This window comes from Apium graveolens, chromosome 8, assembly GCF_009905375.1.
Source record: "Apium graveolens cultivar Ventura chromosome 8, ASM990537v1, whole genome shotgun sequence".
Classification (NCBI taxonomy): Eukaryota; Viridiplantae; Streptophyta; class Magnoliopsida; order Apiales; family Apiaceae; genus Apium; species Apium graveolens.
Window position 1 is genome coordinate 249,835,666 of NC_133654.1, and position 72,089 is coordinate 249,907,754.

Below are 72,089 nucleotides of genomic sequence, written 5' to 3' on the forward strand. Positions count from 1 at the left end.
TTCTCGAGTCATCATACTTGTAGCTAAATTATTTTATAATTTGAAGTCCCTGAATTGATAATCTCTATCAAATATCCTGAAAGTAAAACAAATGAAACAAGGAGATAATGTTAAAATAAATAAATAAATCTCACAATCATTTATTACACGAAAATGAATGTACATATACTACGTAAAAGAAAAGAAATAAAATAAAGTCTAAACATATAAAATATTTAGTTAAACACTAATCAAAGTAAAATAAAACATATAATCTAGCTAAAAGTCAATAAACATGCCAAAAATGGCACACAATTGCCTCTAAAAAGCCAAAAAATATATGACACCAAAATGGCCACCCATAAATGGTATGGTATGATAATAATATCCAATCAAGGAAAAAATTAAAACATGGTCCAAATATTTCTAATTTTTCGGATGAATAACCGCATTTTAACACATGGACCCTTTAAATCGGTCAAAATTGCCTCCATCTAGCAATCAATTCTTAAATATATTCAAACTCTGAAATTTTTAACAAGGCAATCAATTAAATTGAGTAAATTTAATAAAATTTAAAACTATAGAACAACCATGTTTTAAATCACTGATGGTAACAATAGAGAAAACAAACTTTCCTCGAACAAAGTTGTATGCAATAGTTTAGTAAAATAAATAAATAAGTGAAAATGAGTAAAGCCTACCAAAAAAATAGATCGCATTGAATCACCTTAAATGAAATTAAAGCATTCAGAACTCCAAATCAATTCTGAAACCAACTTGATAAAATTAAAAAAACAAGTGATCTTTACTTTAACAGTTACAGAAAAAATAAATTGAAGAAGAATAAACACGACTAATTAGACAAAATCAAATTAGATGAAACACATAACAAATAACAATGAACATAAAATCGTCACTAAACATGTGATTTTTCATACTTTTTTTAACAAACTAATTAAAACACAGTTTAGAATTATTGAAAAGAAGATTAAAAAATTTATCATCGCATCATGTGAAGCGGGCAAATTATTCTAGTTCATATATTTTTTAACTATATGCTTTAACTATACGCATGTTTTGTTTTTTATGCATATTCACTGTAACCAAAATTTTGGGTTTGCTACGCATGTTCAACCACTACAAGAAAATAAGGTTAAATACAACCGATTTAAATTCGACCGAGGTTAAATTCGATCGCAAACGGTCGAATCCTTTGGACACAGTTAAATTTGAGCGGCCTCGGTCGAATTCAAATGGTCGTATTTACAACTAATTTTAACCGAAAACGGTAGAAATTAAAACGGTCAAAATTAAACCGGGCGATTTTAGCCCCTAAATTCGACCAAATTATTTTTCGGTCGAATTTAGCCCCAATAAAAAAGTGGAGGAAATTTTTGCGCAAAATAATTTATTTGGAACTCCTAAATTCAATCGATTTCTATCAAATTTTATATTTAAAGATGGCGGGAATTTACCCATACTTTAAAAAAATTCAAAAAAAAGTGAGGGAAAATTCCCGCCCTTTTCGAAGTTATATTTCAATGGAATTCGGTTGTATTTAGGATTTTTCAGAATTTTAATTTTTAATAAAAAAAATTATTTAAATGTTAGTGAATATTTTGAAATTATGAAAATGGGAGAGAATAAAAGTTATCCAAAAAAAATAGTTATTGAAAAAATAAATTTGGGGCTATAAGAATTTTCAAATTTCTATATTTGTTAAAAAAAAAAATTGATGCTAGTTAGTTGTACTGGTCAAACTGATGCTTGACTTTTAAAATGGTAAACAAAATAATGTTATTTTTATATGAAACTTTGGTTATATCACTAATATATATATATATATATATCTTTTGGCATCCATATGGTTGGATTGATGAAAAATATTTATATAAAAATTGAAACACCAATTCAGGACTAAACACTAATTAGTACTGGTCAACCTGATGCCTGACTGTTAAAATGGCAAACTAAATAAAATTATTTTGATCTAAAACTTTAGTTATACCACCAATATATATATATTTATTGACATCAATACAGTTGGATAGCTAAAAAATATTTTTTTAAAAAAATCGAAACACCATTACAGAACTAAGCACTAATTAGTTGTACTAATCAAACTGATGTTTGACTATAAAATGGCAAACCAAATAAAATTTTTTGATCTGAAACTATAGTTATATCACTAATATATATACATATATCTGTTTACATCCATACGGTTGGATCGATGAATAATATTTTTAAAAAAATCGAAACACCAATTCAAGACTAAACACTAGGTAGTTATACTAGTTAAACTGATGTTTGACTTTTAAAATGATAAATCAAATAAAATTATTTTGATCTGAAACTTTGGTTATATCACTAGTAAATAAACCTATTCACATCCATACGGTTGGATCGATGAAAAATATTTTAAAAAAAAATTAAAACACCAATTCAGGACTAAAAACTAGTTAGTTGTACTAGTCAAACTGATGTTTGACTGATAAATGGAAAACCAAATAAAGTTATTTTGATCTAAAAATTTGGTTATATAACTAATATATATCTATTAACATCTATACGATTGGATCGATGAAAAATATTTTAAAAAAATCGAAACACCAATTCAAGACTAAACACTACTCCTTCCGTCCCACTGGATTGTTTACGTTACTTTTCGGCACGCTTTTCAATGCTCGTTTAAAGTATAGTTTCATAAAATTTTTTAAAATTTTTTTTGAATAAAAGTTTTATGTTTAAACTTTTATTCAAAAAAAAAATTGAAAAAACATTATAAAACTATACTTTATAGAAGCCTTGAAATGCGTGCCGAATAGTAATGTAAACATCCCAGTGGGACGGAGGGAGTATGTAGTTGTGTTAGTCAAACTAATGTTTGACTTTTAAAATAACAAACCAAATAAAATTATTTTGATCTGAATCTTTGGTTATATCACTATATATATATTGACATCCATACGGGTGGATCGATGAAAAATATTTATAAAAAATCGAAACACCCTGATTGTTAAAATGGCAAACTAAATAAAAAAATTTTGATCTGAAACTCTGGTTATATCACTAATATATATAGCTATTGACATCCATATGGTTGGATCAATGAAAAAATATTTTTATAAAAGTCGAAACATAAATTTAGGACTAAACACTACTTAGTTGTACTATTCAAACTGATGTTTGACTGTTAAAATGACAAATCAAATAAAATTATTTTAATCTGAAACTTTGGTTATATCCTTAATATATATATATATTGACATCCATACGGTTGAATCGGTGAAAAGTATTTTTAAAAAAAATTGAAACACCAATTCAGGACTAAACACTAGTTAGTTGTATTAGTCAAACTGATGTTTGACTGTTAAAATGGCAAACCAAATAAAATTATTTTGATATGAAACTTTGGTTATATCACTAATATATATTGACATCCATATGGTTGGATCGATGCAAAATATTTTTTAAAAAATCGAAACACCAATTCAGGATTAAACACTAAGTAGTTGTACTAGTCAACCTGATGTTCGACTTTTAAAATGGCAAACCAAATAAAATTATTTTGATCTGAAACTTTAGTTGAAAATATTTTCGATTGCATACGGTCGAATTTAATATTTAGGCAGTATTTTTGATTTTTTTTAAAAATAATTATTTGGGCCGTATTTTTAATTTTTTTCAAAAATTTTAGTTATATGGGCAGGATTTTCAAATTTTAGGTGAAAAATTAAATTCGACTGCTCTCGGTTGAATTTAAGCGGTCGTAAATATCCAGTCGTAATTAGCCGATCGAATTTAGTTAAATACGTCTGAACTCCTAAATTCGACTCTCTTTATTACAACTGATTCAAAATCGGTCGAGTTTAGTTAAATTCAATCGCACAGTGTCGAATTAAGCTAAATTTGACCTATTTTTTGGGTCGAATTAGCCTTTTTTCTTGTAGTAAACACACACAGTTTTTATAAAAAATTATAAAGAATACATATACATAACATGTGAATACCTTGAATCTGTGATGCGTATTTAACATATGCATAAATCACATGTGTGTTCGGTGAATATTTTGAGTGGTACTTCACGTTACTAAGTATTTTAGGTTTTTTTAGGAAAAAAATTGGATATTTATAAAGAATACATATGTATTATTGTGATTTTTTTAATAATTTAAATTAATTCTACCGGCCACTACTTTGAACAGATTATCGTCTAGCACTAATATATTTTATTGGCTGCGTAAGTTAAAGATAATATTTGTCCTATTTCTTTTATGCGATATTTGTTTTGATGTTGATTTATTTATGTGTTAGACTGTCTGCAATCTCTCCTCCAAATCAAAAATCACCAATTATGTGACCTTAAACTGCAGCTATTCATTCAATGCTACTCTCCAAGACATGCTATTTAATCTTTTTGATACAAGCCATCATAATTTTTTTAACAACAAATCAGATTCGATGAAAAGGAGAGGGGGTACAAAGCATGTTGCATGGAAACAAGCTTCCAAGAGCAACAAACAAACACAAAGTCATACAGACATGCAGATAGCAAGGAGACGACCTCCAATAACCTAAACCAAACAAACTAGAAACTGGACCTAAAAACTGAACTCAAAGAAGCTAAAGAAGGAGAAAAACTCCAAACACAACGAAACTGGAGACTAAAACTACGGACACTAGCACTCCAAAACCAACTTAAAAGATCTCAAACAATCATCATCTTCATCAAACTCCTATTCGTTAACTACATCATGCAACTGAATTTTATCATTATTGATCCCATTGTTCTACACAAACTGAGCAGTAAGTTCACCCCAGCCTTCTACCAGAACTTTATTGAAAACTTCAATTTCTTCTTGCAACATGGGAGCCTCAAAGAACTGGTCGTCATGAGGACCAAAGCCCATGTCAAGGTTAAGGATTTGACCCAAGGCACCAACTGGCTCGTAAAATATGTATAACCTGGTGAAGAGTTCTCCACCCAAAAGAGCCAAGTAAGTTGGCGTCTAGTTTCCACCAGGATAGACAAATCTGAATAATACATTCCAGCCAGGGTCACGAATGTGAATAAGAATTTGCTGAATCATATCTCTATACTGAGGATGATTGTTGTGGGAAGCAAACTAAATGGCTCCAAAAGCTTCGAGGTTGTCTGTTTCAATAATGACATTAACAACGCCCTCTATGAACGCCCTCCCGAGACCAATAAAGATGGCCCATAACTGAAATGCAAGGAAGGTAAGGTTAGGAATGAAACCAGCCACACAACTCAGCATGTTACCATTGGAGGTGCAAAGAACAGCTCAAATTCCATTCCTATTACCATTAGGCCTAGGGGAATCAAATCCCATAGAATGAACATTCACCTTGAGAGTACCATGGGGAGGAGGCGGCCAATGGTTATCCATGACAAAAAGGAACAAAAGAAAATAAGAAGTGGTGAGAAGTGGTGTGAAAAAAGACTGAGAAGATCCCCTGCTTAAATAGAGGAGAGGAGGTTTATCAACAGCAAGAGGAACCCTAAGGTGTTGCAGCTCGTGTTTTTCCCATGCAAAGATATCATCACAACCAACAGAAGAGAAATTATGATTTAGCATCACAACCACCTTCTCATAATTACTTTTCAGCTGCAAATTGATGGTTTCTGTAAAAATGTCACCCATGCTAGGCAAAATCAGCCACCAAAAGATTGGAAAATACATCTGGCTAATGAAGAGATTTCTGAGAATAACCCAAGGCCCAAGAAGGAATCTACCAGATATACTATCAGCCAAAATAAATACCATCTCTCTAAAATTTTATCTCGATAAACCCCTTCCTTAGCCAAGTCATTAGCTGCTTTATTCCACTCTCTAGGGATATACATAATCTGAGTATTATGAAAGATCTTAGCATACTCTTTAATCATATCCCATAATATATGATTATCCCAACATCCAGCTTTTGCCTTATCAAACAAAGTCATCATCCTTTTAGAATCCGTGCAGACCACATCAATGGGGAAATTTGAATTTGAAATAGAAGAGTTAAGCAAGTGAAACATTATTTTTAGCTCAGTATCTAACGGGTTATCAACTTCAATAGGACCTGAGAATATAAAACTTAGTTTTCTATCAGTATTCAAAATAAAACCGCCCATTCCACCCTTGTTGTTATTCCAAGCTCCATCACATAACGCCACCATTTTAAATTTCAAAAACAGTCTATCTATAAGCTTCTCTCTATCTTCTGTGATGAAAAGAAGGATCGATCTTTTGGGGTCACAGAGCCATCGATCCAAATTGTTATTCGCAATTAACTTAGCTTGTAAACACCAGAACCTGACTTCTTCTTTAATTTGTGATACCTTTTACAAATTAACCAAGTGATGTAGAGCATAAGAGCAATGGAGAGAAAACAAGCTCTCATAATATCTCATACAAAACTAGATCTCAGAAGTTGTAGAATACAATGCAGAGTAGTCCATATATAAGGGGAGACAACTAAAAGAATTATTCTAGCGCAGAAAAGATACATGTCCATACCACCTAGATATAGTGGTGGATAGAAAATAAACCATAATAAAGCATAACTAAATAACATAATACTAGCAAAAGTTGACAGGATTGGCTCTGTCGTTATTACTCCTCCTCAAGCTGTGGGGGAAGTGAAGCTGAAGCTCCTAGCTTGCCTAGAAGAGTGTAATGTTGCTTCGTTGACAATGCCTTGGTAAACAAATCCGCAATTTAAGCATAGGTGGGGACATACTTTGTCACAATGGCACCAGAGTTCACCTTATCGCGTATGAAGTGGCGGTCCACTTCAACGTGCTTTGTACGTTCGTGTACCACTGGGTTAGCAGCCATTACAAGTGCAGCTTGGTTGTCTACTTGCAAGACAGTAGGAGGTAGATCAGAGAGCCCCATATCTTTGAGAAGAGCTGTTAACCATGTTATTTCGCAGGCTGCAACTGCCATAGAGCGGCACTCTTCCTCAACACTTGATCTTGAGACAACTGGTTGTTTCTTTGTTTTCCAAGAGAGGGGGGAGCTGCCTAGCAGAACACAGAACCCCATAGTAGATCTCCTTGTCACAGGGAAAGTCGCCCAGTCACTGTCACAATATGCCTTCACTTCTGCTACAGAGTTAGATGCTAGAAGCACTCCTTGGCCTGGGTTAGATTTTATATAGCAAAGAAGCTTAATTGCAGCAGCCATATGCTCAGTTGTTGGGTGCTGCATGAACTGGGTCCGGATGTGAACAGTGAAGGTGATGTTTGAGCGAGAGATAGTCAAGTAAATTAACTTGCCAAGTAGTCGTTGATAGGGATGAAGGTCTTGCAGAAAATCGCCACTTTCAGTAGTGAGGCGAAGATGCACATCCATTAGAAGTTTGAGAGGAGTGGCTCTCTCAAGCTTGAATTCTTCAATAAGATCATAGGCATATTTCTTTTGAAAAATAAAAAATCTAGCTGGTGATTATGAAATTTTTAGGCCCAAAAAAATACTTAACATCACCAAGATCCTTCATTTTGAACTTGTTGGACAACATTAGCTTCAAGTGATCTATAGAGGACATGTCATTGCTTGTTATTAGGAGATCATCCACGTAAACAAGCACCAGTGTGATAGAACTACCATTGACAGTAGTGAACAAGCTGTAATCTGCAAGAGATTGCTGGTAGTTGATGCTTTTCAGAGTTTTGGAGAGTTTACTAAACCAGTTACGAGGTGCCTGCCTGAGACCATACATAGATTTCTTCAGTCGAAACACTAGATTATGACTAGAGATTGGTATCTCGCCTTAATTGATGGAGATTGTGTTTCCCCAACCACTGTAACCTTGTGGCATCTTCATATAAACCGTCTCATTCAAATCTCCATGGAAGAAGGCGTTAGACACGTCCATTTGCATAACATGCCAGTCACGAAGAGCAGCCACTGCCAACAGAGCTCTTACGGTTGTCATCTTTGCTACTGGTGCGAAGATGTGCTCATAATTGATGCCATATGTTTGGTGACAACCAAGAATAACCAGACAAGATTTTTACCTATCCACAGTGCCCGTAGGAGTGAACTTGGTTTTGAACAGCCACTTGCACCTTATTGCCTTCTTATTTGGAGGCAGTTCCACTATGTCCCAAGTTTCATTCAGCTCGAGTGCATCTAACTCGAGGTTCATGGCATCCACCCAGTTCTGATCAGTCACAGCTTGTTTAAAGAGAACTGGATCCTTTTGACTTGTGAGAGAAGAGAGAAAGCAACTGAACTGGTTAGGTATAGCACATTCAGTTACTGTAACAAGGTTTGAGGATGGGTTTGGAAAGGGTTTTGTTATATATTAGTTCATCCATGCTGGTGTTTTATGGATTCGGGTTGATCTTCTAGGAGGAACAGCTGATGTATGGTCAGTCTCATTTGTGTGGTTAGTGTGAGTGGAGGTGTTTGGTGATTGTGACATGTCACTAAAGGCAGAGGCATCAGAAGTATTTCATTCTATGTTTGGTGTATCTGATATAGGTGCACTATTTTTAAGAAGCAATTCAAAGTCATCATACACTGAAGTGGGAACATTGGGCATGTGTGTATGCAAAGGCAACATGTATGGTTTGGCAGTATTTGTGTTTAAGGGAAATATAGTTTCTTTGAATATGACATCTCTCAAGACAAACAACTTCATAGTCTTAAGGTCTAATAACCTATACCCTTTCTGTGTAGATGGGTATCCAACAAAAACACAGGGCACTCCCTTGGCTGCAAACTTATCATTACTATGAACAGGATTAGTGGCAAAGAAGAGGCATCCAAAACTTTTCAATTCAGTGTAATCACAGGATTCTCCATATAACAAATCATAAGCTGTAAGACTTGAGAAGGTAACCTGTTTATGAGATATGCAGCAGTGAGCACTGACTCTCCCCAGAATGACAAAAGAATGCCTGATTGGAACATGAGTGTTGTCGCAACTTCAAGCAAGTGTCGATGCTTTTGCTTCACCCGAGCATTCTGTTAGGGACGATAATTGCATGAAGTCTGGTGCTGAATTCCTTGAGTTTGAAAGAAATTTCTGCATGCTGCATCATTGAACTCAAGGGCATTGTCCGACCTCACTTTCTTGACTTTTGCATCATTGAATTGTAAATCCAGGTCATGCGTGTGTAGTCATCGACTATAGTCAAGAAATGCTTGAATTTTTTCCTTGTGCTTTGTTTGTAGGGACCCCAAATGTCTGTGTGAATAAGCTCGAATGCTTTATCAGCTCGAGAGTCACTCAGTGAGAAAGGTAACCTTATGAACTTAGCCATTGGACAGGTCAAACAGATCTGCTCAGATACATGTGCATAATGCTTTATACAATCTATCAACTTCAGAGTGGAGGCAGAAGCATGCCCCAATCTTTTGTGCCACAGTGCATACTGTTCTGTGTGAGTCAACTTGAGCTCTTTATCGCTAGCTTTTGCACAGTTGTTAGACATAGGCTGAGAATCAGACGCTGACATGTAGTAGAGTCCATTGAAAACTGTGCCCTTGCCTTTTACTTGCTTGGTCTCAACATCTACAATGGTGCATAGAGTAGGCTCAAATATTGCATAACAGTTATTGTCTTAAGACAACTTCCGAATTGACAATAAGTTGTGTGTAAACACTGGTACATAAAGTACATTTTGCAGCTTCAAACCACTTCTCAGATAAACATCACCAACATGAGTCACCTTTTCCTTGTCACCAGTAGGCAGATTACTAGATGTGTTGATATGAATTTCCTTGACATTTTTCAGCAGACCAAAGTTAGAAGTCATATGGTCGGTTGCCCCTGTATCAACTATCCAATTGTCAGAGTTGGATTTAACCACATTGCAGGATATCATTCCATAAAATGGACTGTCCATAGTGTCATCTTGAGACTCTGCAAAGTTGGACAGGTTTGTGCTTGGAAAAAATTGAAGGAGTTGTTAGAGTTGATGGGCTGAGAGGAGGGTGGGATGTGATGTTTGATTATCAGGTGTGTGAGAGACACTGACATTGTGAGCTCCTTTAGGTGAGAAGTTGGGTTTAGTGTTTGGCCAATTGGGAGACTGTGTGGAGGGTTTTGGTGAAAGAGAGGGCTTAGGTTTGTATTTATAATGCCATTTAGAGTAACCCACAACATTCCAGCTTTTATCAGCAGTATGACCCTTGCCACCACAGACACTACACAGCAAATTTCAATCTGGGGAGATAGCAACTTTGCCTAACATGGCAGACATATCATTTTCAAAAGAGAGGGAGGGTTTTAAGATGTCTCTCTGAGACTCCTCCTGTTGGATGGCAGCACAAGCCATTTCCACACTAGGTAAAGGGTGTAAAAGCAAAATTTGACTGCGTTGTGGGCTATAAAGGTCATCTAAACCATTAAGGAACTGAAAGAGTTTGGCCTCCTCTTTTTGAGTGGTTAAAGCTTGTAGGAAAATGGTCATTTCAGGGGTGACAGTGGTAAGAGTAGGCAACGGATTCATAAATTCAATTTCCTCCCAAAGACTACTTAATGAGGTATAAAAATCAATAACAGAACAACCATTTTGTTTGAGTTCAAACAGTTCATTGCTTAACTTATATTTACGTGACCCATGAGTAAGTTGAAATCGCTTTTCTAGCTGCTTCCAAACTTCAGATGCAGATGTGATAAAGAGAATGGATTTCTTAATAGAGTCAGAAACATTATTATGGATCCAAGAGGTTACCATACTGTTATAGGTGTCCCACTGCAGGGCCTATGTTGGATCTGAGAGATTTTTCACTTCCGTGCCATCTACAAAGCCAAGTTTACGCTTAGATGACAACTGGATCTCCATGGACCTTTTTCAAGAGCGATAATTAGCAGCACCTTGGAGTTTGGTGACGCTTATCGACAAAGGGTTGTCCGATGGATGCAGAAACAAAGGGTTCTGCATATCTGAGAAAGTGAACTTGCTTTCACTCGGAATTGTAGAGAAGAAAGACTTGAGCACTGCTCACTCTACAACACAACAAAGAAACAATAAGAACTTCAAGAACTGGGATAATACAGAGAAACTTATTACTATCACTCGTAAGCTCGCTCAGAAAAGAATCACTGGTCGCTCTGATACCATGATACCTTTTACAAATTAACCAAGTGATGTAGAACACAAGAGCAATGGAGAGAAAACAAGCTCTCAAAATATCTCATATAAAACTAGATCTCAGAAGTTGTGGAATACAATACAGAGTGGTCCATATATAAGGGGAGACAACTAACAGAATACTTCTAGTGCAGAAAAGATACGTGTCCCTACCACCTAAACATAGTGGTGGATAGAAAATAAACCATAATAAAGCATAATAAAATAACATAATACTAGCAAAAGTTGACAGAATTGGCTCTGTCATTATTAGATTAGCAATCAAAACCAAACTTGTCCGAGTTTATTGAAAAACAAATCGATTTCGTGTTTTACATAGATTCCATAACGTTATTGCTACTGTAATATGTTAGATATATTTGATAATGTCATGGCTAATATGTTTTATGTTTAGATTTCAGATCTTATTTGAACAGGACAAATCAGTACTTAACTGATCAGTACTTATACTGGACATCAGGACTTAAGAGATATCAGTACTTATGTCATCAGGAGATAAGCATCAGGAGATAGATATCAGAACTTAAGTGCTGAAGGACGATCAGATAAGGACAGCAGCTGATTAAAGTTAAGAAGATCAAGATAAACATAAGAAGAGATATGCATGAAGAAGGAATTCCATAAAGAATGGAATACTTGGAAGAAAAGATATCTGATTGATATATATTAGGAAGCAGAATTATATTCCATATCAATTAGCGATTATCTTGTAACTGTGTAATATATAAACACAGACATAGGGTTTACACTATAAGTGTTATCATAATCGAGAATATTATTAACTTAACCCTAGCAGCTCTCGTGATATTTTGTTCATCACTGAGAGATAACAGTTTCAGATTGTAACAGAGTTTATTGTTTCAATAAAGTTTGTTTTCTGTTATTTAAGTTCTTGAAGTTCGATTTGATTGTAATAAACACTGTATTCACCCCCTCTACAGTGATAGTGTGACCTAACAATTGGTATCAGAGCATTCTGTAAACACACATACAGTTAAAGATCCAAACACAATCATGTCTGACACAGAAACTCCAACTAAGCCTACCAAAACTGAGGAATCATCAAAGACATCAATTCAAAGTCGATATGAGACTATTAGAGTTCCCATATTGAGACCATCTGAATATCCCATATGGAAGGTAAGGATGACCATGTTTCTGGAAGCAACAGATCCAGAATATCTTGATAGAATCAAGGAAGGGCCTCACAAACCTACCAAGCTCGCTGTTGTAGTTGCAGGTGAAGCAGCAATGACTGTACCAAAGGAAAAGAGTGATTACACTGCTGAAGATATAGCATCTATTGCTAAGGATGCCAAGGTGCGACACTTACTGCATAGTGCCATTGATAATGTAATGTCAAACAGGGTAATAAACTGCAAGACTGCCAAGGAGATATGGGATGCACTGGAGACAAGGTGTCAAGGAACTGAAACAGTTAAGAAAAACAGGAAGACAATACTCACTCAAGAGTATGAACATTTTGACTCAAAATCTAATGAGTCATTGAATGATTTATATGATAGATTTGTCAAACTTTTGAATGATTTGTCATTGGTTGATAAAGAGTATGATCTTGAAGATACCAACCTAAAATTCTTGTTAGCTCTTCCTGAATGCTGGGATTTGAAGGCAACAACAATAAGAGACAACTACAATCTTGATGAAACAACTCTTGATGAAATCTATGGAATGCTTAAGACTCATGAACTTGAGATGGAACAAAGAAGCAAGAGGAAAGGAGGAAAGTCAAGGACAGTTGCTCTCAAGGCTGAAGAGGAATCCCCCAAAGCACCTTCCTCAAAGAAAGACAAGGGTAAAGCTCTTTTCATAAAGTCTGATACTGAGTCATCAAGTTCTGAGAGTGATGATGACTCAGATTCTGAAAGCTTGCCTGAGACTGATGCTGATGAGGAGATGATGAAGCTGTGTGCTCTTATGGTGAAAGGAATCACAAAGATTGCATACAGGAAGTTCAGAAAGGGAAAGAAGTTTTCCAGGAAAGGCATAAGTTCTGATAAGAAGAATTTCAGAAGATCTGAAGGAAGAGGAGGAAAGTCTGACAGAGGAGATTACACCAATGTTAAATGTTATAATTGTGGTGAGAAAGGCCACATATCTCCTGATTGCAAGAAGACCAAGAGTGACAAAGGCAAAGCTCTTGTCACAAAGCAGAAAAGCTGGACAGACACCTCAGACTCTGAAAGTGAGGAGAACTATGCATTGATGGCAAATGCTGATAAATCAAGTTCTGAGAGCAGTTCTGAAGCTGCTGAAACAAAGGTACCTCAGACTACTTATGCTTTTCATACTGATGATATTAATGAGTTGAGAAGATATCTTAAAACCATGTTTGTTAGTTATAGAGATCAAACTTTAACATGTGAAAGATTAACTTCTGAAAATCTTGCTTTTAGGAAAAGAAACGATTTCTTAGAAAAAGAGTTAGTCATGTTCCATCAAACTCAAAAGGATAGAGATGATGCTTTTTATGTTAGGGATGAAGTGCTAAAAATGAATGAATCTCTAAAAACTGAGTTAGAAAAGGAGAGAGAGATTATTAGGACTTGGACTAACTCTGGCAAAACAACTCAAAATTTGCTGAGCAGTGGAAACTGGAAAGAGGGCTTAGGTTATGGAGAAAATAAAAATGAAAAAGGAACTGTAAAAATTAAGCCTGTTGATAAGCAAAAGCCGAAGTTAAAACCTGTTAAGTTTGTAACTGAAAAATCTGAAATGAGAAATCAGAAGTTAAAAAGGAATTAGCTTCTGACAAACTAAAACAGGAAAAGATAGCTGAAGTTAACATAGGCTTAATGACAAAGAAGCAGCTTAAGCATAAGCTGAAAGATGTTAAGAATGCAAACAAGGTAAAATCACCTAGGAAAAACAGGAATGGAAAGGAAGGTGTGAATAAAAGCAATAACTATAAATCTGTTCCTGATGCTCCTAGGAAAGCATGTCATAACTGTGGAAGTTCTAACCATCTGGCTTCTTTTTGCAGGAAGAATAAGAATATTAACTCCTTATCTTCAAAATCAGGAGTTAAGAGTCAATCTGTTAGATACAAACCACAAAATCCTTGTTTTCATTGTGGTAGTTTATGGCATTCCATTTATACTTGTAAGGAATATCATAGTTTGTACTATGATTATTATCAAATAAAACCTTCTTTAAAGAAAGTTTCTGTTGTTCCTTCTAGTGTAAGTTCTGATTCAAAGTCTGGTAGTATAAGTTCTGATAAGAAAACTGTTAACATAAAATCTGATGCTAAATCCGCTGCAAATGTTAACAAACCTAAAAAGGCCAAAGGATCCAAGCAAGTCTGGGTCCTTAAAACTAATAATTAGTGGTCTTTTTGATTGCAGGGCAACAGGAAAAATATTTTAGTTCTGGACAGTGGATGTTCAGGACATATTACTGGAAATAAGGCCCTGCTATCAGACTTTGTGGAGAAAGCTGGCCCAAGTGTTTCTTATGGAGATGGCAACATTGGAAAAACCTTGGGATATGGCAATATCAATTTTGGGAATGTCATCATTAAAGATGTAGCTCTGGTCTCAGGACTTAAACACAACTTACTGAGTATAAGTCAAATTTATGACAGAGGTTATCATGTTGATTTCTTTGCAGAACATTGTGAAATAGTTAGTAAATCGAAAGGAAAAGTTGTTCTGAAGGGATTCAGGCGTGGTAACATTTATGAAGCTAAGCTTTCAACAAGTTCTGATGGTTCTGTAATCTGTTTGATAAGTAGAGCCTCAATTGAAGAAAGCTGGAATTGGCACAAGAAACTCTCTCATTTAAACTTCAACAAGATAAATGAACTGATCAAGAAAGATCTTGTGAGAGGACTGCCAAAATCAGTGTTTGCTCCTGATGGTCTTTGTGACTCATGTCAGAAGGCCAAACAAAGAAAATCTTCATTCAAGAGCAAGACTGAATCATCAATTCTTGAGCCTTATTATTAACTTCATGTTGATCTTTTTGGTCCAGTGAATGTCATGTCTATTGCAAAGAAGAAATATGCATTGGTCATAGTAGATGAGTTCACCAGATACACATGGGTATATTTCTTGCACACAAAAAGTGAAACTGCATCTATCCTGATTGATCATGTCAAACATCTGGATAAATTGATCAAAGATTCTGTGAAAATTTTGAGGAGTGATAATGGCACTGAATTCAAGAATCTGATAATGGAAGAGTTCTGCAAAAATCATGGAATAAAGCAGGAATTTTCTGCTCCTGGAACTCCACAGCAAAATGGAGTTGTTGAAAGGAAGAATAGAACTCTCATTGAAGCTGCACGAACAATGCTTGAAGAAGCAAAGCTTCCAACCTATTTCTGGGCTGAAGCTGTGCAGACTGCTTGTTTTACTCAAAATGCAACACTCATTAACAAGCAGGGAAAAACACCATATGAGATGGTGAAGAACAAGAAGCCAAATCTGAAATACTTTCATGTATTTGGATGTAAGTGTTTTGTTCTCAAGACTCATCCTGAACAGCTATCCAAGTTTGATCTAAAAGCTGATGAGGGAATATTTGTTGGATATCCACTTTCCACAAAAGCCTTCAGAGTCTATAATTTGAGAACAAAAGTGGTCATGGAATCTATCAATGTCTCTTTTGATGACAAGAAGATCACTGGACTTGAAGATTGCATTGATCATGATCAGCTGAGATTTGAAAATGAAGATTCATATTCTGATACCTTAAGTCCTGACAGTCTAAGTCCTGATACTGTAAACTCTGATAGATTAAACTCTGATGTTATTGAAACTGTGGTGACTACGTCAAAGGAAGATGCACCAATGCAGGGGGAGCATACTCAAGATATTATCACATCTCAAGAAGCATCAGAACACACAACTGGCTCTTCAAGTTCTGATTCGTCAAGTTCTGATAAGCCAATTACTGACAGTGCTGAAAATATAAATGCTGAAGGATCCAACTCAGAGAGCATAGTTTCAGGGGGAGCATCAGAAAATGAAAACAAAGATAGCATGAATCATGGGGGAGCATCCAGTTCTAGAGAAAACCTTCCATCTGCAAGGAAGTGGACAAAATCACATACACCTGATTTGATAATTGGAAATCCTGATGCAGGTGTCAGAACTAGAACAGGTACTTCTAATGAATGTCTTTACAATTCTTTTCTCTCTCAGTCTGAGCCAAAGAAAGTGGAAGAAGCTCTTCAAGATGCTGATTGGGTGCAAGCAATGCAGGAAGAGTTAAATGAATTTGAAAGAAACAAAGTCTGGACCTTAGTGCCAAGACCTAAGAATAGATCTGTTGTTGGTACAAAATGGGTATTCAGAAATAAAACTGATAGTGATGGCATAATTACAAGGAACAAGGCAAGGCTGGTTGCAAAAGGATATTCTCAACAGGAAGGAATTGACTATGATGTAACATTTGCACCAGTTGCTAGGTTAGAAGCCATAAGGATATTCATGGCTTATGCTGCTCACAAAAAGTTTACTGTCTTTCAAATGGATGTAAAAAGTGCTTTTCTCAATGGAAAATTGGAGGAGGAAGTATATATTGAACAACCTCCAGGCTTTGTAGATTCCAAACATTCAGATTATGTCTACAGGCTTGATAAAGCACTTTATGGACTTAAGCAAGCTCCTAGAGCATGGTATGAGACTTTAGCTCAGTTTCTTCTGGAAAGTGGATTCAATAGAGGAACTATTGACAAAACACTGTTCTATCTCAACCATGGAAAGGACTTACTTTTGGTCCAGATTTATGTTGATGATATCATTTTTGGGTCTCCAAATGACAAACTTTGCAAAAAGTTTGCCAAACTAATGCAGTCAAGATATCAGATGAGTATGATGGGAGAACTTAGTTATTTTCTGGGCCTTCAAGTCAAGCAGAGTGTAGAAGGCACTTTTATTTGTCAATCTAAGTACACCAGAAACTTGCTGAAGAAATTTGGAATGCAAGACTGTTCAAGTGCATCCACTCCCATGGCCACTGCAACAAAACTGGATAAGGATACTGGTAATTCAGTAGATATTACTGATTACAGAGGTATGATTGGCTCACTTCTCTATCTAACTGCTAGTAGACCAGATATCATGTTTGCTACCTGTCTTTGTGCAAGATTTCAAGCAGATCCAAGAGAATCTCACTTAACAGCTGTAAAAAGAATCTTTAAGTATCTTAAAGGAACAGCTGATCTAGGACTATGGTATCCTAGAGAATCAGATTTTAAATTAATAGGTTACTCAGATGCAGATTTTGCAGGTTGCAAAATAGACAGGAAAAGCACAAGTGGAAGCTGCCAATTTCTTGGAGGCAGATTGGTTTCTTGGTATAGCAAGAAACAAAAGTCAATTTCCACATCAACTGCAGAAGCTGAGTATATTGCTGCAGGAAGCTGCTGTGCACAGATTCTTTGGATGAAGAATCAGTTACTGGATTATGGGTTAACATATTTCAAAATCCCTATTTACTGTGATAATCAAAGTGCTATTGCTATGACAGGTAATCCAGTTCAACACTCTATGACAAAGCACATCAGCATCAGGTACCATTTCATCAGGGAACATGTGGATGAAGGTACAGTGGAATTGCATTTTGTTCCCACAGATCAACAAGTAGCAGATATCTTCACAAAACCACTGTGTGAAGCTACCTTTACAAGATTGGTAAATGAACTTGGAATGATTTCAGGTTCTTTCTCTAAATCTGCTTAAACTTGTTCTATGTTATCAGACTTTATGATCAGTATTTACAGAATTAATCTCTTTGTGTATTCTGTGCTTAATTGATAAATGTTTTTAAGTACTGACTGTTGTCTGATATATATCTCTTAACTCTAATAAGTGATATATCTGTTTAAGTAATCATTCAATCCTATGAGGATAATTGTGCTAGATACTGACCTACTAGTCTTCAATAAACAAATGATCCCATGAAAGAAGTAATTATTTCTGTGGAAATCTAATGACACAAGCAAATTCTGATACTTGAGCTTAGTTTAGTTTACTTTATTCATCTTATTACTAAGTCACAAATTAGAATAAATGCTACTCATCTGTTAAGTTCTGATTCTAGTAAAACTGCTGAATGTACTAAGTGCTGATAAACCTCACTTATCAAAAGAAGAAGAAAAAGAATCAAAGAAGAATATCAGGTACTCCTTTGAGATCTAGAGTAAAAATGTGAATGGGACGACCCAAGTGCATAGCTGGTATTAAGTAAATATGCATTAGAAAAGCAAAATATTTTCTTGGTGACTTTTCACACTCTATGATTACTGGAGAAATACTCTGACAATAGCATAAATTCTAATAAGCAGTCGTAACTCACTTACACTGAGAAGCCACTGTAAAATAGAATTTAAAAAGATGCATAAAATTAGCACAAAAATAGTTGAGGTGGACTCATGCATGAACTCATTTATCAGTAGGTTTCAGGATAATGACAGCTCTTTAGCAAAATTTTAATTATGACTTATTTCTAAGATGTACTGAAGTAAATCAGACTTTACTCTTTATTAGTTATTTAGCTTAATGCACACACAAATCACTCCATATGAATGATGAAATTTTTGTGGTGGTCTCTGTTCTTTTAGACAAACAGTCACTGTGTCACCTTGCACAAATACTGAGGACACGTTCTAGTTATATGTTCTGATGATTAAGTTCTGAAGACTATAACTCAGAACTTGTATGAAAACTTACTAAGATAGATATTCCTTGTTCGAATTAAGACATTATGTTCTGATGACTGTTAAGTTCTGGTATAGGTCTAAGTTCTGATTTTTCAGTCTAACCCTTTACTTGACTTATCCTCCAAAAGAATCCAAATCAAACAAGAAATACAAGAAACAGAGGGCACAAAGGCCAGTTTCAGCTGATGAGGAGGAAGCAGCTAAGGAAGGGGATCAGGAATCTCTGATCTCACAAGACAAAGAATTTGATCCAGTTACTTCTTCTCCATCCACTCCAACTCAGGAAACAGTATCTGACAAGGCTAATTTCCCTTCTGTGTCTCTTGGTAATCAAGGCACAAGTGCTGATAATACTGATCAGCACTTAGGTGTGCCTGGAGTAATTCTCTTAGAAGCTCCAACAGCAACAAATCTTTTGCTAACACCTGTTACTGATGCTATTCAAACTCCGGAATTATCTAAGTCACCTTCTCTGCATCTAGACACTGATGATCAGACTTTAGGTGAACATCAGGATATGGCTGTTGATCAGAACTTAGCATCAGATCAGCAATTAGAGGATGCTGAAGTCTCCATTGCTACTCACACTGCTATTATATCAGATGATACTGATTCTATAAGTTCTGATGCTGCACATGCTGGAGATACTGGTGATGCTGCTCCAACTGCAGATACTGATGCAGCAGGTCCTTCAGGATATATTCCTCTTTATAAGTCTGAACAAGTAAAGAAGTTTGTTACAGAGGAACCACCAGTGCCTTGGAGTGAAACTCCTGCAGGTCAGGAGTGGACTAAGGAATGGAACTCAGTTTCATGTATTCCATCTGCGTTACATCTTACTGAGCACTTGACTAAAGCTGATGAAATGTTAAATTCTGATGATTTCAAAACCCAGCTTCGTGTCACTGCATTGAGTACTAAACATCTCCAAGGTCTTCATTCAACCACTCATACAGACATACACCAGATTCAGGAGAACTTAATCAAGCAGGAACAAGTTTGGAAACTTGATAAGAAAAAGTTCTTTCAACCTTCTATTGACAGGATTGCTTATATTGAGAAGACTCAAGATCGTCAACAAGCACAGATTGATCAAATTCTGCAAAATCAAGCTTCTCAGCAATCACAATTGACTGAAATCCAATCTTCAGTGGAATTGCTTATCTCTCTTCTACTTCCTGCTGATGCCAAAAAGGGGGAGAAAGTAATTAAGTCCAAATGCAAGGATGACAAGACACTGCAAGGAAAGGATGATGAAAAAGATGACCAAGGAAACTCTGGAATGGGTGGAGGTCATAGTCAAGGTAAAAAATTCTCATCAAGAAATGCTGAAATTGCAAGTCACAGGATAAGTTCTGATACTGGGAAGAAATTAAGTTCTGATACTGGTAAAAGAATAAATTCTGATGAACTTCTAGATCTTGATGAAGAAATGTCAAGACAGTTATTTCTTCAAGAAAATCCAGGAATGGACTTGGAAAGTTTAAAGGAAGAAGAAGCTAGACTTAAATCAAAGAAAGCCACATCTAAATCTGAAGCTTCTGGTAAAAAGTCACTTCCAAAACTGAAAGGTATTGTGATTAAAGAAAAGGCACAAACTGAAGCAACATTTGCTAAATCACAACCAAAGATAGATCCAAGATCCAAGGGTAAAGAAAAGGTTGATGAACCTGTTAAAGTTTATGTACCTCCTGAAGATGAAGAAATTACTGATGACAAAGATAATCTTGCTCTGACTTCAAGAAAAGTTCTTAAAACAACCTCTGACATGGCTCAAGTTGTTCAGAGTCAAGAAATTAAAAGTTCTGATATTCAAAAGACTCAAGTAACCTCTGACACAGCTCAAGTTAACTTGATATCAGAAGGAAGATCAAAAACACTCCTACCAGGATTCACTAAAGCAAAACAAACTCAACCTTTGAAGACTACTGCAAGTCGTTTTGAAGCTAGAGTAGTTACTGGAAAGGAAGCAAGAGATAAAACTGGATTGGGAAATGCTGATGAAAGAAGAGTACATAACACTACCAATGATCCAACTTCCTTGAGTGAACCAGGTATTGGAGCAACTCCTGAAAGATTGAATCAACTGGAATCTGTACAAATGGTTTACCATACCTACTTGAAGGAACACATCTTGTTGTATTTCATGACAGATGGTAGGGTATATCATATAAGACAAAATGTCATTCCATTGAAGTATTTTGAAGAATTGGAGCATGTATTATTCTTACTTCAAGTGGATGACAGATTGACAGGGACTGCTGCAAACTATTTGAAAGAACAGATTCAGAGACAGAAAAGACTTTATTCTGTTAAGTCTGACAGCATATATGTTCCAAAGTACAGAAATCACAATGGTGATATTGTTGATATGAAGCCTAATACTGCACAGATCAGAACGTATCTTGGTATTAAGGGGCTTGAGTTTAATCTAGAGTCTGACAAAGCCTATGTCATAAGACTAGATCAGGAGTTGAGAAAAGCAAAGATTAATGATCTCAGAGCTGCAATATTTCAAACTGGTGAAGATACTGCAGAGCTTAAAGATGTCAAACGGAGAATGATTGATGAACTTAGATATGCTGAGAAATGTTTGTTGAAGAATTATCTCAGAACAACTCCTGACATCAGAGAGATCAGAAAATGATGAAGCCAAGTTGAAGATCTACAACTGCTTAAATTCTGATGTGTATACAGACTAAAGTTGTTATCAGAAGTTGAATTGGTAAAAGCTTTAAGGACTGTAAGTTGTAGTTATCTTGTCTAATTCTCATGCATTTGTACTTAATGTTTTTGACATCATCAAATATCTGTTAAACTTGTATATTTTGCTAATTTACAAGTTGGGGGAGATTGTTAGATATATTTGATAATGTCATGGCTAATATGTTTTATATTTAGATTTCAGATCTTATTTGAACAGGACAAATCAGTACTTAACTGATCAGTACTTATACTGGACATCAGGACTTAAGAGATATCAGTACTTATGTCATCAGGAGATAGATATCAGAACTTAAGTGCTGAAGGACGATCAGATAAGGACAGCAGCTGATTAAAGTTAAGAAGATCAAGATAAACATAAGAAGAGATATTCATGAAGAAGGAATTCCATAAAGAATGGAATACTTGGAAGAAAAGATATCTGATTGATATATATTAGGAAGCAGAATTATATTCCATATCAATTAGCGATTATCTTGTAACTGTGTAATATATAAACACAGACATAGGGTTTACACTATAAGTGTTATCATAATCGAGAATATTATTAACTTAACCCTAGCAGCTCTCGTGATATTTTGTTCATCACTGAGAGATAACAGTTTCAGATTGTAACAGAGTTTATTGTTTCAATAAAGTTTGTTTTCTGTTATTTAAGTTCTTGAAGTTCGATTTGATTGTAATAAACACTGTATTCACCCCCTCTACAGTGATAGTGTGACCTAATATAATATACCATGCTTTCAACAATGCTGAGTTGTCAATTAAACCAAACAGATACTGAACCAACTCTGGGGCATCACCATGAGGTGAAAACTTAATTTTCCACCACCGACTAATCATAGACCAAATTGAGGATGCCACCCTGCAATCCCATAAGATATGCCTACAATCTTCTTCCCCTTGCTTGCATGCATACCATGCACATAGTATTGTTAATAAGAATCATTCGTGAAAGAAACACCTTGGATGGCAAAATCTGATGAAAATCTTAATTTTGTTTGACACCTTAATATACCAAATCAAGGTGAACACTTCATAATTAAAGTTCACATTAGAAATCACATTATAACACTAACTAACCGAAAAACCAATAATTGAGACCCATAAAATTTGATCCTTCATACCGTTTAGGCTAACAGAACTAACCAATCTAGCAAGCCATCATATAACATTTTCAACTATAATTCGCGTTGAGGAATTCTTTTTTCTTTCTTTTTCTCCTGAGATTTGGATGGTGATAAAAAGAAAAGTTTCTTGTGTAAGTGCAAATAGTCTCAACACTTCAGAAAATACTAGCTTTGTATACGTGATACACGAGATGATTATTATTTTTTTAAATATTTTTTTTGAATATTTATTCTTTATTTACCTAAATTTTAATAAGATAATTTTATTCCCTAAATAAATTTTATGTTCTTCATAAATAATATATTTTCCAAAAATATGTACTTTTTGTACTTATATATTTAGTTATTATATTATTATATTTGACATTGGTAACCTAAATATAACATATTTGTTATAATTTATTTTATTTCCTTCATTGTTTGATTTTTTTTTCATATTATAAATTTGTAAATAGTATATTTTAATCATATCATGTAACATTTTTACGTAGTTATACATATATATATATATATATATTTCTTAATATTGTGGAGTTTGATTAAAAATAGAAAGTTGTTTGGATTTGCATCTTGTGATGTTTGTAATAATATTTTATATTTTTTTGGTTCTGATATTGATTTTGAAAAAAATACTTTACACTTAATTTTCATCATACTTTTAATTATATTTTATTATATTGGTGTTTCAATTTTGAATTGTAATAATTTTTTTATTACTATTATAATTCTTCCTAATTTTTATGTTTTATAAGATTAATGTGCTCTAAATTTTTTAAAAGACAAACTGTATTTTTTCCTTGAATTTTATAAGATTCATGTGCTCTTCATGTGCTCTATTGGTTTAAAAAAAGATTATTTTTAATAGACAAACTTTTGTTACAAAACAAAACACATATAATAATTATACCTAAATATAATTTAAATGTGTTCCTTATTTTCAAAAATTAAAATTAAAATTTTCTATTATCAAATATTTTAAATTAAATTGTTTCTTGAATTATATATATAATATAATACTTTTAATATTATATTATATCAATTAAGAATATATAATTATAGTTCATATAATATGTTTACGTAGTTATTTTTTTATTTATATATTTTCTTTTTTTAATATTTTGGAGTTTGATCAAAAATTACAAAGTTAGTGTTTGCATCTTGTCAATATTTCATAATTATTCGGTTGTACTAATGATTTTGAAAAAAAGGCATTTACAATTCCTTGTTATAATACTTTTAAATTTATTTTATTAGTTTGTTTTTTAATTTTGAATTATAGTATATTTTATGATTATTATTATATTTATTCCTAATTTTTATGTTTTATAAGATTCATGTACCCTAAATTTTTTAAAAGACAATCCGTAGCTTTTCTTTTTTACAAATTGAAACAAAACGCATGTAATATTTAAACCTAAATATAATTGTTTTTTATTTTATATGATCAAAATTAAAGTTATCTTTTTATGAAAGTTTTTGATCAAACTTATACATTTCATTTTTAAAAAAAATGATCTACTTTAATCTGATTAATAAATAATTTATTATTTTTTACTTAAATTTATTTTTATTTAGATAGCTATTACATGTAATATATATAAAATATTTTTAATAGTACTTTATATAATTTAAGAATGTGTAATTATAGTTTAATTTCTTAATTAATTAACTATTATGTTTAATGTATAGATTATTAAGTATTATAATGGAATAATAGAATAGATGAAATACATATAGTATATAATGTATTTTATTAGATTTGTATTTCAATTTTAAATTGTAATAGTTTTATTTTTGTTATTATTATTACTAGTTTAAAACCCGTGCGATGCACAGATCGCACGGATTTTTTTTTAATATTATATATTTTTTAAAAATATATATTGAATTCAATTCTTAATTTTGTTCATTTAAAATTTTAAATGATATGATTTCATGATAGTTATATTAATAGATGTATATGTTCATAACTTTTTAAAGCATTTAAACTTATTTAAAGTGATAGAATTGGTAGGGGAATATTATTATAATGAAATTATTATTTTATCGAGGGTAAAAATATTTTATCTTGGTAAGGGGGATTGATAGTGACAGCATTATATATCAACTAAATCTTAAAAATTATATTTAGTCTCCTTAAATTTAATTTAACCCGAAGTAATAAATTAGAATAATATAAAACTCGATATGAATTAAAGTTTAAATTGGTAGAAAAAGTTGAATTTAATATAAATTATAATGATATAGAGTTCGATATAAAATAGAATTGAAATTGGTAAAGTAATAGAGGAAGTTGACTTCAATATCAATTAGAATTGGAATTGATCGACCAAGTAATTAGAGAATAATTAAGTAAGGATAATTAAGTAATTTCAGCAAGTACCTACTCGACTACCAAATTTTAAATGTTTCGTCTATTATAATATAGTATAGATTATTATTATTATTATTATTATTATTATTATTATTATATTTCTTACTCATTTTTATGTTTTATAGGATTGTTGTACTCTAAATATGTTTCTTATTTTAAATGATAAAAATTAAAATTATCTTTTTACAATTTTTTTAATCAAACTTACCTATTCCAATTATTTTTAAAAAAATGATCGACTTTAACCCGATTAACAAATAATTTTTTAATTCTTACTTAAATTTATTTTTATTGAAATTATTTTTACAATTAAAATTAAAATTATTATTATTATTATTATTATTGTTTTTGTTATTATTATTATTATTATTATTATTATTATCATTATATATCTTCCTTGCTTTTATGTTTTATAGGATTAATGTACTCTAATTTTTTTTAAATAAATAAAACACATGTAATATTTATACCTAAATAACATCTAAATGTGTGTTTTTATTTTATAAGATAAAAATGAAATTATCTATTCAAAAATATTTTAAATCAAACTAACACAATTTAATTTTTTGTAAAAAAATGATTTTACTTTAACGGGATTAACAAATAATTTCTTAATTGTTATTTATATTTATTTTTATTAAAATGATTGTTGCTTGTATTAAATAAATATATATATATAATATAATACTTTTATTATTATTTTATATCATTTAAAAATATGTTTGCATATAATAAATTATTAGACCTAGTAGACCAATCCAGTGTGACGACCAAACTGTACCATCAAAACCCCTTACTCCAATTATTATATATATATATATAATATACTAGTTGGTAACATGTGCCAAGAAAAATAATAATATCACATTATTATTTGCATAAAACTGAAACTCATAATCCGTGCAAAATACAAATCTAAATATAATAGATTAAATGCTGTTAAAATATGCACTTAAAAAAATTGAAGTCAAGTGTAACTCTAAAATTTCACCATATAGTTCTAGTTATGCATGCACCTAATTATTTACTTATACAAATCTGACATGTGAACTTACAAATACGATTATTGTAATGTAAACCGACACTTGGATGTACAAATTGAAGGAAAATAAAATTTACAGAGAGTAGAAGTTATTTTTTGTCGGTTGAGATTTTATTACATAAAATTTTAAAAATAGTAGTATAATTCTTTAGTGAGTACCCACATTTGGACCTAAACATGATTTCGCTTATTAGTATAGATATAGATAGTCGACACTCCCTCCGTCCCAAAAAAACATCTCATGTTTTGACTTTTTACATAAGTGATTGACTATTAATTTATATCTAATCTATAAGATCAAAAATAGTGATGAGTGATCTTGTTGGATTGTTATTTATAAGTACTTTAATATAATGAAGTTTTTATATTTAATACTATTATGAAACTAAAAATATTAACAATCAAAAGTGTGCATCGGCAAATGTGTCCTATACAAAGAGGAAATGTATTTAGGGACATAGGGAGTAGTTGATAATCCGTGCGAAACACGGGCCTGAAACTAAAAATATCGAATTAATATTTCTAGAAAATTATTCATTATCTGTGCGAAACACGAATTAAAATTAATATATTAATATCAAATATTAAATTGGTACTTGCAAAAAGTAGTTATGTGGTTAAAAAGAATCGAATCACTTATGAAATTTTCCACTATAATTTTAGTTTTGCATTGTTTTACTTGATATAGAAATCTAACATATTAGTTTTATTTTTGTGAAACGAATTGTATCTCTATCTTACGGATCAAATATTTGTTTTTAGATAATTTAATATTAATTAATATTATTTGATAATTATCTTATAATTAGCCTTTTCAATATAGTTTATTTAATATTACCTAATTATTGATAAAAAATAATTTACAAATTAAATGTAAATAGATTTTATTAAACTTAATTTAATATTACTTAATATAATCTAAATACAGCCAATAAATTTGTTATTGTTAAAATATGTTTCTTAATAAGTAAATAAATATTGTGATGGACAATAGAAAATATGATCGTTAAATCAATAATTTTCAGTTTAAAAGTTTATAAATATAACTAAAGTCATTTGCTTTTATTTAAATATTTTTAAAATAATATTATCCAATTTAAAAGTAAACTGACACTAGGATTGATATTAACTAATAGAAAACAAAGTTTACAGAGAATAGAAATCAATCCGTGTTAATAGTTTACTTTGCGGTTAGTAATTTTACAAAATAAAAGTAAATCTATGTTATTTTACTTTATTTAACGTAACTTAATAAATTTTTAATATAATTTATAAATAAATAAAGTTTACAGAGAATATAAGTCAATTTTTATTAGTAATTTACTTAGTAGTTTGCAAAGAAAATAAAATTTACAAATAAATCGATTTGTGTTAAAAATAAAATTTATAGAGAACATAAGTCAAGTTATGTTAGGTTAGTTCCAAAATTTGGTAATTTGATATTTTTAACGCTAAATTATATATGATTTGACTTATTAATAAAAAGTATTGATTGATTGATAGGATATAATATAATTATATTACAAATCGAATATGCATCAAAGTATTCAATGTCCATATATTATTCTAACATATGGACCACTTACACCACTTCAGTCGAGTTTATATATTATTCAACATAAATTTGCTTGTACCCCATCCAAATAAGTTGTGCAAACCCAACCGAATGTAACAGACGTATGATCAGATCTGTTTATAATTTATTTAAAGAATGAACAAAGTACACAAATCAACAAAAAAGTACATGAAATTAAAAAAATAAACTGTTCAAGGACTTTATTAATCTTTCCTATATATGCTAAAGTAGTAAAATCCCGATGTGGATTTAAAATCATAGAGGGAATTGGATTCTCATTTAGGAATTGGCGAAAAAGCAAAAAGACATGGTAAAAATTATTTCCTGCACCTAGGAGGCTAGGAGTATGAATGTGTCTCATCACAGATAGTTTTATAGGGCTGTACAGACGAACCATTCAATCACTCGCAACCGAACCGCATTTTACGGATAATCGCGAAACGCGGGTTGGTTATAGATTTAAATTTTAAAAACCGCTCATTCGCGGTTTGGATGCGGTTTTAAATTCTTGAAAATCGCAAAATCGCAACCGCAACCGCAACTCGCAACATATATTTATAATAAAAAATATTTCCAAAAATGTAGTTGATATCATATTAATTAATAAGTATACACATTTTTTAACTAATCTTAGGTTAATGTTAAGACTTCGTTCATAAGATTCACAATTATTATAAGATATATATAACCAAACAAATGGAAAATGTAATCAACATCTAATTTTTTTTATCCTTTTTTTTCTTTTCTCCCGACTCCATATTTTTGTATGTTTTAAATATCTGCTCCACACGGAGCATTAGTTTGTATTTTTTTTTGAATGTAAATTTATCACGTAACTTAAACTTAAATTTATTAATATTCCGAATTTATTATTTTGCAAATTATTAATTATTTTAAAATAAGTGGTTGAACCGCAAACCGATTCGCAACCGCAATTGACGCGGTTAACCGCAACCGCATTATTTTTGTATGTTTTAAATATCTTTGCTCCACACGGAGCATTAGTTTGTATTTTATTTTTGAATGTAAATTTATCACGTAACTTAAACTTAAATTTATTAATATTCCGAATTTATTATTTTGCAAATTATTAATTATTTTAAAATAAGTGGTTGAACCGCAAACCGATTCGCAATAATCGCAAATTCGCAACCGCAATTGACGCGGTTAACCGCGGTTGTAGTTGCGGATGACAATTTTCTAAAACCGCTCTTCGCGGTTTGGTTCGACTTTTATCTCAAAACCGATCCGATCCGATCCGAATCGTGTACACCCTTAGTTTTATGTAACATAAATTATACTCCTCATCTCATTAAATTTTATACATTTTTTTAGCACGCTTTTTAATACTCATTTAAAACATAACATCATAATATTTTTTCAAATTTTTTTTTCAGAATAAAAATTTTATATTTAAACTTTTATTAAAAAAAATTTAAAAAAAATTATGAAACTATAGTTTATAAAAGTCTCGAAATGCGTGCAAACAGTGTATGTATATAAATTAACGGGACAGAGGGAGTAATGGATTCTGTTTGTTCAAATAATTAAATCTTTGAGAGTTTGATTATTTCTTTGTATTTTGAAATAGGTTAAATATCAAAATGATCACTGGACTGAAGGTTGTATATCAGTCTGATCATTAAATTTATCGAGGTATTATTTGAATCATTAAGTCATAATAAATATCAAACGGATTCCTCAATATAGATACTCGATAATTAAAAATTATTTTTACGGAGTTCTATACATTTTTCTTGAATCCTATTATAACCAAATAAAAATGTATGAATTTATTTTGATAATACAGTGAGATTTTAAAAACTGATCCAGTATTTATTTTTAATTTTGTAGTTATATTTTTTGAGTTGAATAAAAATAATTAGTCAATAAATTTCTAAAAATCTCACTATATTATCTAAAATAATAGGAATTCATAACTGTTCATTTAGTTGTAATAAAATTTAAGAAAAATGTGTAAAACTCGATAAAAATAATTTTAAATTCTCGAGCACCTATTTTGAAGTATCCGTTTAATATTTATTATGATCTTGGTAATTCAAATGATAACCTATTAAATTTGATGATAAAACTAATATATAATTTTTAGTTGAATAATCATTTTGATATTTAACACGTTTTGAAATATCACAATTGAAATTAATATCATTTATCACTCATTCGCCGTTCCCGGTACATAAGTATGTGTTACAATCGGTTGATTGAAGAAATAAATATTAACCAAATTCGAAATCAAGCCTCGGCTGAAAAAAATCATATTTTTTTTATATAAAAAATCCCGACAATTAAGACAACCACAGACAATAAGTTGAGGGATGGTGGATTTACAGGAGAAGATTTGACACGATGAAAGGGAAAGGAAAAAAACAGAATAAGAGCTTTAGACATGCATGGGTCCATTGCAGGATTTTCTTTCCTCTCTCAACCGGTAACTTGCCAACAACTCATATTTTGACCTCTTGAAAAACGCCAAATTAGGATGATGAAAATTGTATCCAGTCCTCCTTCGGATATCCGAGTCGGTTGAGATCGGGATTTTAAAGAAATTTAAGATTTGATTTTCGATTCCTATTTAGCCTTTTGATTTAAATAACATTATACTACTTTTTTCAGGATTAATCGATATGTGCGTAAATTGACCCGAACAAATACTAAAAAAATGTAATTCTCTCTTCTTTCAAACAAAATAGTATATATACCATTTATTTTAATTCACGGTTAAAAGTCTGTAAATGTTGCAGGGGCTAATCTATATAGTATTTCAAATATTGTGGTCATGATATTGAAAATAATGAAAACATAATTCTAGTCATAAAAGTAACTACCAAATTGAGACAAACCGAATGGTCCGACATGCAGGTAGAGACTTACATAAGAGAAACGATTAATCAACTGCTTGTATTCAAATAAAAGAAATCATGAAACACTTTGTACAAGTAATTATGCAATGGACCCAACAATTCAAGAAATCGATCTGACCATCAACGATTATGGTTGTAATTGAAGACATGTGATCGGCCATCATCACCTTCCACCAAACACTTTCACCTCAATATACACATTCATTCAAATGATAACTAATCCAACTCATGAAATGCAGAAGCTTGATTCAGTACAGTTTGGATTCAGATTATAATTCAATTAACGAGAATGAAATTTTTTGATTAGATACAGTTTGGAGGGAGACTATAATTCGAATAATGAGAATGAGGAAACTTGATAAGATACAGTTTGACTTGAGATTATAATTCGATTAATGAAACTGTTATAAATTTCTAATTAATCTGGATTAAAATTTCATTCACATTCTTATTATTCGAGTTGAATTCCATTATTATCCAAACTACACCTTGCCACATTCTACATCATAATACAAAACCAAAAAATATAATTAGAGTAGGTTATAACTAATCCAAATCATAAAATGAAGAAACTTGATGCATTGACCTGGTGACTGCAGCGTTTGTTTAGTTATATTAATGTTACAATTTGCAAAAGTTGGTTAAACAGTGTACTCTGAAGTCTGTACTGGCAAAGCTTTTGATTATTTTTTTACTGTCGACAGTCAGATAAAAGGAAAAGTTGCAAATTTCACGAGCAGGCGAAGACATGTAAATATTCAGCGCACGGGTATGTAATATACACATGAGTAAAAAAGCTGGTGTGTGTCAAGTGCATGCTTGATCCATGCAGTTCCAATTCTTGTAGGCCTACTTATTGCAGAACAGCTTTCTTGTTATTATAAGTGTCATTAATTTTAAATGTGCGTTTGATTATTGACATTCACAGACTTTCTGATTATGATTAGCAAAACATTATTTGTTTGGTTTTAAGAAATATATAAGAAATTGAATTGGAATCCAGACCATGCATCAAGATCTCCGGGTACTGAAAGTGTGAAGTGATGCCTGCAAGCAATTTAAGATTCGGATTACGCATTAGTTTACGCGCACCTTATAAAATCCGAGCATTCACTCGAATCGAATGTGAAGTCTAGGATGGTAATTAGCCACTATATAGGCCTCAACTAGCTTAGCTATCAGGGTGGGTGATTCATTACAGAGAAAGTTATAATTGCATGCACGACAACAAAATGGAAGTTAGAACCAGCTAGGAAAGCCAATTCAACATAATCAATTTGTACATATACTTCTGTCTGTACAATTGAAGCAAACAACGATTGAATTAAAATAAAGTAGCTAAACAACTAATCACCTACATAACATTCTCCGCAATGCAGTAATTATCAGCCTCTAGTCCTAATTATGGTAATAGTACCCCTCCCTCGCGTCTGAATTTTCGTCAGAGCCACCACGGCTTTACCGGACAATCCCGGCCCGTTGGCGGACGCTACCGGCCGGCATGCGAATTCCCCCACCGGATGTCTTACCGGCCTAGTCGGGGGCATCAGAAGTCTCTCATTGATGTCGTTTAAGGTCATGTCACCTTCTAGACCTCCTGGCTTGACCACTGCAAATGGATACACTACTCTTGTTATCACCTTTCTCTTCTTCTCAATATCATCACCTAACAATAGGTCCCCCAAATAATTAAAATTATTTCCATCATCATTAGTCCATGTTACTCATTGTTACCATAATCTAAACAATATGCAAAGTTGTTAATTTTTCCACAAAAATATTGTGCACCCCAAAAAAGTTGCAAAAGATAAAACCAATTGTCAATTTGTATGCACATATAATTATACAAACACAAACCACCTTTTTCTTTTTTCTTTTTCTTTATATTATCTTTTGTAAGGTACACTACTAGACTTCTACACAATGAATAATTTAAGTTGATATGTCTTTGAAATTTGGATTTGGTTTTAAAAATGTAGCTGTCATTATTATGAAAAGAGATGAAAATAAATAGAGAAAGAGACATAGAGAATAAGAAAGTACCAGGAGAAGTAGATATGGCATGTAGGGAATATAGGGTTTCTTTATGAAGAGATATGGGGTGAACATTTTTGATTTTGTTAAGTGAATATTTGGTTTGAGAAGAGGACGAAGAATCTAGTGACCCTTGAAAAGCTGAGATTGCCTCTTCTGCTTCTTTCATTTTGTCTGTCAAAATTGTCTCTCTTTCTTCACTATTGTTTTTTCCACTTGCTGATGAGCTGCTATTATTCATGCTCTTTCCTGCCGTACATAAGATTCATTCCAAACATTTACACATATTATCATTCATCAACATTTCTATGTGTATGTGAGGGGGGTGGGCGAGAGAGAGAGAGCTGACAATTTGACATAAGACACGCGAACATGACACGAAAATCATATGAATATGTAGTATTTTCCACTTGTGCAAGAGAATGGTGCATGCATTAATTAATTTGCACCTAGCTAGGGCATACTATTTGTTACAGAAATACCTTAAACAAAAACAAATAAGGTAGTTTAATTGTGTAGTAATCACCTGAAATGTGGCTATGAATCTCATTAATCTGACTCAAAAGATCAAAATTGTCAGGATAATAATCTTCCGTGCAATTCTGTTTCCAGCAACTCTGCATAAAGTTAAATTCAAATTTACCTTTACGTATACACAACCTAGCAAGCTACATAGCTAGCAATGTGTGATATGTGCATACCATACTGAGTAAAGACAGCATGATATATTATTGACCTTAATGACATATAATGAATGAAAAACTACCTCAATTGGGAAACTTTGGTCGTAATTTGTTCTCTCATCAGAAGACAACTGCAATCGCCTGCGTTTCGATGAGCTGAACTCGAACAAAGCATCTTGCAGATATCCCGTCGAAACATCTGAATTCAAAGACGAGATATATGGTAAAGGGCAAACAACTGCATACAGGTATACAAATGTGTGTTACAATTATGAGAAGAGAAAAACATAAGCATGCCTATATATCGACAAATGGAGAGAAGAGAAGAGAACAGAAAAGAATTACGTGAAGGAGACATGTCGGCGTTGAGAACTCCAAGGTTATGAAATTCCCAAGCAAAAGAAGGGCTGCAGTAGCCACTGTAATTAGGAATGGACTGAAGCTCATTCATTTGATTCATAGGGGGCTATGAATGACAAATGTGCTTTGTATTTATTATGTTCTTTTATATCGGTAAAGTATGTAGAAGAATAAGTAAAAACAAGATACATATAGTGAAAGAGGAGGAAAACAACAAAAGCTATTCAGTCAACTGCTAACAAATTAGATAGTGATGTAAAATCGAAAATTAGATAAAAGAAAACTTAGACGAAATATTATTTCTTGGGTTTCGTGTTAAATTGGGATCTAATCTAATGAGTATTTTGTAAGAAACGGGGAGGTTAGTTTTATTAAAGTAACACTAGGCTGTAAATTTTGAATCAAAATTGTTCGGTTGAGATATCGACTATCAATTAATGATTATTTTAATAATTTTTGAAAAATTAAATAATTTATTAAATCAAAATTTTAGCTAATTTATCAATAATTTTAAAAAATTAAAAATTATAATATTTTTTCGTGATTAGTCGAAATACGAAGTCAGACTAGCATTACTCGGATTGAGGTCAAGTAGGAGGATGTATAACGGGGGACTAAATAATTGCAGTGGTTAATGATGTTGGTCTGGTTCGGTTTGCTTGCATGTTATGCAAGGACTACTATGGGTTGAGAGTTGAGACACAATTCAAATTCAGCTTTTCCTTTTTCCACATATTTTTGCTTTTTTCTCCTGACGTGGTGAAACACACTGCTATACTTTTTTCTTGGTGTGGGGTTGGTGGGGCATGCTTTTATATTTACAGTTTTGCCATTCTGTGAGTGTGTTTGTACCGTGTGTGGGACCAAATAATTGCATGCTGGCTTTGGACAATGGCTGGGTGGGGCCATTTCCAGATTTTACTGTTGTGGGGTCTTATTTTTTGTGGGAATTTGAATGATCCAAAATTAGTGTGAGGATATTGAATTTTATGACCAACTTGATTGAGGGGTACTATCTGCTAATGATGACCTAACAATGATGCTAATCTTACTTTTCAATGGAGTAGTTGTTTTAGAGAGCACTTGGGTTTTAAATGGGATTGGTTTTAACAATTTAGTGCTAACAGCCTAAATACAAGATTACTAGGATCCCGTTTTGCTATAGCTTGAAGTCCGAGCTTAAAGCGGCTTAAATATTTTTTTTTAAATGTATTGTTCATGTAATATTAGTTAGAATCTAACTTAAAGACGGAAAAATAAGCTTAAGTCAAAAGTTGATACAGATATTTTTTGAACTAACTTTATTGGTGATTTTAGTTGGTAAAAGTTAATATTATTGAAGTTATTAAATTTATGTATGTTTTTACATTTTAATTCTTAACTCCTTAGTTATCTATGTAAAGATCTTAATTATCAAACAAAAACTATCTACACCATGAGCTCATAAAACTATACTTTACATTATTCTTGTTTACATTGCACAGAGAGATACTACAGAGAGAGAAATTGTGCAGTAAGAAAATAAAATCTGAGGATTTCAATTTAAATATAACTGAATTCTGTTATGATAAGTGGAGTGATATGATAAGTGGAGTGGTGATATGATATGTAACTGAAACTCCTATATCCGTAATAGTCCCCCCTCAGATTGAAAGGGTTGTTTCACATTCAATCTGCTCAGCAAGTTCCAGTGTTGCACACGACCAAGACCTTCAGTAAAAACATCCGCCAACTGCATGGTGCTTGGTAAATATCGTGGTTGAATGAGCTGAGATTGCACTTGTTCTCGCACAAAATGACAGTCTAAAGCGAAGTGTTTTGTTTTTGGATGAAAAACAGGGTCTGCGGTAATGTCAAGGGCAGCCTGGTTATCACCATGAACCACTATAGGTAAGGTTTGTGGAACTTGCAATTCAGAAAGTAGGAGTTGGAACCAAGAAACTTCACAGGCTGTGTCTGCAATTGCCCGAAGTTCAGCTTCAGCAGTGGACCGGGAAATAACTTTCTGTTTAGTGGAATGCCAAACAACAAGAGAATGACCAAGCATTAAACACATCCCAGTGATACTTTTGAGCATGCCTGATGAATCAAGAGAGGAACCCCAATCACTATCACAAAATGCTTCCAGTTACAAAGTAGAGGAAGAAGGATAAAACAATCCTTGAAATGGAGAAGACTTCAGATAACGCAGAACACGTTGAACTGCAATCATGTGAGGGACACGAGGAGCTTGCAAAAATTGGTTGAGATGATGCACTGCATAGGTAATGTCTGGCCTGGAAACAGTGAGATATAAAAGCTTTCCAACAAACTTTCTATACAGAGTTGGATCATCTAGAAGAAGACCATCAGTAGGCGACAACTTATTGTTGGAATCAATTGGTAAAGAGAGTGGTTTTGCATGTTCTAAACCAGCTTCCAACAATAAACCAGCTGTAGTACGATGGTCTTCGAGTCCAAGGTAATACTTGGCTAAACCTAAGTCCTTGATAATAAAGTCATGGACAAATTTATGTTGATGCAGATATAAACCAGCTGTAGTACGATGTATTTCGAGTCCAAGGTAATACTTGGCTAAACCTAAGTCCTTGATAATAAATTTGTCATGTAAAACTTTCTTGACATGAGAAATGAATTCCAAATTATTACCTGTGAGTAATATATCGTCGACATAGACCAATGCTATGACAAAAATGTCATCAACTCTGTAGATAAACATCGAATAATCAACAACACCCTGGGTAAAACCAATATCAAGAAGAACAGAGGCTAATTTTTCAAACCAAAGGTGTGACGCCTGTTTCAAACCATATATTGATTTATTGAGAAGGCAAACGAAACCCTGTCTATAAAGAGGGTGCCCTTTAGGCAACTCCATGTACACCTCTTCAGGTAGATCACCGTGCAAGAAGGCATTATTAACGTCTAACTGATAAATATCCCAATTTTTTGCAGAAGCTAAAGCTAAAACAGTCCGGACGGGGGTCATCTTGGCTACAGGAGAGAAAGTATTGTGGTAGTCCAGTCCTTCTACCTGTGTAACCCTTCGCAACTAAGCGAGTTTTGAATTTATCTAGAGAAACATTAGCCAGATACTTCACTTTATACACCCACTTGCACCCAACAATTGTTTGCAGGAGTGGGAATAATAGTCCAGGTATTATTACTTTCAAGGGCATGTAACTCCTTTGTCATAACCTCGACCCACCTGTCATCTACTACTGCCTGATTGTAGGTGAACGTTTCATGAAATGTCGTCTGTGAGCTAACAGCACAAGCATAAAGTTGAGGAGGTGGTGAATATTGTGATAAGCTATATTTGATCGAATCAATAGGACAATTTAAAAGAATTGTGTTGGCTTTAGCTTGTCCAGTAGAAGTTATGTAATCTTTTATCCAATGTGGTTCAAGTTTTGGTCGTGTAGACACGCGTTGGATAGGAACAACAGGAGACTCATCAGTATGATCTGGTGAACAGGATACATCAGTATTACCAGGTGATATTGATGGTAAGTCATCAGGAAAAAGGCGAACAGGAGGTGACACATAAGTGGAATCATCGATATCAGCCATAGGTGAGATTAAAACATCATCTGCATCAAAATGTGATGCAGTAGGTGGAATAAAAGGTGGAATATGAAGACCTGGAAAGTCTATAGCAAAAGGGAAATGATTTTCAGTGAAAGTAACATGTCTCGAAACATGAAACTGACGTGTGAGAGGATCAAAAAGCTTATAGCCTTTCTGTGTCATGGAGTAGCCAAGAAATACCGTTTTAACAGACCTGGGCGACATTTTGTCAGGATTATGGACAGTCATATAGGCCAGACAACCAAATACTCGTAAATGTTCATAAGAAGGTGATCGATTGAACAGTTACTCATAGGGTGTTATAAAACCGAGAACTGTGGTGAGAATACGATTGATTAGGTAGGTAGAGGTAAAGATGCAATCACCCCAGAAGGAGGGAGGTAAATGTGCTTGAAACATCAAGGCACAAGACATTTCCAATAAATTTCTGTGCTTGCGTTCTACCCTCCCATTTTGCTGGGGAGTGTAGGGGCAAGTGGTATGATGAATAGTCCCATATTGCAACAAAAAGGAGGTTAAATCCTTGTTTATGAATTCTCCTCCATTATCAGTACGCAAACACTTAACTGTAGTGTTAAATTGAGTAGAAATATAAGCAAAAAAATCTTTTAAAGATTGAACAACGTGTTGTTTGGTAGGTAATAAAATGGTCCAAAGAGCTCGAGTACAATCATCAACTAGAGTTAAAAAGTATTTAGATCCAGTGTATGTAGGTGTCCTGTACGGACCCCAAACATCACAATGTACAAGTTCAAAAGGAGTGAGAGCATGTGACTGACTAAAAGAGAAGGGCAGCTTGCATTGCTTAGCCAATGGACAAACACTACAAGTAGGAAAAGTCTTAGGAACATTACAAGAAGTACTGACAATAGAAATTTTAGACATTATTCGAGATGGAATATGTCCTAAACGTTTGTGCCAAATTGAAGTGTCTGGAGAAGAATGAGTCACATCAAGAGCAGAATTGACTGGTGTGTTTAGAAGTTGATATAGCCCTCCAATGATGTTACCAAGAACCAATCCCTTCTTCTGGTATTGGTCCTGCATATAACATTCAGAAGGAGTGAAAAAAATGGCTGAATGAAGCTGTGTGGAAAGTTTACTAACTGACAATAGATTAAAAGTAAAAGCTGGAATAAAAAGAACTTCATGAATGTTCACAAATAAAGGATGTAACCAAACTGAACCCATGTGGGTAACAACAGCTGTTTGTCCAGTGGGGAAAGTGACAGTTATGGGTGCAGAAAGAATGTGCACATTATGCATAGAAGGTATATCACAACACATGTGATTTGTGGCCCCTGTATCAAGTACCCAAGCATGTGTTGATAATTGTGCGGAAGAGGAAAATGAGAAGATAGTACCTGCAATATGAGTAGCTAAGCTAAACTGATTCTCAGCAACTGGTGGATTAGGACCAGAACCACCTTTACTTAGGCATTGCACAATTGAGTTTAGTTGAGACTGTAAAGCATCCATTTTGGTAGTCAGTTGTTGATCCCTAGGAGAATCAGTCTACACAACCTATGATTTTGCAGTAGCAGCAACTTTGGTATTGGAGTTAGAGTTAGAAAAACGACGTTTTCCTTTGTTGTTGGGATGATAAGGATGGTCCACTAGATACCCTACCAGCTTGTAACATCTATCTTTTGTATGTCCTTTAATGTGACAATGTGTGCATTCTTGCACTGGATGAGTTATATCACTAAACCTGTTTGGAATATATGAGGTAGGACTAAACTGTGGCTTGCTCATGTTCACCATCATAGCAACAGGTGATGGTGATCGAGAAGAATTGTGAATCTGACGTTGTCTTTCTTCCTGTTTTAACAACATGAAAGCTTGATTAACAGTGGGCCATGGGATCATCATGAGTAACTGACCCCTTGCTGCAGTGTAGCTTGAGTGCAGGCCCATGAGAAATTGAATTAATCTTGTCTTCTCAAGTTGCAACTCCCATTCTTTAGTTGCACCACACTTACAATTCACAACTGGTTCCAAAGCCTTAATCTCATCCCAGTATCCCTTCAACTTATGGAAATAGAATTCAATCGAGTCGTTGTCTTGTTCAAGTTTGAACAGATCTCTTTGAGTTTCATAGTACGTATGACCACTAACAGTAGCAAATCGTTCATTGAGTTCACACCAAACATCAAACGCACTATCCATATAATTCATACTATTACTGATCTCCTCTGAGATGTTGTTTAAAATCCAGGTAATAACCATATCGTTCACTCTCTTCCAATGCGCAAACAGAGGTGAATCACTTGCTGGAGCAGTAAAATCTCCACTGACAATCACAAACTTATTCTTCGCAGTTAAAGCGATCTGCATAGAGTGCTTCCACGAAGTATAATTCTCAGAACCTAACAATTTCTTGGAGATCAAGACCATTCCTGGTTGATCATTGTTGTGCAAGTAAAGAGGATGCGAATTATTGTCTATAATTTGCGAATATGACTGTGTATTAGTGTTTTGAGTAGAATTTGTGTTAAGAGGTGTAGAGTTGTGTGGAGATGAGGTGTTTGTAGAATTGCGAGTCATATTATTTAGCACAGCGTTAACATACGACATTCAAGAACATAAATGTCGATTAATCATCGAAGATCTAGTGAAAACGATGAAGATTGCGAACGAATTGAATAACACAAAGGCTAATCAACCATGAAATCATAATAACAATCAACAAAACAGTAGTATGAACACTGAATGACAGATCAAAACAATAGATTTGGCACAATGTCAAATCAATCAGTAGCGAAAGATGAGAAACAACAATTGCGATCCTTCAATGATGAAGATATGAAGAAATTACTTACAAATCGCAACGAGAACGAAGAAGACGAAGTTCATCGATAATTTGCGGAAGATATTGCTCAGATATCATGTAAAGATGTTAATCATCAACAAAAACTATCTACACCACAAGCTCACAAAACTGTATTTTACATTATTCTTGTTTATATTGCACAGAGAGAGAAATTGTGCAGTAAGAAAATTAAATCTCAGGATTTCAATTTACAGCTAATATAACTGAATTCTGTTATGATAAGTGGAGTGATATGATAAGTGGAGTGGTGATATGCTATGAAACTGAAACTCCTATATCCGTAATAATCTACACGAACGAAAGCATTTAAACACATATTAACTTAATGTTTTATTTTCGATTGTTTGTTACTTGAGTTTGTGTACCTCTCTGTAAATTGTATAGCTCCTTTGCTAGTAAAAGTTACACATTTTGTTTAGAAGAGTGGCATTCGACCCCTCCTACGTTTTGTTTTAAAAAAAAAAAGAAAGTCCCCGGCCAATGATATGGGCGATTGGTAATCAAATCTCAAGTGGTAGCGGGCCTAGTGGCTAATATTATTGTGAAACTAATATTTTACAACTTTGGGCTAAGCTGCAGCCAGTAAAGACAAGGATGATTAAAGTAATATTAAGAAAGTTGGACTGCCCACTGTAAGCTTCAAGCTGAGCATTTTTATCGGGCTAAAGCCCAAGTATCCTTTGCCGGTTATTTACATTTTAATCTTTGAATGATCATTTCTGGTTAGAAGTTAGAACTCTACATGTTAAGTGTATATATTGCTGCTTATAATATGCTATCTGATGTAGGCTTTACGTTCACAACAAACAATAATTAATTATACTGCGTATAGTATCCTGTAACAATTATTTATCCGTAATCCGAACTAATGTAATGTGCACATGACTTGATATGTGTAGTGCAGCTGTTCAGGTACAAATGTGCCGGCACCACAGTAATCTATATTCGAAGTTCTGCTATCCCACATCACGAAACTCTTCAGAAAATTCGCTCTCATCTTATTAATAAGTACAAAAGGATACATGTATATGTAAAATCAAGAAAATTTAGTTAAAGCTTGATTGGAGATCATCACAATATATCAGCCACGGCTAGACTATACCACGTGGCATCTTTTATTCAGCATTACAAATAAAGGTCGTACTCAGTGCAAAACACTCCCGAATAGACGTAAATCATAAGCATCATGACCATTTCACGGAACTACGTAACCTGCAAAGTGCATAGACCAGCGAAGTTGGTAAATAAATGTAAGGCAAACAAAGCAAAAATATATACTACAAGATAAAATGTCAGGAAGAGAGGAAACATAGTCTTACGTCCACATTTTTTGCCAACAGGTCTGTTCCTGATGTTACAACGCTTAGGAATAGTAATAGCAATTCCAGGCTTAATCCCAGCACTCTTAGCCAAAGGAGACAACAGAACAGCGCATAAACATCGAGGTGCAGTCCTCAGTAACGCATTAACTTTTGTGCAACAATTGGGAGTAACTTTGGCTCTTACATTCCCAGCAGCACCTATGCAGGGGCTTAAGCTAGTAGCCGCGGTTTGAATAGGAGTCTTTCCACATTCTCCAGCTGCCTCGGCTTCTTGAATGATGGTTTGTGAAGCTAACAAGTAAAGAAGCACAATTGCAAAGCACGAGTTTATCTTTGAGGCCATGATCAATGAATCTTGTATTATTTTTGTGAAGCTACTGGGGGTTTAAATAGTTGAAGTGAGTGTAGTGTGAAAGTGTCAATATTGAGCTATGCTTTTACATTAGTGGGGTGGTTGTGAAGTGTTACGTGGATAAAAAAAGAGATTGTGTATACATTCTTAATGTAATGATTTTGTCGCTCTGGTAAATTAATCGATTCCACTGAAAATTTTAGAAAATAGATGGGTAGTGCGTTGTGCTTGCTTTAGAATTTAGGACAAAAGGGAGAAGTACTACTTGAACCGGAAGACTATGTCGACATGTGTAAGTAGAACACGCTCCTAGCTTATAAGGTGAGGGTTCGGACTCAAGACATCTCCTAAGAAAACATGTGTAAGTAGAACACGCTCCTCGCTTATAAGGTGAGGGTTCGGACTCAAGACCTCTTGTAAGAAACGGTAATTTAAGTTATGGAAATTGGTGATGCGATCTGTTGTCATGGAAGAAAAATGAATACATCTTTCTATTTTCTGTTGTCATGGAAGCATTCCTGTAATCAATTCTTAGTTCAGATACTTTACATCTCTATAGTATGTGAAATAGTGAATCTTGCAATCTTTATCATTTCAGTAATTGACATGGAAAGTATAGAAAAAAAGGGTAAATAAACGAACACAAGATTTCAGAAGAAAGTTGGCTAAATAGGTGAACACACAGTTGGAACATTTTCTTACAGAGTACCTTATACAATTACTCATTCCAAGGCAATTTGTTACAATCCTAAAACAAACTCGATAGATCAGAAAGAGGCAACCAAACCAAGTTATGTAAAGAAAACAAAGAAACACTCAATTTGATATACAACCTTCACTTCAGTGACCAATTTGTTACTTAACTTATTTATATATAGTCTACATTAAGGCCTAGCAAACCAGTTTTGGTTTTTTAGCCATAACAAATTTCTTCCAAGTATCCGTTATGTCCTTCTGTATCTCAAGCGGTGTTCTCTTTGGTTTTTCTTCCCCAGAAAGTTCAACTTTGATCAGCAGTGATTTCATCGGAAGTGCATCCAATTGCTTGATCACTTTATTAATGTCAATCACAAGGCGCTCTGCCAAGGTTCGCGAAAAATCTTGCCTTATGACAACTCTAAGGACTGTAATATGTTGTGCATCTGGTGGCATTGTATATGCTGGCACGATCCAACCAAATCGTTTAAGCATATCCGAAATCTCAAATTCATTGTACCGTAAGTTGTCCTTTAAAGAGAAGGCTACTAGAGGAACCCCATTGTCTTTGGACACAATGTTAAACCGCCCTGTACTTTCCAATCCTTCTTTCAACACCATGGCATTCTCGTGACAGTTCTCCATTATATTTTTGTAACCCTAGTAAACAAAAATATACGTTTAGTACCCTAAGTTAAATGACTATGACTATAAATCTGGTGATTATTACCAAGACTGTCTTTAAAGTATAAAATTCTTGCTCTAGTTCTTACCTCATAACCCAAACGAATCAGCTGATAGTACTGAGCGATGATTTGGCTTGAACCTACATACACAGTACATTCTAATATCAGATACTTATACGATTTAGATAATAGCAACATTTTAGTCATTTCAATGTAAATCTGTACTATGTAGTAAACCATACCTTTAGAGAAATTGAGGGTGAAGGTAGGCTGATCAGCTCCAAGGTAATTAATATGAAAAATAAGTTCTTCAGGCAAATCCTCTTTGTTCCTCCAAATAATCCAACCAATACCAGCATAGACAAGTCCATATTTGTGGCCACTGACATTGATGCTCTTTACCAGAGGAAGACGAAAATCCCACTCAAGCTCCGGATAGAGGAAGGGTGCAATAAATCCACCACTCGCTGCATCCACATGAATTGATGTATCCCATCTGTACAGATAGATTGATAAACGATACTTATTTAGTATACTAATGTGATGTATATAGAGTTACAGATACCCTTCAATTCCGACAAGAGTAAATCTATCTAAATCTTTTCATTAGAGTTATGCTTACCCTGTTATCTTGTTCTTTTCGAGAAGTAAATCATTCAAGAGCTTGACATCTTCGAATTCACCATTGAGTGTTGAGCCCAAGATAGCAGCAACACAAATTGTGTTTTCGTCAACTAATTCAACAGCTTTCACAGGGTCCATTACATAGTAACCTTCCCTCAACTTCACTTCCTTCAACTCTACCTCAAAATAATTTGCAAACTTCTCCCAACATACCTATACAAAAAACAAAATTCTATCAGACCAATCATCAATGTCACATATTCAACGCTAATGTTAAGAGTCTAGTCGACGTTGAAATTAGGTTGGAGTAACGGACGAACCTGAACATTAGCTCCCGTGACAATGTTAGGCTTGTCGAAAGGCTTCCCCTCCGCTCTGCGCTTGTTTTGCCATTTTCTCTTAAAAGCAAGGCCTGCCAGCATTATTGCCTCTGATGAACCTACTGTCCCAACTCCAACACCAGCTTCACCCTCCTCAAGTGGAGCATTAAACAAATTTGCTATTATGTTTACACAACGATTCTGCATACACAAAAAAATATAAATTAATATCAATGATATTTCAATTATGAAAATGCAACATGTGTGCCAACATTTTTCTTTCGCTAGTTAGATAAAAACTCACACTCTATCATCATGTCACATATTCAAACCCTCTACATTCCGTAAAGTAACAAGGAAGATACCGCTACAACAAGTGTTGGGTTGGCTGACATGTACCAACATTGTTGGAGATGTTGTATGTGGATATTTATTAATATATTCAGTTCAAACAAGAAATTATAGACAAGCTACATGAGCTATTGACCTTGACTTCAGTGTTGAATTGACATTTTGACCGATTATTTTCTAGCGTGTTGATTAATTTGTTCAGGTAACAAACGTCAGATAGCAATTAGTAATATTAAAACATAGTACATTTTTAATTAATCTGTGACTCAACCTTCATGTTCAAGCAATGGAGCAGGTCCAACCTCTACAATTAAAATACTTGACATATACTTTTAAAATGCTTGTTATCTGCATAAAAAATGATAAATATACAGAAGAAGGATTAATTATATGGAAGGACCTGAAGATCGGTAGTGACAGGGTACTCATCCATGTCTACATAGTTCTTGTTAATGGAATCCATCATGAGCTTATTACATTCTGGCTCCATCCATGTTGTCACAAACGATGCCAAGTTAAGCCTTGGATTTCCATCTAGCATCAGCTCGTCGTTTATTATCTGATAAGCTGCGTCTTTAGGTATCGAGTTCTCCCCCATCTTCGACCTATTACAAAAAATTGTTATCAAATGACGTTTCATGAATGATGTAACAGTATGAAATAACTTAATTGCTAATATTGATGTGTATGCAGGAGGTTTATTTTCATTTAACAAATAAAAATAAGATATATAATATTTTGTAACTATTTTGAAAACCAATTTTGTACCTTAGTATTTTTTCCAACATAAAATGATCAATAAAAAAAAGTAACACAAACATATTCCGTATATACCACTCAGAAATAGGATTCGAGAACTTGAGTTGGATTATAGACGTGAAATAATTCAATGGTAAATTGGTGATGCATGTTACCTGGGAAGTGAATGTCGAACGTAACGAGAAGCGAAAGTGGAATGTACAGAGACATCTGATTCGGAGGCTGTTTTCGAAAGTACCATGGCTAATGACTTGAGATTTGATTATTAGAGCTTGAGGCAGAGGGATGAAAGCTTTGGGTTTTGTTGGAGGAGGAAGAAGTGATGTGCATGTTTATATAGTAGTTAAACGTGACCTATATATATAGCAAAGGAACCAACCGAGAAACACACTTTTTCTTGTGAGTTTCGGTATAATAATTCTCAATTGGGCCACACTACAGTGTTGCGTTAACAGACAATTTGACCAGTTTATAAAATACATATTTTTATGAGTGCTGCGTTTGTTACATTCATAATTATAATGACCAGTACCAGATTTTCAGTATTACGATTAAGAAAAGAGTTGTTGGCAGCTGCAAAAATATTTATGGAAATGATAAAGATGATTAGCAGAGGACACATGTTACAGACTTACAAGTTACAACGATATTATAAATGTATGTAGATGTCTAGTTTGCTTAGAGAAGAATTAGTCAGATAATTATATCAGAAGAAAAGTTCTTGATAAATCATATTCCTTGGATACTGTCAAGTATCCAAACTTAGGATGTTAGAAAATAGTTTCTTGTATAGGCAGATAAATAAAACTTCATTTATATGAACGTTTTTGAAATATATCTAAAATAAATTCATACCATTTGACAGGAAACGAATTACATCATATTAGTATAAATTATATTCTTACTTATTTTTAACATTATATAATTTTTAGAATTTAATTTGAAATAAAAATTTTAAGCTTTAAAACTTATTTTTTTGAAATTTTAATAATACGATTTGATAATAATTATAAATACACATAGATGTATACGATAATAATATTTTGATTTTAAAAAAATAATGTAATGATTGAAATTTATAATTTTATTAATATTTATATGCGTTTTTACAAAAGATAATTATGTTTTTAATTAAAAGGTAAATTTTAGCTAAGATATTAGTATATGAATTTTCTTTAATCGGTTAATCAACCAAATCCACTTAACTATATTCATATTTATGTTAGTTTAATTTGTTTAAACACGGATCGGTAGTAAAATTTTACGTAACAATTTGCTTAAACCCGGATTAATAATAAAATTTTATGTATCAATAATATTAAAATTTATGTTAGCCCGAATTACAGTACATGTTATTTTATTTTAACTCCTCTAAATATTTTTTATTTTATTTTTGATTTATCATGAATCATTTGTATAATTTTTTTAGCCTAATTAAATAGTACAAATTGATTATTTTAATATGACACAATAATACTAACTAATAAATCATCTCTATTTTATTTTATTAAATAGTCAGTATATTATAAAAATTGAAAAAGACTCGTAATTATATAAACACAAATATTGTACATATAAATCAACTATCAAATGTTAATATTTCGGCCATGTGGGTCGCATCCTAGTTATCCCAATTTTTCAAGTCTACATTATACCCACCCGCGAATTAGTTAGATTTTAATGTTATTTTAACCTGAATGAATAATATAAGAATTATCTTTAATTTGAATTTATTTTTGGTTTTAGCGAAAAATAATAATATACATTATTTTTTTTTAATTTCAGGCCCGTTAAATCAAATTTTAATTTTGTTTAAACCCTGTTCAGTAATATTTTTTAATCAGATTGGTATTATTTATTATTTTATTTTAGCATGAGTTATTAAATCTTTTATTTAGTTTCAGACCTGTTATATCAACCAAATTCGGCTAATTATACTTAATTTTTTATTTAATTTTATTTTAGGTCAGGGTGAATATTAATATTTTATTTTAAATACAATGGATAATATATATTGTTTTGTTTACATGATGACATTATATATCGACCAATCGATTTTTTCCAAATTTTATTTTTATTTTATCCCGGTCGAATAATACAATATTTTTAACCGGATTAATAATTAATATAAATCAGATGTACAAAAATATAAAAGTAAGGGAAATGGGGTAAATTCAGCGTGTACAAAAAGATAGGTACATTAACAATTTTTTTTTATATTTTATATTTCATCTTTTATATAATAATAATAATAGATATAGTTGCAGGATCTTGTAATAGCGTGATATGATTGAATGACGTTAAGAGTCACTTACGGGCGATTGTGTAACGTGGGCATGACATTTTGCGATTGTATAATTTAGGGAGATTCCATAACAGGATTTATTATCACATTCTGCCCAAAGTATTTCTGAAAATAATATCATATAATTAAATTTTTCGCAAGTGAAAAAAAGCGGTGTATATGTAGTCTAAGAAGATAACAAAAAAAAATCTCTTCTATTAAGTAGGTAAATAAATTTTAAGAATGTACGTATATTGAAAAGTGTTCAATAACAAATTTATTCAAATTTCATCGATATGAATAATAACATGTAATTGTGAAATTAAAACTTGTTTAGCGTCCAATAATATGAAATTAATGACTACAATAATAACCACCAAAGATTAGTATGAAAAACATGCAGTAACCTTGTTTCTTCTCCCCGACTAGTGTGAGTAGACCTGGCCAGTTGTGCGGTCCGTGCATGCCGGGCCGGGCCGCACACAAGTTGAGCACTCGGAATATCAACACTGAACCGACCTGTTTAAGAACGAACCGGGCTCGAGCCGGGTTTGAACCAATAAATTGGACTCGTAACCGGTACACGAATAATCGTGAGTTAACGTTATTCGTGAGTTAACGGGTTGTGCGGGCTGTTAACGGGTTGTGCGTGCCTGTAAAGTTTATTTCATATTTCCACTTCAATTCAAGTTGTTGCAGGAGCAAAGCAAATGAACTAGAATTATTATAAGTATTATTATAGTATTGTTAGTGCAATTTGCAAGTGGCAGGGGACATGAGTAGTCTAGATAGCAAACAATTAAGACACAACACCCGCGGGCCTGTGCGGGCTGGGCGGGTTGTGCAGTCGGTGTAGCTCGCGGGTCTTGTACGTGCGGGCCGGTCCGGTCCCGGTAAATATTAGATTCGTAATCGGCTCATATATTTCAACGAATTATTCGGGCTTGAACCGGCCCGGTTCGGGCCGAATAATTACGGGTTTCCGTACGAGCCGGTCCCGAACAGGCGGTTCAAACCCGCACATTTGGCCGGCTCTAAGTGTGAGGTATAACTTTTGGTGGCAAAATATGATGTATGCAGCACATGCTATATATCTGGGACTAGTTGTGAACAGTGTTAAAAAAATCGCTAGACGTGCCAGGGCGGTGAGGGTACCTTTGAGGGATTAATCGACAAGTCGGAGATTAATCGGACCGATTAATCGGAACATTAATCGGAAGAATATAAATATTATTTTTAATTTTTATAATTATATAATGATCAATATGTCATATATTTTTTTGAAAAAAGAAATTAGAATGGTATTAAACAATATCTACACATTTGACATGCGTTATGTACTAATTATTGAATTTACAATATTAATTATATTTTAATTCACACTTTTAAATTAATGATAATGCGTTATTTTTATATTTTAAGTTAAAAAATAAATATATTAGATTACTTGTTACTTCTTACCAATACTTTATATTAGACTTTGACATGATATTGTGTGAAATTATGAAATAATGAATTAAATTTATAAAAACGTAAAAAAATAATTTTTTAATTTTTTTCCGCCTAGACTGCCTAGGACCAATTTTTGACCACCTAGCCCGTCTAATCCCAATTGTGACCCGATTTTTTGAAAACACGCTTAAATCACCGCCTAGGTTCGAGTCGGGGCGTTTTACCAGCGCCTAGCGCCGCCTAGGCGGCCGCCTAGACCGATTTTTAGAACAGTGGTTGTGAAACACGGACAATCGCGGACCACAGTGATTATGCAGGGATGATAAAATAATTCAATTTGAGCCATACTCAATTCGAAACCCAAAATTTTGAATTTAATGAATTCGATTTTTTAAATTTGGATATGAATTTAATTTTTAAATCCGAAAATTTTAATATTTGGATTTAGGTATACAGATCTGAAATCTGAAACTCGATCTAAATCCGAAACCCAGATATTTGAATGTGTGTATATATATGTAGGGTAGGGGGCTACTCAAATTGAAACCAATTTTAAAATACAAAATACAAATCAAATATTTGTTTTTAAAATTACTTCGAAATATAACATATATGGTATGCAAATCGATCGTTGAGAGATGTAGAAAAATACAGTGAAATCGAATTTTAAAAAAGTTACAGTTTGACGGGAAAATTCAAATTAAAAACAGAGGGGAAAAGCTGAAATTGGGTATGGGATGATGCAGAGTAGTTGTGTGGGGTGCTTTTAGGGGGGCCATTAGATTAAGTTGATCTAATGGTTGAGATTAGTTCTAAGTTTCTATTTTAAATTTGGTTTGTATTTGATCATTCCCCTATATATGTATATATATAAGGGGTTACTCCAATAGAAACCAATTTGGAATAGAAAATAGAAACCAAATATTTTTTTAAAATTACTTCGAAACATAACACATATGGTATGCAAATCGATCGTTAAGAGATGTAGAAAAATACAGTAAAATCGGATTTTAAAAAAAAATTATGGTTTGACTGAAAAAATCAAATTAAAAACAGAGGGGAAAATTTGAGATTGGGTGTGGGAGGGTGTAGATTAGTTGGGTGTTGTGTTTTGAAGGGGACCATTAGATTAGGTAGATCTAATGGTTTAGATTAGTTTCCAGTTTCTATTTTAATTTTGGTTTCTATTTGATCATTCCCCTATATAATTATATGTTACACATTAATAACCTTTATTAATAAGCGAAAAATCCTTTTTTTAAGTGATAGACAAGTATTAACTTTGGTTTTACCAGTTTTTTGTACCACCAACTTTTGGTTTTACTTATTCATTCATCTGTATCTTATAATTCAACTTTTGTATGTCTTTTAATTCTACTAAAATTTTTGGTTACACCTTTAATTCGTGTATATATAGCTTATACTTCTACATGTCTTATGATTTTTTTTAAGTTTAGTTTTATTTTGTTTATCTTATACTTTTACATGTCTTCTGATTGCGCACCGGGTAAATCACACGGGCTCACGCAATAACCTGCAAACCACATGAACCAAGGTAAACCGTATTTAAGCGACAAGTTTTGACTTAGGAGACATAATCATAAATTCTATTCTCGTGAGATTTGAACCTGTAACCAAGAGGATAATTATCGCGGACAGTTTGGTTTTATTTTTGTTTCACCCTTTTGGCTTTAACCTTTGTGTTCTTAATTCCCTTATACATTACTATTTCAATATATTTTATTCATTTTTGTTTCATCAAACTTTTGATTTTACCATTTTTTGAATATAGTTATAACTCTAAATGAATAATTTTTATTCTTCTTTTACTTCTACATGACTTATAATATTATATAAATTATTTTATTGGTTTTTAAATTGCAATTCTTATATTAATTTTAACTCAGTAATCCTATTTCTTATAATAAATTTTTTGAAATCGTATAATAATTATAATCTTTTTAATCATAACATAAATATCGTAATCAATAGTTTGGGTTGGGTTTTCTGAGTAAAAATTAGAAATTTTGACATGGCACTTATACTATTGTGATTTTTTGAAAATTATTTAAATAAATTAACTCGGTCCGTGCTTCGCACGGGTTATCAACTAATTGTAATAAATTATGTATACTAGTATATAACTCGTGTGATTCACGGTCATTTTTATCATTATATATTATAAATTATAATTTTACTAATATATTGCTTGTAAGATTTGATCTTATATCAGTATAATAATAATATTTAATAATATATCTAACAGTTCTCATCAATTTAATCTGACGATTCACCAAGGACCAACAAATAAATTTTTAATGTTTCGTCTTTAATATAATAATATAGACTGTATAATTTTTAGAATATATAGTTTTATATTTATGTTAAAAATTTATCTAATAATAAATTTAATTTAGTGAAAATAAATTATTGTTTACTTAAACGGGTGATGAGGTGAAGAAAGCATATTCTTGTGGTAAATCTAATTACTTGGGTATCAAAATGAGTTAATTTTTAAAAATATTGGCTATACATACAAGAACACAATTAATGTTCTGGTGGAATGGTTGAGAATGACAGGTTAAAATTCTTTCACTGCAAGTCGCGTGTTCGATCCCAAGCACTTACAATATTAATGATTATTTTCAGATTTCGAATTGACTATAATAATCAAGAACATCGAGTTCTACATGTTAGCAAGATACTGCAAACTCCCAATAATATGAGAATACCTTAACTGAGAAACATGTCCTGAAGTATTCTTGACAAGGGCAACTTTAGGATCATAGGGTGCACTAGCGATTCTACACTGTGAATAACCATATTTCTCAAGTATAGATTTCTCTATATAATGAGATTGTGTCAAGGTTAATCCTTCAGCCGATTGAATCAGTTTGATTCCAAGAACCACACTAGCCTCACCCATATCCTTCATTTCAAAGTACATTTTCAAGAAAGCTTTTGTCTCGTTAATAATCTCAATATTGGTTCTAAATAATAAAAAGTCATCCACATATAGGCACAAGATGACACACTCGCTATCTTTAACTTTGGTGTAAACACACTAGTCACTTTCATTAATCATATAACTTAAAGGCAATACAGTTTCATCAAACTTTTTATGCCAATCCCTGGGAGTTTGTTTCAAGCAATAGATGGACTTGATCAACTTACATACTTTCCTTTCATTTCCAGATGCAACAAATCCCTCAGGCTGATCCATCTAAATCTCTTCTTCAAGTTCAACATGAAGAAAAGTTGTCTTTACATCCATCTGATGGATGATAAGACCATTGACGAAAGCCAAAGCTACACGCATTCGGATTGTTACCATCCTTGAAACCGGAGAGTATGTATCAAAGTAATCAATTCCTTCCTTTTGCTTAAAATCCATAGCTACCGGTCTAACTTTGTACTTATCTATTGAGCCGTTAGGGTTCAACTTCCTTTTAAAGACCCACTTACACCCGATAGTAGAACACCTAGGAGGGAGATCAACCAACTCCCATGTTCTATTAGAAATATTAGAGTCAATTTCACTCTTCACGGCGCCCTTCCAATGCCTAGACTCCGATAAATCGGTTCGGATAATCAATTTTGAATATTTTTCGGGTTCGGGTTGGGTTCGGATATAGATACAAATTTTGGGTTTGGATTTGGATTATGTCATACCCGGCCCGATTCGTCTCGATTTTCATCCCTATGAATATGACTGGAAAATGGTACTATATTTTTTATTTGCCGGAGAAGAAAAACTATCGACAACTATCCTCGCTCAATCAGATGGTAGTTTTTCATGGGTTATACAGATTTTACATTTAATTTTTGTGAATCCTTGTAAACCGATATTTCAGCGGAATCAGATTGTAGATATTAAATTAATTAGCTTCTTTCAAATTTTATCTTTGTACGAAATGGTTTATAAATTAATTTTTTCTTTTTGAAAATTTAGTTTTATATTTACATATTTAACTATTATATTTGGTATTGACGAGGGAATTTGGTATAAACAAAGTTTGAGGTTCGTAGCTGGAAATAAGATCTATGACGGTGGTTTTTCGTCAGAAAACATGAACAGTAATCGTCGGATTTTATGAACAGTGTTTGGTGTTTTGGATTATTGGTGGCTGAGATTGCATAGTGTTAGTGGTGGCTTCTATGCGCTCTCATTTCTGACCCCTTATAATTTTTCTACATATCCCTATTTATAGGGAATCAAGTCAACGTAGTTCTTGGGAACAAGAAACCTAATGGGCTTAGATCTCTTATCCCGAGGCCAAGTAGGAAACCTACTGGAAACCGTCTTCTACTAGCTTTAGGAATGTCTGCCGATTAGGCCCAACCAGAAAAGGCCCAAGGCTCATCCATGGCTTCGAGACTTCACGGATAAGGCATCTCCCTGGCTAAGGATAACCCTCCTCTACCAGCTGTTTCTCTAATATGTGGACGCAGATATAGCCGTGGTTCACCCCAAATGTTGGACGCATCCTTGTCCGCCGGATAAGGAGCCCCTACCAGATTGCAGGACAAGTGATCCCAAGCTTTTGGTGCAAAGTGCAGGATACTCCAAAGTCTCCCAACAAGGACACCCGTTGACTACAAAGACAGAGCTCCCAAAGCACACACCATAATTTATCCCTCATCCCCAGTGAGGACACTCATAGACTACAAGAGGAGGCCTTCCGTCCAGACATACCTCTGGAGGTCTCTAACCGCGGACACCGCCTTCCTGTGGTTGCATTACAGGAAGGAATTCTTCAATAGAGTACCTGCAGAAAATATGTTAGTTATAAGAATCTCCTTTCTTTTTTGAATCATCCAAAGAACCCGTCCAAATAACTATGCTGAAATCCCATCCAAGCCTCCATCCTCACTTAGGGCGCGCCCTAGCACTTTCCACAGGTAAATGATTAACTCAGATATATTATCCAAAGTCCTTTCTTCAGCAAAAGGGCGCGCCTCCACCACTCATGAAGGCGCGCCTGAACTTGGTCATAATGTTAACAATCAAGCCTTCAAAGAATTTAATCAATAGCTTCTCCTTTTTAAAATAAGGATGCGCCGTCATCCCATATTCGTAGGGCGCGCCTTCATTCTTTCTATTAACAGATTTGCCTTTCCTTAATTTTAGGCATGAATATCTCAATTAAGATCAATTGACCCGGTTTCGACCTGAACAAGGTGAATACCGAATTTTGGGCATAACAACTACCCCAAATTCCATATACTATTGAAAATGGGATTGAAATTTCTTGTCTTAATTCAAAATTTGTATATATTTATATCTTACCAATATATCTTATAAGGTGCGCCTTTAAAAGGGCGCGTCCTTTGGAAACTTAGAGCTTTTTCTTCATTGCATATCCTTTTCAAATTTTTATAACTCTGAACATCAGAGAGGGCGCGCCTTCGAGAGGACAGGGCGCGTCCTTTGGTTTTTAAAGGGTTTAAAACGGTTCCCCTTCTTTCTCGGGAATCGTGATCGACGTGATTGATTTGATTTGACAGCTATCCACGCTTATTTCAGCTATAAATACAAGCAACCTTTTACTTTTTACTTTTACTTCCTCATCTCTCTCTCTTAAAGCACGAGAACCGCCGGCGATTTTAAGCAACAACCACTCAGTTCCTAACTTTCTCCGGTTAATCTCTCAAGCAACATGAATGATTTTTTTAAGATTTGGTTGATTAATTAACAATGCATGTGTCAAAACTGTTCATCTTCTTGAACATAAGTGTTCTTGATATGCATGTATCGACGTATGTATTTGTGTGTATATATCTGTATATATTCATATTTTGTAATTTAGATCCGTAATCTTAGGATTTTAAATTTCAAATTTATATTCTCAGAATTTCAACAGTTATTCCGAAATAATTTATGTCCAATTTTAATTTTCTCCTTTGTGTTAACTTAGTTTCAGGAACCGCCCAAAAATAGATATTTTGGAAGTATAGAAACACAATCTCTTTCTCGGCGCGCCATCTTAGCTTAGGGCGCACCTTTAAAGATATCCATGACAGATGTTTTTAGTTTGGATCAAACATATATAATTTTTGAATTAGGCGCACCATCTTCTCAGTGTACCCTAAACTTTCATTATCCCTCTTTTATTCCACTATTTTAGTATCGTAATAGGCGCTCCATCTTTTTAGTGCGCACCTTCTACTTTTTATCATTCTTTCTTGTTTTTCTATTTGGACGCGCCCTCAACTACTTTTTCCTTTCATTTTGACAGTTGGAAGACGAGGGCGCGTCTTCTCCATTTCATCCCTTCAAGGAATTTCTCTCAAATCTTGGGATATATTCTCCTCCCAATACTTACTTCAAACCTCAACCCCCAAACGCTCACCATATCCTCGAGTTTTTACATCGAGTGGTGCGCCTTATCCAAGATTCCAAGGAGGGAAAACTTATGGCAGATTCTTCAAATAGTTTTTCTATGGATAACGTTCCTTTAGCTCGAAGGAAAGGCAAGCAAAAGCTAGTCTAAAAAGAGAGGTCCCCAGCACCTGTTGATATAGTATTTGATGATGATGACTGGTTGGAGGGGTTGAATGCATATAGGTATAAAAGCATTGAGATTGAAGTCAAAGTTGGTGCAAGCCCATCCAAAGTTTCTTACAAGTCAGTTTCTCCAAGTCTCTCTCCACAACCATCTCAGGGCGCGCCTACGTCCCCTAATTCTGAGGGCGTGCCTGATGAAGACTATTCTGAATTTAGAGAAGTAGCAAATTTTTTTAACTAGGATACCTATCAATTCTCAAATTCTCCTAAACCTTCACCCGATCTTTTTGAACACTGGGAAGTTTCTGATAGCAAGTTAGACTTCAACTGGAGAAAATATGAACCATGCACTAAAGTAGTGAAGAAACGCTTCAGGAAAGAACAAGGTAAGATGTTCTGCATTGGATTGTCTTCGTCATGTTCACATGAGCAGCTAGAATGGTTGATGGACTTTTATGACATGAAAGGTATATGGGCGCACCCTTTGAGCATGATGCATCCCTATATATTCAACTATGGTAGGAACTTCAGAATCCCCAGAATGGTCATGAGTCCAAAGCTGGTATCTTAAGGTGTGGGGGCGCCTCTCCAATCTTACTTGAGGGATGTGATTGAGTTATATGATTTGGCACCTCTTCAATTATCCCCAACAGTTATAAGCTTGTTTTGGCACTGTACATTATGTACATGGATCTAGGATTCCCTTCTCCCTCCATGGAAGAAGTTAGCCATTTTTTTAGCCTCAGGAAATCTGATCATGGTTACCACTATCTAGTTGTGGATAAGCAACACAACAAGAAGGGCTTCTCATTAGGGAAAGTTAGCCATGAGAAAGGATGGAAAGGAAACTTCTTCAACTTATACGATGTTTCTAGAATCAGGACCAGTTCAACACATATCCAAGTAAGGGTGCACCCTACTTATTTCTTTTTATTCTCAATTTCTTCTTTTTTCTTATGTTGTTCCGTCCTTCTACACCAGAGAAATCTTCTGTGCGAGAGCTTGAGGGCACGCATATGACGCACTTCAAACCCGGGTCAGAAGTTTGGGATTCACAACACACACCCAATATATAAACCTGTATATAAAATATTATATGTATTGACCCTTCTTTACACAACCACAGATCACAAAAGGTTAAAGTATGAAAATAAGCCAGAACCTTAACTTTTCCACAACCTTAACTTTTATTACATCGTACCAAATCCCAACTAGTTCAACTTATAACTGGTAATGATCTCGTTCTTACAATATTGCATAACTCATCTATAATATAAAGCTCATGCTAGCTCGATCCAACTTAACCTGGAATCCTAGCTCGCACACTGGACAGGGAATCCTCGTTACCAACAATTTTCTTTTCAACTGTTAAAAACATGAAAAGGTTTGCAAGAGTGAGCTAACTAGCTCAGCAAGTCATTATAGCAATAACTGAGGTTAAACAATGATCAGTTGAAATGATCCTGAAGAATCAAGTTTCTGGATAAGCAATGATTAGAATTGGATTCACTTTTCATTTTAAAAACCAAGGTTAGGCTGCTGATCAGTCACGCACTAACCCCGAGCAAGGCACACAGCTCTACTCTCTATACTGGATCCAAGGCACGCATTGACCTATTATGACCACGCATCTGGTGTGACCACGAATCTGGTCCACATTTATAAAACCATCCAATTCTAAAATGATTCAATATGATAACCATTGTAATTCAATAAAAACAGAATCATAATTAACATTGATAAAATATTTATTTCAGAGCATAAACCATTTCATAGGTATCACCAGGATATATCAAGGTGTAAATATGAAGAACGACTTCAAGTCTGATGAAGAATCAAGTATCTGATGAACAATGGTTCAATGATAAAGTAGGGTATAGATCTTTGATGAGATAGGGTAGTATAGGATATATTAGTTTCCGTATGCTCAAATAATTATATTTCAGTATTTTGTTTATGGTGGGTATGTATTTGTGGAGTAGTATCGTATTTGTATGGTTTAATATCTGGGAAATCAACCGTTGGTGGTTTACAAGAAATAAGCCTTACAGGCTCAAGTTCAATGATATGATCAGGGTTCAAGGTTGAATAGTTTAAAGTGCTTGCAATATAAAACAAGATTTATTTTGAATACTAACAACATATTATGAGAAAGTTTGAAAATATTTATAACATATCATGAAGAAGGTTAAGAAGTACTTGCCTTATCATAGATGATTTCCAACTTTACTTGTACTCATCTAACAGTTTTACTCATCAATCACTTTCCTTCTTTTTCTATGCCTTGCTTCTATTCATCAATCACTTGACTTCTCTTTCTACGCTTCAATTCTATTTACGGATCAATGCCTTTCTTTTTCTATGCCACGCTTACTCTGCTAGGCATCACAAGTATTTATCAATACTCAATCTCATATTATTCTAATCTTCACATAGACGTCATAAGCTTTTATCTACCCTTCGTTTTACCCAAATCCGATTTACGGATTGAAATTTACAACAAAAACCATCAAACAATATCAACATAAGCATATAACATATCAATCAGATAGCACGTAGCACATAGCACGCAAGATATTCGATCAAAATAATTTTTCAAAGAAGATTCGGGGTCAAAGTGATTATCCAGATATTTAATATGGATTTTTGAACATTTTTCGGAATTAAAATAGCCCTCCGAATCATTTTATAATTAAATAATAGGGTTCGAACACCCGAATCTGACTTTAAAATAATTTTACAATAATTATCGAGCCTTGAATATAATTTAAAATAATATTTTCGAACTCGAATCTATTTTTCAGATTTTTTAAATCCAAATAAATAATTAAATCTAATTACATAATCAATTAAAATTAATTAATAAATAATTAAATTAATTAATTAATTAATATTTAAATTAATTGACTAATCAAATATTTAATTAATTAAATAATTTAGATTTATTTTGGAATTAAAAATAATTTTTAGAATTAAAAATAATGAATTTTTGAAATTTTAAATAAATAAAAACCATTTTATGAAATTAAAATAAAAGGAAATACTAATTTTGAAAATATTTAAAACCACTATCCTGTTTTTGTAAAGTTTTGAAACCAAAATACTGGATTTATACTTTTTGCAAACTACAGGGGTCAAATTGTAATTCTCCCCCCTGTCGCCTGCTCCGGTCACCACGCCGCCACTGGCCGGCGACCGACCTTCTTCTACTTGCACATAACTTCTCCAGGAAGTGCAGATTCAAAGGCTGGCTTCCCAGGAACATGTTTCTGCAGTTTAATTCACCAATCGACTTGTTTTTTGGCCGTGATTCGCAATAGAAGCTCGCCGGCGGAGAGCCTCGTTCCAGAATTCGGCGAGTGAAATCGAAGTCGTTTATTCGATCTAATTATATGAGTAGATTCCTTTCAACAAGATAAATACTCTAACATACTCAGTTTCATCCCAGAATTCCCCAATCACAAACCCCATGTTATTAATTAAAAACTAATGTATATTAACAGCTGTATTTATTGCTAAGGTTCGGGAGCTCAAGGCCTTTAATGGCTGCTCTCGTGTTTCGTAGCTTAACTCTGCCTTTACGAGATGCTTATGTATCTCCGTGAGTTAGAGAATCAAGCCAAAAAATGTAGTTCTGATTGTGGGGGTGAGGCCCCTTATATAGATGTTGGGAGTCCTTGAATTGGACTTGGGTTAGGAGACTTGGTGGGCAAGTCTCAGAAATAAAATGGACTTTGGAGTCCTAGGAAGTAGGAAACTGATTCCTTATCCTATCAGGTCCCTTGGGGGGCTAATCTACAAGGATTTATATCCTCATCGGGCTCATCTTAACAACTGATTTTTCCTTTATTAATTAATTACGAAATTAATTAATATTCAGGGTTTTGGGCCCTTTCCAATTGGGCTTCATTATTGGACCATATCTGGTCCTAACCAATTATATTCCTAGGCTATTTTTGGGCCCCTATCAAGGGTCTAGGGCCTCCTCTAATGGGCTTAACCGCCAGCCCATTGTTAATACAATTACTGTGATTTAATTACACAATTAGGGTTTATTTTATTTCCTATCATTTGCCCCCCAACTTCTGGGAAACCGTAAAAGGTTTCGCAGAAGTTAAGTTCATTCGTTCCCTTACTGGGTATCGTTTTGGCGTAAAGTGTGGAGCGACCTACACATTTACAATGATTTGCCTTGTACACAGCTTCAAGGTTGTTTTAAAACTTCCCTATTATTTTCTTACATTTTCCCCTCTTTTTAGAAATTTTCTGGTATTTCTCAGGAATTTTTTCTTAATTTCTGGGACTTTTTCCTAATTTTTCAAGAATATTCTATCAAAAATAATTTTTGAAATTATGTTCAAATTTTCCCTAATTTTTCTGGGATTTTTTAGAATTTTTCAGCTCTTTTTCGACTATGATCCTAGTCGAAAATTCGACCTGGATCCTGGTCGTACTTTGGGTCAGCTCCTGGGTCCTGGTCGAAGAATTTCAACTAGGATTCACGACCCGGATTTCGACCTGGATCCTAGTCGAACTCACGACCTGGATCCTGGTCGATATTTTGGTTGTTTTTCAATTCCTGTTCGTGGAACTTCGACTAGGATCCACGACCAGGATTTCGACCTGGATCCTGGTCGAGTTGACGACTTGGGTCCTGGTCGAATTTTATGCCACCATTTGACTCCTGCTTGTATAACTTCAACTAGGATTCAGGAGTAGGATTTTGACCTGGATCCTAGTCGAGTTGACGGCTTGGGTCCTGGTCGAATTTTATGCCCATTTCTTTTTCCTTTTCGAAAGGTTTCGAGCTTGATCCACGACCAGGATTTCAACCTAAATCCAGGTTTTTTGATGGGTGTTTTTCTGGCTCCCGTTCGAAAGAATTCGAACAAGATCCACGACCTAAAACTCGACCTGAATCATGGTCTTTTTGATGGGTGTTATTCTGGCTCCTGTTCGAAAGAATTCGAACATGATCCACGACCTAAAACTCGACCTGAATCCTGGTCTTTTTGATGGATGTTTTGTTGGCTCCTGTTCGAAAGAATTCGAACAGGATCCACGACCTCAAAGTCGACCTCAATTCTGGTCTTTTTGATGGGTGTTTTGCTAGCTCCTGTTCGACAGAATTCAAACAGGATCCACGACCTCAAAGTCGACCTCAATTCTGGTCTATTGGTTTTATTGGGCTTTTCCTAATCCAACTTGGATTTGGGCCGTGAATTGGGCGTTTTATTTCCAAATCCTATTTGGATTTGGGCCTTTGTTTTGGGCCTCTATTTTTCCAAATCCTATTTGGATTTGGGCCTAAACTTGGGCCTTTTTGGGTTTGGGCCTAAACTTGGGCTTTGACATGGGCCTTAAGAATTATTGAGGATATTCCGGAAAGTTTCAGAACTTAATAATTTTTCAAAGATATTTCGGAAAATTCTAGAATTTGGGCTTTTTCTTCGGGCCTTCAGCTTAATGGGCTTTTTTTCCCTCTCATCTTCCCTTTTTCTGCCTATAAAAAGGAGTGGGTGGAGTTACTCACTTCTCACTTCTCATTTCCAAGTTTTTCTCTCTTCTTCTCTCAAAAATCTTAGAGGTTAAACTATAATCGTAGGTTGGAGTTTTCGAACTTTGAAGTTTCAGCCTTTTCCAACCAGTCTTCAGCATTATTTCAGGTAAATACCCTCTTTTGTATTTTTATTTTCAAGTACGCCTTTGCATAAAGTTTGTTCCTAAAACTGTTTTCTTTTCCGCCCTTTTCAGATGGCAGATAAGAGAATGACCTGTTTGGCCAAAATGAATGTGGCCAAGAAATCCAACGAGTTCCCCATTCGGTCAAGGTACACCTCTCTCATAGATATGATCAATACCCGAGGGGATGAGTACCCGTCTGACGCGCACCTGGATGCGCATGATCACATTAGCATTTTCCGAGATGTAAAGGAGTTGGATAAGATGACATCTTTCTTCAAGATCAAGGAGCCCTTCAAGTTGTTTCTTGCGGGTCCGGCCGACAAGGCCTGTCAATGGAAGAAAGAAGCTTTATGCGTCTTTAGGGACACCTTAAGGGGAGGTATCAAACTCCCTTTCCATCTTTTTATCCCAGTTTTACTAGCTGATGTGGGCATCAGCCCTTGTCCACTCCCTCCAAACTCTTGGAGGTTGATTCTTTGCTACTTATCGCAATGTGCCAAGCACAACACCCCTACTTCGGTCGCTGTGTTCAGAAAAATTTTTCAGTTCAAGAACAGCCCTGACAAGAACCCGAGGTGGGTTTCTTTGAACCAGGGCCCCACTTTCCTTCACATAGTGAATGGGAAATCCATCCCTGACAACAACTTGGGATGGAAAAAAGAGTTTCTTTATGTCCTTTGGGAAGGCGGCGACTGGGGGACTCTCTTTCGCTCGTCCTTTGGGCAAGCCGTGGACGGGAGCCCGAACGACATTATTTTAACTGAGGAGGAGACCAGGGCCTTCATCCTCCTTACCCAAGATAATGGGACATCACACTCTTGGGATCTCATCAGAGAGACCATTCTTGTGGAACGTGGCCTTTCTCCCGTTCCTTGAAAAGGTACGTTTTCTTCATTTTCTAGTTGTCTTCGGTTTTCCCACTTTTTTACTTTATTATTTTCTCAATCCATTTTACTTATTCGTTGCAGTAGATGAGAGGATCTAAGAGGCTACCAAGGCTAGAAACCTGTAAACGACCAGTATGAAGCGCGCCGGAAAGGTCTTCAAGGACCCGCGCATTGGGTATCGCTTCTCGGAGTTCCTTCTTCAGGCAAAGGAAGGAGATGAGGAAGGCCCCGACCAACCCTTGCGTACAAAACAGAAACCAGGGGCCTTCTTCCAACCTGCCTGAGGAATTCGGGGAAAGGACTCGATTGTTGGCAATATAAAACTTGCCAAGGAATGGTCCACGCATTCCATTTCCCCAGTATACTATCATGATCTTGTCCTTCAACAGGACTTGGAGGCTAACGAGCTTTTTGGTTCTCAGGCCCAGGCGACGGTACGTCTTTTTTCTTTTGTTATCCATATCATGATTTTTATTATTTCTTACTTTTTTTTTATCTCTTGTAGGTGAACGTCCATTTCCAAGGGGCGATTCACCAAGCTAAGGCTTGGAAGGTTGGCCTAGAGGATACAAATAAGAAGCTGGAGGAGGCTAACCAGCAAATAGAGACTCTCAAATCCCAACTTGCCTCCTCCACTTCTGATCTGGAAATGGACCTGGCTGAGATTGTGGTCCTTAAGGCTCAGAAGGACAAAGCCTGTGATGGCTGGATGGATACACAAGAGTTCAAAGACTTAATGGTAGAGTATGATGCCCTCCTTCACCCAGTCAGCTATAAGAAAGGCTGGGACGCTGTCGTAAAGGCTATCTGGGACGAGTTTCCTGAGATTCTTGAGCAAGCTCCCTTCCCTTGCCCTGTAAAGGTCCCAACACTTAGGGGGGTTTCTGACAAGCTTGCTAATCTAATTAAGGATGGCATTTCAGCGTCTCCGGTCAGAGCGCCATCAGGAAGCTAGGGCCAAGGCCAGAAGAGGAAAGAACCTGAATCCAGCTTTGAAGAGGAGGAATTTTCTTCTGAGGAAGAGGCCAAGCCTATTATAAAGAAGGCCAGGGTGGAAGAGCCTCCAAGACCAGAGTCCCCTAAGGCATCCAAGGCATCCGAGGGTAGTTCCGAGGAGACCTCTGCGGAGACTTCTGAAGAAACTTTTGAGGGACCGACTTAGGAGACGTCTGAGGAGACTTCAGACAGTGGCTCTGAAGAATCTGAGCCTCCTAAGGCCTAACTTCTTTGTATTATGTATTTTTCTTTTTTCTTCAGACATTCTCAAGCCTTGTAATTGACTTTGGTTATTTTTACTAGTTTTTCTTAGCTATTCAATCATAGCCCAACTTTCTGAGTTTCTAAACTCAAGTTTATAACTTGGTTTTATCCTTCACAATATATCAATTTAGTAAGCTAGATCAAATTGAACGCTTTTCATTATAACGTTGGTGCTTTTGACACCTTACATGAGATGGGTTTAATCCTGATAAAATTAAAACATATCTTCTATCAAATTTATAAAAATTCTAAGCAAGCAAAGATTCAAGGTGCTTTTAAACCTACTTGTCATCTTGACAAGTGAGAATCGTGCTCAACCTTTTTACACATAGTAAACCTTCAGGTTCTACGCGTGCCAGGTTCTTGGGACTTTAAAACCATCCATAGTCTCCAGCTTGTAGGTTCCTCTTCCTTGAACACTTTTGACTTTATATGGTCCTTCCCAATTTGGGGCAAGTTTCCTTTTCTTCCCAACACCGGAAGCTTCCACCTTCCTAAAAACCAAGTCTCCTTTCTTGAAGAACCTTTCCTTAACCCTTAGGTTATAATAGAATGAAGCCTTTTTCTGATATTCCACTATCTTTGCATGTGCCTCATCTCGTATTTCATCAATTAGATCCAAGGCTAATCTCTGCCCCTCCTCATTTTCTTCAGCATTAAAGGCTTGGATTCTGGGAGACGCATGTGATATCTCCACATGAACAACTGCCTCTGCCCCATATGCTAACATGAAAGGAGTTGCTCCAGTGGTGACTCTACAAGTAGTCCTATAGGCCCATAGAATCGGGAGTATTTCATCCACCCAGTTATTTCTTGACTTCTCGATCCTCTTCTTTAGTCCATCCAGTATTATTCGATTCGCCACTTCCGCTTGCCCATTGGCTTGCGGGTGAGCCACAGAGGTAAATCGTAACTCAATTTCATTCTCCTCACAATACTTCTTGAATTCCTCATTGTTGAACTGTATTCCATTGTCAGTGACTAGGATGCAGGGAATTCCATACCGGCACATGATATTCTCCCACAAGAATTATGCAACTTGCTTAGTCGTGATCTTGGCCAAAGGCTTGACTTCAATCCATTTAGTAAAATAATCAATGGCTACAATCAAGAACTTTCTTTGTGCCGTGGCCATGGGGAAATGTCCAAGTATATCCATTCCCCACATGGCAAAGGGGATGGGAGAGTTGATAGAGGTTAGCATTTCGGGGAGTTTTCGAATGACAGGTGCATGTTTCTGATAGCGATCACACTTCTTCACATACTCTTTGGCATCGACCATCATCTCCGGCCAATAGAAGCCTAAACGAGTTATTTTATGAGCCAGTTCTCTGCCCCCCAGGTGTTGCCCACAGATACCTTCATGCACTTCTTCAAGAGCCAAGCGTGCCTCATCGGGTCTGAGACATCTTAAGTAAAGAACCACATAAGATCTTTTGTATAAAATCCCATCGATCAAGGAGTGTCTCAGTGCTCGGACAGCCAACCTTCGGGCTTCAATCATATCATTTGGCAACCAACCGGTTTAAATATGGGCCTTAATGGGATCTATCCATGACATCCCCATCCCTATAGGAGCTACAAGCTTAACATCAATGCTCCGTGTCTTCAGAGCGCGGAAGTATACGCAAACTGAACTTTCTTCTATCTCAGACGAAGCGAACTTTGACAATGCATCCACCTTAGCATTTTCCTCCTTAGTGATGTGCTCAACATGGCACTCATCGAATTGAGTCATCACAGCTCTTACTAGGCGGACATACTTAGCCATCATATCATCCCTTGCCTTAAACTCTCCCTTCACCTGTGATATGACCAACTTCGAGTCTCCACAGACCTTCAAGTTCTTAACTCTCAGTGTCCCTGCTAGGCCGAGGCCGGATATCAGAGCTTCATATTCTGCCTCATTGTTTGTGGTTGGAAAGTCTAACTTCATAGCATATTCAATCAAGAACCCATCGGGGCTTTGTAAAACTAACCCTGCTCCACTTGAATTTTTTTTGATGCTCCATCAAAATAGAGAACCCAATATTCCTTCTCCTTATCATCCTTTTCTTTGTCCCCCTTATCAACTTCCTTGTCTTGAGGTATAGTATCTTCCTGCCCCCCGACTTCTTGGTGGGGTATGGTACATTCCACCACGAAGTCAGCCAATGACTGGGCTTTTATTTCTGTTCGCAGCTTATACTTGATGTCAAATTCTCCCAACTCTATTGCCCACTTGATCAGCCTCCCACTAGCCTTGGGACTATGAATAATACTTCTCTGGGGATGATTTGTTAGCACCTCAATTTGATGAGCCTGAAAGTAAGGACGCAACTTTCTTGAAGCCATTACCAAGGCTAAAGCAAACTTCTCAATAGTTGAATAATTCAACTCAGCTCCATGCAGAATTTTGCTAACATAGTATACGGGTTTCTGGATTTTAAGTTCCTCCTTAACAAATACAGCGCTCAAGGCATTTTCTGAAACGGCCAAGTACAAGTATAAAACTTCATTCAGAGCTGGCTTGGCTAACAGCGGGGCCTGGGCCATATATTTCTTTAATTCTTCGAATGCCTTCTGGCTTTCCTCACTCCATATAAAATCCTTAACCTTCTTCAAGGACTTGAAGAATGACAAGCACTTGTCCCCAGACTTGGAGATGAATCGCCCCAATGCAGCAACCCTTTCAGTGAGCTTTTGAACATCTTTGATAGTTTTTGGTGGCTCCATGTCCAGGATTGCCTTTATTTTATCGGGATTGGCCTCAATTCCTCTATTGGAGACCATCAATCCCAAAAACTTTCCAGATCCCACTCCGAAAGCACACTTTGCAGGATTTAACATCATCTTGTGGTATCTCAGGACCTCAAAAGCTTCCCTCAAATGGGTTATATGGTCAGTCTTTACTAGACTCTTGACTAACATGTCATCAACATAAATTTCCATGGTCTTGCTAATAAGATCCTTAAAAATCTTATTTACCAACCTTTGATAGGTGGCTTCTGCATTTTTAAGACCAAATGCCATAACAAGATAACAATAAACACCAAAGTCAGTGATGAATGATACCTTTGGGATGTCATCCTTGTGCATCTTGATTTGATTATATCCACTAAATCCATCCATGAAGCTCAGCATCTCATGTCCAGCAGTAGCATCTATCAATGTATCTATCCTTGGCAATGGGAAACAGTCCTTGTGGCATGCGTCATTCAAATCGGTGAAATCTACACACATCCTCCATTTTCCATTAGCTTTGTTTACCATCACAGGGTTTTCTAACCATTCTGGAAATTGTATCTCCTCGATGAAACCAGCCTCTAAGAGCTTCTCTACTTCCTGTTTTATAGCTTCTTGCCTTTTTGGAGCAAAACTTCTTTTCTTTTGCTTCACTGTCTTCCAATTTGAATCCATATTCAGCTTGTGAGTAATCAGTTTCGGGTCTATGCCTGACATATCAGCTGCCGACCATGCAAACACATCACTATTTTCTTGCAAAAATTTCACCAACTTCCCTTTAAGGGGCTCCTCTAGTGTGGCTCCAACGAAAGTCATTTTCTCAGGATCCTCGGGGGCTAGAGGAACCGAAATCAAGTCTTCTGCTGGCTTCCCTCTTTTCTCATCACTCTCTCGGATATCCAGATCTTCAATAGGCAGAACCTGCCCCCGACTCCATCTGCCTTCAGAGAGGCCACATGACTAGCCATTTTTTGATCTCCTCTCTCTTCTCCAATCCCATTCTGGGTGGGAAACTTCATAACTGAATGGTAGGAAGAAGGGACTGCCTTGAAGGCGTGTATCCCTATTCTTCCCATGAGTATCTCTATCTTTCTCAATTTCCATCAAGATCTGGCTTCTACGAGCATTCAATTTAGCATATTCAGTAAACTTTTGCCCAGGCCTCCCTTCTTCGGGGTTGAATCAGTATTTTGCTCAGTTCTAGGATACTTGTCCTTAGCAATATACTCCAAATCAGTCTTTTGCTTCTTGCCACCAGCGGGCTCGTTATTCACTACTGTCTTCCTCATGTTCTCCTCTATTTTGATGTATTTTCCGACCCTATCTTGGAGCTGTAACATACTTTCAGGAGGGCGCTTGGCCAACGACATCTTGAAAAACTCATCCTTAGTTCCCTACTGCAGTGCTATCATAGCCACCTTGTCATCAAGATCCAGGACCTTAAAGGCTTCCTTGGTGAAACAATTTAGATAGTCTCTTAAGGACTCTTTTGCTCCCTGCATAATGCTCATGAGGGATGCTGAACTTTTCTCATGCACTCTCCCCATGATGAATTGCTTAATAAAAGCCTGACTTAATTCTCTGAAGGACCTAATAGAGTTTGGGAGTAAACGACTATACCATCTTTGAGCCATTCCCGACAGGGTTTGAGAAAAGGCCCGACACTTAATAGCGTCATTCACGGGCTGCAACAACAGTGCATTAGCGAATGTCCTGACATGATTAGCGGGATCTCCAGTGCCATCATAAGCTTTGATAGTGGGCATCTTGAAATTCCTTGAGATGTGGGCACTCATTATCTCTTCAGTGAATGGTGGAGTAGGATCATCAGGATCTCCAAGGGGAAGAAGATTGCTTGGATCAGCTCTGGGGACTACAGTCCTTCATTGTGACGGACCATCCAGGTCTATGATTGGAGGAGGATTTCTCTCTCTAGTGGTAGTGGGGGTCTAGGAGCCTGGTGCGCTTCTAAGTCGCGCTTCAGCCTTTGAATCTCAGCCTCGTGAGCCCTGATTCTCTCCTGCACTTCTTGGGGATTCATCCCTCGAGTGCTCCTGGGACGTTGGTTACCATCAGGCATCGGCTCTTTGCCAGCACGTCTCCTTCTTGGGGCCACTTCATCATTCGAAGATTCGAAGTCTCTCTCAGTATAAGGACCAGAAAAATCTAGATCCTCCGGGATAGGTGCCAAACCTTGTATGTAGGGGGTGTTTTCCCCCGTGCTTCACTCCGTTCAGCATGTCCACTTCCTCCAACCTCGGGGTAAAGGGGCATCCCATAAGGGGGGTTAGTGGTCACAATAGCTGAATACTCATACCCAACGGGTCGAGAATTCATAGGTGTATGCAGCTGTTGAAGTTGGGGATTCGTCCCTTGAGGAGCCAGGGGAATCGTCCCTTGAGGTTGAGGTTCAGTTGCCCCTACCTGGGCTCCTCCTTGGGTGGCAACATAGGTTGAATGTGGAGGTACCTCCACTGTTGACGAAATCGCTTGGGTTATCGCAGCTGGTGTGTAACGTCTGGAAAATATTATGAAATTTTTTTTATCAATAAATAATTATTATGTGAGTTTTGTGTGAATTTTGGTGAATTATTTGATGATGAATAATAATATTTGGATGTTTATTTCTGATAAAATTGAGATATTTTAATTTCCAATTATCCAGAATTAAATCTAGATAATTTTGATATTTTTCTGGTAATTTTTGGATAATCATATGATTTTATAAGAATTTATAGAATTAATAATAATTATTTTTACATAATTATAAAATTACTTTTTAGAATCAGAAATCATCCCGCTTCAATCGTTTTTATGTTTTTACAACCCGAAACTCTTCCGAAAACTCCTTCCTAACCTAATCTGATAATTCTGAACACTTTCCGTGTTTTGACTTTCTCGATCCGGGGTACGGTTTGACCTGTACGAGTCCCGGTGTGAAATTTTCGATACGCAAACCATTTTATATATCGATAAGAACCCATATTCTCAAAAGGCGAGACATTATTACCTTAATTTCGTATAAAGAATTTTATAGGAAGCTCTGTTTTGATGATTATCCAAATTTGGTATTAAAATCGTATCGTCTTTTCAGTTACTTAGCGGCTAAGTAACCTATTTTCGGAACCGATCTGTAAATGTAATGATCGAATTATTGAATAAATATAATATGTGATGGGTCTATCGGCTATGTGTTGCTATATTATTAATTGTTTGTGAATTGTTGGACGAAAAGATTAATTTTATAATTAATTATCAAGCTGTATGAATTTAATTCATTTTAAAATGATTTTATTGAATATTTATTCTTGTAAATGCTAAAATTTCTCCTAAAATTATTTTTGTTGTTTTATAAATTTATTTATTATTTTTAGGGGTTTATAAAATTTGAAAATCAATATTTTATCAATTATATAATTTTAAATGATTTTCTTATTTCATTAAATTGTAAAATCAATATTTAATTCTAAGATGTTACAAAAATCATGATTTTTTTTTATTAATTTTTAAATATTTTGCAAATTTTAAAATTATTTTGGAAATTTTCTTTTTTGGCTTTTATTTACCTGCACCTTTGTTCGTTAAATTGTTAAATACCGATATAAATTTCATTTCAAAAACTTTTTAAAAATTACGAGAATTCTAATTCATCAGAGTCTGATTATTTTAGAAATTTAAAGAGTGCTTTGAAATTATTCCGATATGTTTCGATTCGCAACGATATCGTTAAACGAGGAACAAATCAGTCAAAAGAAAAAAAATAAAAATAAATAAAAATAATAAAAATATGAGGATAAAAACCCCACAGATCCAATCTCTCTCTCTCTCGGATCCTCTTCCAATCTCTCCTCTCTCGACATCTTTGCTTTCTCTCTTTTATCTCTCTAATTCATCTCCCTTTTTCCTCCCCGTTGTTCCCCTGTTTCCTTCCGTTCCACAGCATAATTCTTCCGGTTCATTTTCCGGTAATTTTTCTCCGCCTCCGCCTTATTCTCCGGCTGCCATTTTGTTCCGGTTGTTGGCTTCAGTTTGTTCCTGTTTGGCTGTGTATGCATATATCTATGTGTGTATCTGCGTACGACTGTGTGTGTGGGTTCGATCGTGTGTGTGTGTTTGTGTGTGTGTTATTCGTGTGTGTTTATTCGGGTGTTTGTGATTCGGTTCCTGTGGTTGCCGCCGGTTTTCCGGCGAGGCGGCCTCCCTGTGTTGCTGCGCGTAAGCGCGTGATTGTCTGTGTTGGTTGTCTGACTTGTGCTGCCTGGTTCAGTTCAATTCGAATCAATTTTCGGTTTTTGGAAAATTTTAATGATTTAATTATTTTATTTTCTGCAGGGAAATGATTTAATTAAAAATTCATGAAATAAAATAATTCGTGTGAATATTATTAATGATTAATCGGTGGAGTTTTGCGTTGAAAACCCGAAATTAATCGGGTACCTGCAAAATTTTACCGCCATCGGCGATGAGCCTCGGCGAGCCGACGGTGGACGATGATGATTATTATCTGAGTCCTACATTTATTAATTAAATAAATTAGTTCGTAATATTAATTACGAAACGAGAGTGAACAATAATTAATAACTAAATTGTATCGGTGATTGAGATTGGTGTATAGATTGTGAATTGATGATTTTGATTGTTGGTTGTTGTTGTGTTGTAAAGTTGACGTCGAACTGATTCGACGGGCAGGCCGATAAATAGAGGAAACGCTGCCCGATTTTCGGGAAAATATCTGAAAATACGGGAACGTAACCTGTAATTGTCGGTAACGTCGAACAAGGATATAATTGAACTTTATAAAATCGATTTGCGTGACGTGGCAAGATATTTTGTGAATAATCGATTACCCTATTTTTCAAAACAACAAATATATATACTTTCCGAAAATAAATACTGAACCGAGTTTCAAAAATGTGAACCATAAATTGCTATATGTATTTCGATAATACATATAAATATAAGTTGGGGTTATGAAATCGTATGGGTAGAATAGGATAGTGGTGTTATGTTAAGCGAAATGATTATCTGAATTAGGGTATTTCAACCTTGTAGGTCTTAGTCGGAAGACCCGAGACGTGACGTTGGACTAGGATTGATTTAATGATTAGACGTTGGGATCAATGAAATTCCAATCGAAGAATCTGAGTGTCGGGATCGAATCCAGAATGGAATAGTAGTTTGACGAGAAAGCCGAGCGTTCAAGTTAAACCAAAGTCAACTAGTAATAGCGGTTAAAACTTATCGAGGCAAGTATTCTTTTTCTTTTAAATACTGCAAATATTCCTGATTTTTCTTTTAAAATACTGCAATTATTTCTTCGATCCTATTCTAAGTTCAGAATAGTTAAATGTTTTACATTTTGCTGCAATTACTCTGAACCGTTTACACAAGTAATCAGAGTTACTTGCCTGGATTTGTTTTCCTGAAAGTTGAACTACTGCCACCTAGTAAATCCTTTCCTTTCCTAGCCTGAATGCCCTCACGCTCTAAATCTATAATAAAACCAAAAATCTTAATCAGATTCTCAACTCTCGTTCCCGGAATGATCACTCTATACGATAACTCGATTATATCTTTGACTCGAGCATACGAATATAGTTTATACATATAAGCACATAGCACAAAGCACATAGCATATCCCTTTCTCGTAGTTTTTATATCCTTATATACTTAACCATCAAAGTGCACTCGCTTGACCTTAGCTATTTCTCAAATCACACTAACACGACTCTATTACGAGTACAAGACCTATTCACAACCAAACAATTACGTTCACAACTATCACTTATATTCTTTAAAATCAATCAACTTAGTTCCCTTTTCTTTTGTTCCTTAATTCGAACCACATATTATAATCAAGCAAACAAATTCATAGATATTCACTTATACATCTTTGATCATCCTTTCGATCATAAAAACCAAGTTTTCGACTTTTAATCCCTATGGCCTATTCGGCCTTATCACACAAAATCAACCAAATACTCACTTTAATTCACATACGCACACAAATCATTCAAAAATTATTAAAGAATCATCCTCCTTTTCTTTAATCATAAAAAGTCGAACCAAATTATACATACATGCTCGCATGCAATTCAATTTCAACTTATCATTATATCAAACACTTCATTTTCATCAAGTAAGCCAACT

The 72,089-nt window shown here is 34.7% G+C and overlaps 5 protein-coding genes across 7 annotated transcripts; all 5 read right to left on the bottom strand.

Moving 5' to 3' along the window:
• Positions 1-10,171: 10,171 nt before the first annotated feature.
• Positions 10,172-10,690, bottom strand: LOC141680607 (uncharacterized). The gene has a single exon (XM_074486786.1). The coding sequence runs from the start codon at positions 10,688-10,690 to the stop codon at positions 10,172-10,174; it is 519 nt and encodes a 172-aa protein (XP_074342887.1).
• Positions 10,691-31,761: 21,071 nt separating this feature from the next.
• LOC141677958 (uncharacterized) lies at positions 31,762-33,767 on the bottom strand. Of its 3 annotated transcripts, none has more exons than XM_074484114.1 (5): positions 33,591-33,767; positions 33,329-33,483; positions 33,089-33,179; positions 32,572-32,811; positions 31,762-32,137 (listed from the first exon to the last, which is right to left on the bottom strand). In XM_074484114.1, the coding sequence occupies exons 1-5, from the start codon at positions 33,703-33,705 to the stop codon at positions 31,914-31,916; spliced, it is 825 nt and encodes a 274-aa protein (XP_074340215.1). In that variant the 5' UTR covers positions 33,706-33,767; the 3' UTR covers positions 31,762-31,913. The 3 variants fall into 3 exon arrangements, with proteins under 3 accessions (XP_074340215.1, XP_074340214.1, XP_074340213.1); XM_074484113.1 differs by having other exon boundaries at positions 31,762-32,194; positions 33,329-33,444; positions 33,591-33,766; XM_074484112.1 differs by having other exon boundaries at positions 31,762-32,194; positions 33,591-33,765.
• Positions 33,768-38,720: 4,953 nt separating this feature from the next.
• LOC141680608 (uncharacterized) lies at positions 38,721-39,773 on the bottom strand. Its single transcript, XM_074486787.1, has one exon. It carries the CDS (start codon positions 39,771-39,773, stop codon positions 38,721-38,723), a length of 1,053 nt encoding a protein of 350 aa, XP_074342888.1.
• Positions 39,774-41,006: 1,233 nt separating this feature from the next.
• LOC141677861 (non-specific lipid transfer protein GPI-anchored 15) lies at positions 41,007-41,717 on the bottom strand. Its single transcript, XM_074483943.1, has 2 exons — positions 41,349-41,717; positions 41,007-41,241 (listed from the first exon to the last, which is right to left on the bottom strand). Exons 1-2 carry the CDS (start codon positions 41,692-41,694, stop codon positions 41,225-41,227), a joined length of 363 nt encoding a protein of 120 aa, XP_074340044.1. The 5' UTR covers positions 41,695-41,717; the 3' UTR covers positions 41,007-41,224.
• A 627-nt stretch (positions 41,718-42,344) lies between these two features.
• LOC141681021 (glutamate decarboxylase-like) lies at positions 42,345-45,464 on the bottom strand. Its single transcript, XM_074487085.1, has 7 exons — positions 45,295-45,464; positions 44,781-44,985; positions 44,030-44,230; positions 43,708-43,922; positions 43,328-43,581; positions 43,173-43,225; positions 42,345-43,059 (listed from the first exon to the last, which is right to left on the bottom strand). The coding sequence occupies exons 1-7, from the start codon at positions 45,378-45,380 to the stop codon at positions 42,595-42,597; spliced, it is 1,479 nt and encodes a 492-aa protein (XP_074343186.1). The 5' UTR covers positions 45,381-45,464; the 3' UTR covers positions 42,345-42,594.
• Between the last annotated feature and the right edge of the window lie 26,625 nt (positions 45,465-72,089).

Coding starts and splice junctions, on each gene's coding strand:
- LOC141680607 (XM_074486786.1), bottom strand. CDS start 10,690: ATGGTAACCTCTTGGATCCATAATAATGTTTCTGACTCTATTAAGAAA.
- LOC141677958 (XM_074484112.1), bottom strand. CDS start 33,705: ATGAATCAAATGAATGAGCTTCAGTCCATTCCTAATTACAGTGGCTAC. Junction 33,484..33,590: donor CGCCGACATGTCTCCTTCAC/GTAATTCTTTTC, acceptor ACCTGTATGCAG/TTGTTTGCCCTTTACCATAT. Junction 32,195..32,571: donor TGCCATATCTACTTCTCCTG/GTACTTTCTTAT, acceptor ACCTATTGTTAG/GTGATGATATTGAGAAGAAG.
- LOC141680608 (XM_074486787.1), bottom strand. CDS start 39,773: ATGTCGTATGTTAACGCTGTGCTAAATAATATGACTCGCAATTCTACA.
- LOC141677861 (XM_074483943.1), bottom strand. CDS start 41,694: ATGGCCTCAAAGATAAACTCGTGCTTTGCAATTGTGCTTCTTTACTTG.
- LOC141681021 (XM_074487085.1), bottom strand. CDS start 45,380: ATGGTACTTTCGAAAACAGCCTCCGAATCAGATGTCTCTGTACATTCC. Junction 43,226..43,327: donor CACCCTCAATTTCTCTAAAG/GTATGGTTTACT, acceptor CTGTGTATGTAG/GTTCAAGCCAAATCATCGCT. Junction 43,060..43,172: donor TGATTCGTTTGGGTTATGAG/GTAAGAACTAGA, acceptor TTTGTTTACTAG/GGTTACAAAAATATAATGGA.